The sequence below is a fragment of the Daucus carota genome, chromosome 9, assembly GCF_001625215.2.
Source record: "Daucus carota subsp. sativus chromosome 9, DH1 v3.0, whole genome shotgun sequence".
NCBI classification, from domain to species: domain Eukaryota; kingdom Viridiplantae; phylum Streptophyta; class Magnoliopsida; order Apiales; family Apiaceae; genus Daucus; species Daucus carota.
In genome coordinates this window covers 9,297,901-9,353,658 of record NC_030389.2, presented here as the reverse complement: position 1 = coordinate 9,353,658, position 55,758 = coordinate 9,297,901, and the positions used below count along the sequence as shown (strand labels likewise).

The window sequence follows — 55,758 nt, the reverse complement described above, 5'->3', positions numbered from 1 at the left end:
TAATTATATAGGTTAAATTGTGTTTTCTAAATTTGTTAAATTAGTGTAGCGTGTTGTTTGTGAAATTGGTATAAATGTTTGATGTTACTCATGTATGATGAAATCACTATAGATGTGTGTATTAGTACACATTTTAGGTATGAGTTAATTAGAATTTTGTGATTTTATTTTATTTGCATTTATATTGAATTGTGTGTATATTTTGATGATAACATCCGATCGTAGTTGGGTTGGTCGTAGTCGATACAATGAGTTGATATATATAACGGAAGAATACAAGAGTGGTGTGGATAGTTTTTTTAAATTTGCTTGTGATAATCTTGAAGATGAACCTTATGAGATGTCCATGTCAAAAGTGTAAAAATAGGTATTTCAAAGATCCTATAGTGATGTGAAAGTTGATTTGTATCTTCATGGGATTATGCGATGGTATACCAAATGAGATTTACACGGGGAGAAGGATATCGTGTTACACAATTATAATAACAAAGAGTCGAGAAGTAAATGAAAGTTTGACAACTAAAGAAACAAATAAAGCAAATGAAGATGCTTTCCACAATGAGATATTAAATTCTTCGTCATCAAATGTGGAAAGAGTGATTATTGGTGATCCCACAATTTATTTATTGATTTGACAATGTTTGAAAGCAATCATTTGGATGACTATGAAGAAGAACAAATTGCAATTGACAATGAAGATCAAAATGAAGATATGGATGATGATGACCAAAGTGATGATGATGATTTAGTTTAATTTATTATTGGTTTAATCAAATTTGTATTTAATACTCATTGTGATAATTTGTACTAAATTAACCAAATTTATATTATGCCCTTAATATTTTTTTTAAGTATTTAAAATTAAATTGATTTAATTACTATGTTTTGTTGCTCTATTTTATTTGATTGCTCTGTTTTACTCCAGTAGCTACTGCCAAGAAATCCATAATGTTCGCCTTTTTTTTACGGAGCCCGGTCAATTTTAATGTTTGACCGAAAACAGTTATATTTACCAAATATATAAATACAACTAAAGTTCCCCTTTTTTCCCGTTTCTCACATTAGCCTTTTCACAGACGCCGCTCTTCAGAGCTAGGGTTTATTCTCTGTCATAAAACTCTTTCAATCCATGGCTATATCTCAGGTAATTACCTCGATTTATTATATATACATGTATATATATATATATATATATATATATATATATATATGTATGTTTAGTCCATAACATCGATTTTTCTCGGTGTTTGTTTGCTTGCTAGTTTCAGTGTTCGTCTGCCCAGACTTACTGTTGATTTGGTTGTTTCCTTCCATTTAGATGACTTACTTCTATTTGTCTACTAGATGCTAATTTCTTGAACTCTCTGTTTGTTGTGGATGTTATTTTTAGTGGATTCTGATTTTATTTAACTATGAACTTTGAATTTTCGTGAAAATTTGAACTTTGAAAACAGTAGTCAAAATTGACCGAAAACGGGTCGAAATTGGCGGTCAACTTTAAATGGTAAAAACTAACCGATCGATTTTATTCGGTCAAATTTAACTATATTTGACCGGAGATGGCTAAAATCCACTAAGCTATGACTGACCGCCGTTTCCGATCAAAATTAACTAAATTTGACCGAACGCGGTCAAATTTAACTAAATTTGACCGGATATGACGATCAATTTTACCCGTTTTCTAGTAGTGACAGTTTTTATCACCAAATCAAATATCATACTCTCACAAACAAAGGAGAGAAAAACCAAAGCTCTCACCAAGGAGAGAAACAACCTAACTCTCACGAAGGAGAGACTACACCAGACCAAAATAATAACTAAAGATAAATAAACTTTAGATGTGAAGCGGAACCACGGAAACAAGAAAAATCGGACTGAAAATCCACCCGCTTGAAACAGAGAAGAAAGACAACAAAATCTCCGATGGTTTTAGATCTAAGAATTCTCCCGAGATTAGATCTGGAGTAGAACCACAAAAACAAGAATCAGACTGAAACCCACGCGCTTAGAAGAGAGACAATGAAATCTCCGATGATATTAGATCCAAGTTTCCCGAAAAGAAGTATTATTCAAAAACTAAGAAGAAAACAAAGTAATCAACTGATTCGGGGCTTTCCACCGGTGAAAACCGATGGAATCCCCGGAACCTATGACAAGAGAGAGGGAGAAATTTAGGGTTAAGAGAGAGGCTAGAATTCATTTATTTAATTAATGCTATCTCTATTTACTGATACTCTTTTATTTTAATTCACATATAGGGTAGCATCAAAGGATAAGTATTTACTCTAGTATTATTGATCATAGGTCTGAGTAGGAGACTCGACAAGGAGCGAGTTCAGGTTCAATTCTAAAAGTCACAACTATCATCAAAGGATAAGTATTTACTCTAGTATTATTGTAAGACGAGTGTACAATCTATCCTATCTTGATTCATTCTTCTGAATCTAAATTGTATATGTTATATCTAGAATCCTATTACAGGATTATTTGACTAGCTAGTGAATTCTTTAGATGTAAAGTACTTTTGTCCCCACGTAACATGATAATGAAACTTGAACATCTTTTATCTAATTGAAGAAATCACAGAACACTATACTTCACTATCATAGTAATCAAACAGTATCCATCTCTGATTATTTCCCTAAACGCCAACACTTAGCATAATTGCTTTACACCTGATAATTAAATTCTTACTACATATATATTTGAACTTCCCTTAGCTTGAACTATCCGGAAATTTATTTTCACTAATAGAACTTAGCAAAATATTATTTGGTTGTCCCTACCTAGCAATAACGTCAAACCTTATACTTAACTTGAACATTTTTCCTTTGATAAATTGAGTCTCCACGCTGAACAAAACTAGATCATATACCCTTTTCTCCCTAACAACTATCCATTAGAAACTTGGCATAATAATTCAGTTTAGCCTGCTTAAATAAAATTCAGGAATTTTTCCATTGTTAAGTATTGGATTTGAAAGTTAATTAAGAATCAAATTACTCATCATGAAAATATTTTAGAAGGAATTGGATGGAGACCAAGATGCCCGTCCAAATTATTATTTTATTATAAGTCAATGTGTGTCTAAGGATCCTTTATATTTGAGAATCACATTATATGTGGTTCAGAGCTATGTCATGGGCTAATCACCCACCTTAATTCGTAGCATCTTATCAGATTTCCAATTCAACATCTATAACTGATCAATTTTGCTTTTGTGTTGACTAATCTTCTATTCTAGATTCTTGGTTTATTTAATACTCTTGTTCTTTTATCACGTTTTTTTTGACAAAAATGTCTTATTATTTTATCACTAATTCTATTTATTTGAGATTTTGCACTTCCTGAGCTTTGGCTCAATTATGGTATTTTTATCTTACACTGAAATCTGAGAATGATGAGATTCATCAAAGTAACTTGTTAGACGACGTGAGGGTCTGGGTATGCCTAGAGGCTTAAGTAACTAGAAAAGGCACAATTTAGAAGGTCTAGTGAGAACTTTCAGAATGGATGTAATCAGATTTAAATAGTTATTTTGATTTATAATAACTTTGGATTTGTAGATTGTATTGTTTATACTCATGCCTGTGATGATCCCTGTGTACAAGTATTGTTGACTTATATTAATAGTATGATATTATGTTGTTTTTCATTATATACTTATATTATCATATTGTTATATAGGAAGTCGGGTGTGTTGCACCAAAAATTATAATTTTGTGTTGATTTAATTTCTTACATAAGTGATGTGTCGAATTGAATTAGTGTTGATTTTATGGACAAGGAACCAACAACAAAGAATGTACAATATTGATTGAACTTGAGATAAATGGTTTTTTGAGACACTGGCCTGAATTGACTAGATTGTGACATTTTTTTTCATGCATAGCATGTTACTCATTGAATGCGAATCTAAAACTAGCTTGATAATATATTTTGGCACTATGATTATGAATGAAAACTTGTATTGTAATGTTAAAGAAATATTAATTAAATCAAAGGAGAAATTGAAATGTTGTGACTAGAAATTTCTTTTATTAGTTAACTTGTAAGTATAGAGTTTAAACTTAATGCTTGATACTTCACATATATATATATGAAATTGAATTTTACCGATTTATATCCTGTCAACTCTCACAAGACAAGTCAATATGGTACTTAATTACTAGATTGTAGCATCAAAACTGCTAAATATTCACTTAATAGTATGCCGGAACAAGACACGAGTGGTAGATGCCAATGACTTAAACGATGGTTGCATTGTATCTTCAGAACTGTCCCATAGGGTGATAGCAAGAATAAAATGAACAAAGATATTTGACCTGATTTTATTAATCAATAAAATATGATTTTTTTTAACAAAAATATACAAATAACATAAATTTAAAATAATTTATAAAAATTAATGCAGTTCAACTACTAGCAAAAAACCCTAAATAATCACATTTCACTCCCCATATTCGCTTAATTATCTTACATATAATTTTTAGTAATTAGTCTTGTAACCAACCAAGTGAGGATATATTATTCCAGTGAGATAAATTTTGACAATCATTATTGAGCTGTTATCAATCCTATCTATGAGTATATATTATTCCATTGAAATAAATTTTGACAATCTTTATTCAGCTGTTATCATTCTATTGAGATAAATTTGGACAATTGTTGTTTAGCTATTACCAATTCTATGAACATATATTATTCATTTGAAATAAATTATCACAATTATTATTTAATTGTAAGCAACTAGTATGAAATTCAATAAATCATACTTTAATTATTTTGTCTTCAACTACTCCCTCCGTCCCACAATACAAGTCTCTTTTGGAGGAAATTTTCGTCCCATAATACTTGTCCACTTTTTGTTTTGAATGCAAATAAATTGTGGATATTCCAAAATTACCCTTCGTGAAAGTTGTATAACAATTAATGGGGGTTGAATAAGATTCTACATGCATGCATTTATTAGGGGTACAAGTAAGAAAATGTTATCTAATTAATACTTTCTTAATATACATAATTTTTCCAAAAGATATATGTATTGTGGGACGAAGGGAGTATCCTTTTGCATATTTCATTAAATGCTATTTCAAGAAAAGTAGTTCCGCTTAAATATAAATTTTTGTTTCATTTCCAAGATATAATTAATGTTACAATTCAAATTACATAGTTATTTAATTGAAATTATTTGACATGTCATGGAAGTATTCTTGTCAAATACTCCCTCTGTTCCACTATTATGGGACGGAGGGAGTAACAAATACTCTCTTCATTTCAAAATGACCGTGATTTTATTTTTTGCGCGTACTTTGAGGTCTAAAAAACACTTTTATAAATCATTTTTCAAATTTTTTTTTCTGAACAAATGTTGAACATCTATATTTTTATTTTAAAAAAAAATTTAAAAAAAAATGCTTGAAAATACGTTTTCTTTACGTTTCAAATTACATGCAAAACATCAAAACGGCTCCTATTTTGTCATGAAGTGAGTAAATGGGAACCGAAAGAGTATTGTCTTACAGCTGTAATCCACCCTTGTATTTTCAGCTCGGAGCCGGTGTTATTAGAGGACTTCCTCCAAACATATCATTCACGCCTCAGCTCTCAATCTCTTACTCATCAGACCTTACTTCCGGTATGAATTACTTCAATAATTCTGTTCATGTCACAACTCCAAACACAATGCCTCATGCTTATTCCGCGCAAAACGATTTAATCAACGGGGCAAGCCCAAATTTTAATAATGCAGGGGGTGTTGCTAACACGAGTGCAAGTCGTCCTGGACGCCCTCGTGGATCCCGGAATAAACCCAGAGGAGAGGATTCTGCACCCATTACGGTTATTTTGAAGGTGCCACGTGGCGTTGATCTGATTGATTGGGTGGTGAGTTATGCCAGCTCAAAGAAGGCTCATCTCACTATTCTCTGTGGAAGTGGAAATGTGCTTCGGGCTGATCTGACTCGCATGGGGTCTCAGGCTCCTCCGATAACATTTACTGAACCACTTAGCCTGATTACTATGTCAGGGATGTTTTTGTTCTCTGGCTCGAAAGACGGTCTCCTTGCCTTGTTTAATGTCACATTGGGCAGACTCAGCGGGGACATCGTTTCGGGTACTGCAGTCAGTATGATAACCATGGATGAGGTCACGTTGACAGCAACTGTTTTCTACAATCCAGAAATGTTGGCTGTTAGGGCTACCGAGGAAATGGCTATGGAGTCCAATTACAATCTGTTGAGTGGAAGGAACTTGAAATGGTCTGTGGTCCTGAGTTTCGAACCAGGGACTGATGTGATCAAGGCCTTGGTACAATTTGCGAGGTACTATTCTCTGAATTTTTCGGTTCTTTGTTGTAGCGGACTTGTATCAGAAGTTGACATTGGTAATTCGAGGTCCCATCCCCTGTCTGTAGATGTTTTGGGAAATTTTCAGATAATTTCGTTTTCAGGGACCTGTAATGGTCGCGTTGCTAATTCTCTGGATGACATTCAGAAGTCTTTTGTTGTTTCGATGGTGAGTCAGAATAATGTTCTTACAAATGGAACAGTGGTTAAGAGCATGAAAGCGGCTAGTTATGTTACTGTAGTCGCGTTAGCAAAGGATGCTTAATTTTATGTGTTTGAATTGGATAGCGTCTGAGGTCCATTATCATTGCTCTGTATGAATTAAGTTGAATTTTTTTGCTTCTGATATATCATAATATTGTATTGGTTTGAAGTTATGCGTGCTTGAAATATATGAATATTGTGAAATAATTTGTTCATGTTCTTTTTTGTATAGCACGCTACTCATTGAATGCGAATCCAACGCTAGCTAGCTTGATAACATATAAAAAAATTTAAATGTTGTGACTAGATTTTTTTTCCAGTTAACTTGTGTGTAGATTCTAATCCTAAATGCTTGATACTTCATTAATATATGAAATCAAATTTGGCCGGTTTATATCCTGTCAACTCTCACACAACAAGTCAATGTTGTACTTAACAGATTGTTACATCACATCTGCCAAATAATCAATTAGTAGTACGCCGGAACAAGACAAGAGTCAATATGATAGAGTGCTAGGGCTTAACAGATTGTTGTATCGCATCTTTAAAATTGGTGTTTTAGTTTGAATATGATTTAAATGTTTTTTTTCTAAATGTGCGAATATTAGAGCTTAGTGCTCAGAGAGTGAGAGCGAGTAAGAGCATAATGAATAAAGATATAGTTCCTCTTCTAAATATGATCCCCTTATTGACCCATAAAATATAACAAAATTTAACCAACATATATAAATAACATAAATTTAAAATAACCTATAAAAATAAATGCAGTTCAACTAACAGCAAAGATACCTAAATAATCACATTTCAGGGAACTGTGATGGTCGCGTTGCTAATTCTTTGGATAATATTCAGAAGTCTTTTGTAGTTACAATGGGGAGTCAGAATAGTAACCTTAAAAATGGAGCACTGGTTACAGCATGAAAACAGCTAGTTATGTTACTGTAGTCGCGTTAGCAAAGGATGTTTAGTTTTATATGTTTGAATTGGGTCGCGTTCTAGGTCCATCATGACTGCTCTGCAGTATGATCAATTAAGTTGAATTTATACCTTTTGCTTCTGATATATGATCATACTGTATTGTTTTGAAATTATGTCTGCTTGAAAGAAATGAATATTGTGAAATAATTGTAACAAGATGTTGAACATTTGATCAACACTAATTTTAGGACTTTATGGACACAGACATTGGTAGTCAATGATGACCATATGTTTTATTATATTTTTATGTTTTAATGTCTCTTTAATTAGAGAAGATTTTTAACTCTATAAACTTATTATGTAGCTCTAATCGTGCTTATGTGATTTGTACGAGCTCTATATAAAGAGCCTTTTGATTAATAAAATTATAAGCTTCCATCAAATATATTATCTCTCTCCCTATTGTATCAAAATCATCAACAGAATGCCACATAGTTCATGTCAGCCAATAGATTAGGTCAAAATTTGTAGTGTACGTGCAATGTTCCTGATGTGTTTTGGTAAAAAATATTATTTTGACACTGCCTTTTGTTCAGGAAAAATCTGGAAATTTGGTAAAAATTCTGAAATCTTTTAATTTCAAAAGTTCAGGTATAGTTTTTGAATTTCTAGATTTTTCCATTTTTTTAAAGTTTTTTCAAAATTTTCGGATTTTTTTTAAGTTTTCAGAATTTTTAAAAAAACGAATTTTTATTTATTTTTATTTTTCTTAACGGATTCCGTTAAAGTCAACTGGTACTTAACGGCGCAGTGACCTAAATTTAAATTTTTATTAGTTTAGTGAGTTGACTGCAAGTTAAATATAGTTCTGTGATCTAATTGCAAACTTTTTGAGTTCAGTAACTCAATTGCAAGTTGACAACGAGTTCAGTGATCTTTTTGCCTATTAACCTCTTTTGTTTTGAATGTTAACCACACGCAGCAAGAACTTGTCAATGGAAACAAAGCCGTTTTTGCAGTCACATTGAATCAAATTTAATATAATGAGCTGCTTTAATTCTGCACATTTACATATTTTAGAAGAAGCTCTGTATGTAAACAAGTGCAACAGCATACCTGGTTATGTTTTGGTTCAATACATATTTTGAGCCAGGCTCTCCATGTCTTCTAAAATTGTAAAACCAGCCTCTACTATGTTCCATAGATTTTGTGCTTGAAGGTATATGTCTTCATTCGGATGCTCCAGAAGTCATAATTTTCTCCATCAAAGACAGGAATTGGAATATTATAGGCTGAAGTATTATTCAACGCCCTTGTGTGGCTCTGATACCACTAATAGTCTAATACACAAAACAATAATGCGCGTGTGATATACCAATTAGAAAAGATAGAATGGTTTTTTTCTTTCCAATATATTGTTCTTTCAATACCTGAAGTACATAAGACTATTTATATTTCATCCTGAAAGCTGTAAAGACTCTCTAGAATAGTCTTATTTATGATCATACATCCTTTTATTAATCTTATTCATTACATTAGAAAATTCTGGATAGTCTACAAATGCATTAGTAATTTCAACAATTAACTATGAAATCTATTTGGCCAAGTCATCATAAAAGAGAGTTGCTACTTGCCAGGGTTCAATAAGACTGGACAAAAACACTAATATTCCTCTCCTAACTTAATTCAGGGTGTTGCCAAAACTCCAGAACCCAAAATCAAATAATCACATGCTACATGAAAAGATGATAGAGATTTTTAACAAGTGAAGAACTTGAGAAAGAATCTTGGTTCAAACATTAATTTCTAGTCAACAGTATTTTCATAATCTTTTTTCTATAATGTGCAGACCTGTGTATACAGGTCTATCAGCCTGTAATACACATTACACACACGCTATCGAACTTATTATCACAAGTGAATACAAACTTCAAAAGTAGTATATTATAGAAGGATAGAACTGATGCTTGATTCATCGATGTGCATACAAGGAGCACTAATTTACTTATATTCTTTTACCATTGCTAAGTTTTAAGATAATTCCTCTGTAAATCTCATTCAACACAAAGAGAAAAATTAGAAGTAACATAGATATCTGAAGACTTTTAAATGCCATGAATCATATTTTCGCTACAAGAAAAATGGGTAAATTTGACTGACTTTTCCGGTCAAATTTAGTTAAAATTGACCGCGTTCGGTTAAATTTAGTTAATTTTGACCGGAATCGGCGGTCAGTCATAACTTAGTGGATTGGCTTAATGACTTTTTAGCCCTTGAAGTTTGGGTGGAAGTTCCGATGCGGCCTCGAAGTTTAAAAACGTACCTTTCGACCCTCAAAATATCTTTGTCGTACTTTTTAGCCCTTATGGCGTATACCGGTATATAACGGGGTGGACAAAATTGACATTTCACACGTGAGGGTTAAAAGGAGCATTAAACATTAAGGGTTAAAAGAACCTCTAATGTATTTTATTATATTGTTTAGGGGTTAAAAGGAACGAGATGTAAACTTTAAGGGTTAAAAGGTACGCCCAAATTTTATCCCGAATATGAATTGTCAAGTTTATCCCCCGATTTATACCGGTATTTTTAAAAAGGACTAAAAGGTACGACAAAGATACTTTGAGGGTCGAAAGGTACGTTTTCAAACTTCGAGGCCGCATCAGAACTTCCACCCATACTTTGAGGGCTAAAAGGTCATTAAGCCTAGTGGATTTTAGCCATTTCCGGTCAAAATAATTAAAATTGACCGGTTAGTTTTGACCATTTAAAATTGACCGCCAAATTCGACCGTTTTCGGTCAGTTTTGACTATTGCTTTCAATGTTCAAATTTTCATGAAAATTCAAATTTCCCACCTATTTTTAGTTTAATTTGACCAGATCGGTCAAATTTATTTTTTTGACTGCTTGTGTCCAGTCATATTTATAAATTTGTCCACTTATTTCAGTTAGTCAATTTTATATTTTTGACTAAAAAATTGTAGTCAAATTTATAAACTTGACTGATGTTGGGTAGTCAAATTTATAAATTTGACGTTATTCGTTCAAATATAATAAGTTTAATTCGACCGAAAACAACCAAATTTATCAATAATATTACCCAAAAAAAAAAACGCCATGATCTTGCTATATATACTACTATCTCACCTGTAACCAAATCAAAATAACTCAATCCAATCCAATCACAATAACTCAAACTAACTATATTATACTTTGCAATTTAATGTAAACTTAAATTAGATAAACATTGTAAACAAACTTGATTGTGCACCATTCATAACTGATACCATTCATAACTACTGATACCATTCATAACATTCATAACTGATAGGATAAGTTTTACGCTGCAAAATTAATTCCTACACCAGTTAGAAATTCTATCACCAAGGTTAGGCTAACAACTTACAACATTATATGCATACATCCACTTGTGCATTTGAGTCTTAAAACTCTATGTGAGTTTCAAAAAGTTAGCCTCAAAATATGAGTTAGTCCCTCATAAACCTTGCATCAATTACGAGGGAACTTGATCTGCTTCTTTGTCTATGTCTTCATCATCATGGTTTCCCTAAGATGTCGCGATCCATTGGAGATTTTTCAATACTAGTACCCTGCACGCAATTGAATAAATTATATTTTCTTCATACACAGAGAAATGTCATTTTAAAAATAAATTTTCATTGCAAATACAAGAAAAACAAAAGATTAAATCTTCACATAAATGATAATAAGGAACCCCGTTTTGTTTCTTTGTGATTCTCTGTTGTCCTGCTGTAATATATAACCACCACCAAGCAGTTATGCGCGGTACAAATATAAGCTTAAAGTTCTTACTGAGCTAATTAACTAGGCAATTATCTTTAACTAAAAAGACTGCAATTATGATAGAATTGGGAACACAGAGTACAGACAACCATATTATTTGTGAAATTAAGTCTGCACTCCACCTAGTGCTATAATTTTCTAGCCTTAATAAAACATACTTAAAAATAGTCCTTATACTGGAAGTTAGTTTAAATAATAGTTTTCTCAGGCTTCAAACAAGAATATTAAAGTGATGCATAATTAATCATCAATAATATTTATGGTCTGTCTTGATCTTCTCATTTGATGCAACAATATTATCTTTCATTTTGCATGTATGTTCTACATATTTCAATAACAAAAAATATGTTAAACAAACATATTTAAATTAATGTGAAATCTAAGACAAAATGAGTTTCTTAATTACTATTTTACTTTTAACTTCATCAAACTTCAAGACATCATGTAGCAAACACTGAAAACAGTGATATCAAAAATAGCAACTTAAATACAAGAAAACTATGTAGAAAACTATGAACGACGACAAAATGCAGGAAATGCAGAAAACTAAGTAGAAATCTAGACCAGCTGTATTTCCCCCAATGAAACTAGTATCTAAATGCGGGAAATTCTTAAGAGCTCCTATTGTAGTTTGAGCTAAATCCATGAATGTGACTTAACCAGAGGGACTATCTTGTTGATTTTGCACTGTAAGTGACTTAACCAAACTGAGTTTCAAAACAAAATCAAACATATTCAGTATAAGCACACCGTAAAGAGCAGAGGGACTACGGTCTACTGTGCAAGTATGGCCTAATCAAGATCAAAGTAACTCATTGAAGCCATTATTACTACAATAATGCTTGTTCTTGAAATATGACAATCTTGTGTAATCCTTGTTTCAACTTATTGTTTCAACTCGGATGTCATCTACAAAATATACACACAATTCAATTTAAATGCAAATATAATAAAATCACAAAATTCTAATTAACTCATACCTAAAATGTATACTAATACACAAATCTATACTAATTTCATCATACATGAATAACATCAAACATTTATACCAATTTCACAAACAACACTCTACACTAATTTAACAAATTTAAGGAACACAATTTAACCTATATAGTAATCATAATTTGGTATTGAATTTATATTATTCAAAGGAAAAACTAGTAAAATTTAAATATTAGAATGTGATACTTACTTGATGATCTTAATGATTTGATAAGAATATGATATATGTGATGGCATGAAAGAAGAGGAATGGTGGAAAAGGGAGAATTGAAGAGAGAAAGAGAAAGCGGCCTGAATGGGCAGTAGGTATTGGCCGAATCCAGTCAAAATTATTTATTTGACCGGAGCCGGTCAAAACTTTCCCTCCATTTTTTGCGGGGCCCGCCATTTAAAATTGACCGGATAAATTTGACCGAAAACTAAATTTGACCGAAAACGGTCAAATATGTAAAGAGTCAAAATTAATCGGTCAATTTTAGCCTTGACTTGGTGGCATGCGAGTTTGACCTTAAATGTAACTGCGTTCGGTCAAAATTCAGGCGGTCAAAAATACCCGGTTGATCTTGTAGTGTTTACGTAATCAAAAAAAAAACAAGCCCCTTCCCAAGTCGCCGCTTCAGAAAGATTATAATTAGGCAAGATAGACTTCCCGGTGAATATTGATATTTTTTAGGCAACCAACTAGTGTTCGAGCCGTGAAAGCCACTTAGAGTGCTAGAAAGTCTAGAGTTTGATTGTCACCCTCACCTCCATTTACCTGCTTACTATTTATCAACCACCAATAACAATTATTATTTACAGGGCAGAAGTGAGTTAAAATTCAATCTCCAAACAGAGAAACATGATTAAGGGTCTCACAATTTATGTCAATTTTGTGCTCTTTTTGAGTTTTTTTATTTCAGATTCAACAGGCTCGTCAACTTTAGTTATCAAATGCAAGTGAATACAAGCTCCAAACTGAGAAATTCTAAAGAACAGCTAAGTGGTTCAGTGACACTGTGAGTCTGTGAGTACTCTGGGCATCCACTTTTTGTACATGCAAAGAAAAAAAACACTATTTCTTACTTTCATCCTCACATGCAATATACGACATATTCTACATATTTTTACTAATCTTCCACTTCTAGTGTATTCTATGAATCAGGAAATTAGAAAGATTCAGAATGCTTAGTTCTCCGCTCCATCAAGCTGCACTGAAGAATTGTGTGTTGTTGTTATTGCTTATTTTCGTCAGGCTCAATAATCTCCCAAATTTCGTAATAATAATCTATTATTAATTTATCTTAGACTCTTAGTCCCAAATTAATTATTTCCTCTATGTTAAATGAGGATAATCTCTAAATAATTATAGACAACTATATCCTTCAAATCCGGAAAATATCTTAACGCGAATATATATGATTAAAACATAAAAGGGAAAATTAATTCTAACGTCCCTGAACTATAAATAAAAATGAATAAGTAATTGAACTTTTCCTATCATAGTCCTTCCGTTAAATTTTTGTTAACATCCGTTGCATGTTGATGATGTGGCAAAATTCCGGCGATTCTTCATCGTCGTCCACCTTCTCTGCCAGTCTCCTTCCTTCCCTTTCTCTATATCACTCCTTTTCTTTCTCTCTCGTGACCCACTCTACCATAAAACACCCACAACACTCAAATAAGAGGCTCATGTATGAAAGCACACTCCAACCCCTGTTTTTCACCATCCCCCCTCCCCTCATCATCTACCTTCGTGCACAACTGGTGGCGGTAACGTCGCCACCTCCCTTCGTACTCACCCAACTACATACATATACATACTATCATACCTCCAATACGACAACCTATCTACAACTCAATTCGCTTCATCCGCTCTTAATCCTCTCTGGTTGCCACCGTAAGTCGTCGGCCACGAGCGTCGCCTGGCGGTGCTCCGACAGCCCCTTGGCTTAATTAAAGCCTCCAATCCTTTCCCCTGACCCATTTACCAACAACTTCCAATCCAATTGAACAATCCGACACCGTAATTATAAAAGCCCCAATCTTATACCAAGAAGCCTAGTTTATCAAGAAATCCTAATTTATTATTTTACATGTGTCGTCCAAGTATGTTGCTTACACTGAAAAGAGATATTTTTGATTTATTTTTTAACTTGCCACATCAGCAAAATATAACTGACGTTTACTAAAATTTAACAGAAGGACTGCGACAGGAATAATTCGAAAGTTCAATCACTTATCCATTTTTATTTATAATTCAAGGACCTAGAAAAAAAAGTGTCAATAGTTCTGGGATGTTAGAATTAGTTTTCCCAAGATAAAATCCACTAATTCCAAATATATCTCTAAACAATCATGGAGCATAACTGCATTGGCTTGATGACTTTATAAATAGGGTAGGCAAGCATGCATCTTCGAAAAGGATCCCACACATCTAACAAGTCGAGACATCTCTCAAGTCTAGCTTTAAACAACCAAAAACCCAAAACTCCTATTTTTATATTTGGAGTATTCAGCAACCTCTGAATTTGTTATCACCAAATTCCTCCATTAACAGTTGTTAATAGTATACAGCTGCTCTACTTATATATGGATTATAAAACATGCAACACCTTGTTCGTTGTCCAGACTCACCGAGAATTTGTTACACAGTTTAGATCATAATAAAGTAGTTGCACACTCTTATATTAATAAAAGTTATCTTACACAAACAAACCAGTCATGACACTGAAAATTCTTACCTGAAGCAACCCTTACATTATTGTTCATTTCTACGACGAGATCTCACCTGATAGAGTTCATTTATCAAACAACAGTACTGATTAACAAGCCATAAGAACACACTGGAAAGCGCTTAAGCATTATATAGGAAAAGGGTCCAACAGGACGGAGGTGATCATCTCTTTTGTCCGAGCCGAGGAATGTGTGTATCCGTCATCCCCGTCATAAAGAAGATTTATGACTCGTGCCAAATTGAAAACTCTCATTAGCAACGGCATTGCAGCTGCTGTTGGATTGAGGCATTCCTGATTCATATCCTTCCACGCATTTGTAATGCGCTTCTGCAGTGCACCGTAAGTTATTTCTTTTGAAACGCTGTATTGTTTCATAAAACACTCCACAGCTGTCGGTATATGTGGTCTCTGCAACTCAAACTGCAATTCAAACTGTCAGTATGTAGACGATAAATTAGAAGTTGGGTGTATCAAAACAAATTTTTCTTCTTTCTTTTTTTGGTTTGCGCAGGCAAAATGATTTCTCTTTCACCTAGGATTTAATGCTAACGAACCCAAATTAGGTACCAAAAATTCTTCTGTCAATTGAAATATTTTGGTTGGTGTGATTATTGTACTGTATGAGGTGTCCATAGAGTTATAGCCCCTGTCCGGGCAACGGTAGTAGGAGCAACTTTTTACTTTCGTTTTTCTTGACCCGTTTGTGTAAAAAAGTAAGAAGTACTTTTAAGAAGTCACGAGAAAGAAGTAGGAAGTAGAAAATGCTAGTTTTTCTTTACAACTTCTGTTTTTTTTTCCAAATACTCTGATAACTTATAATTATTAATTTACTTCTCATTTATATTCCACTTTTTTACTCTAAGTAAGAAGTCACTTCTTTTAAGCTAACACAAACGGCCCATAGTCAATTTAATCAGAACATTTTACTTAATTAATAACGGCTGCAACCTAAAGTTTCTATGTCTGACCTCATGTCCTACTATGTCGTCACTGAGTCTGCAAATCACAGATGAAGCTTTGACAATCAGCGGATCTTTAGAAATCCATTCATATGCTTCTCTGGTTGCCACATCACCCATCAGCACGAAGCTTGTGACCGATAACATTTTGTACGCCCCAGATATGAGTGCAACACTCATATACTCTTCAAATTCTGGAAAGTACTCTACTTTACACCATTTTGCTTCGTCGAAATAGCCTCTTGATAACCTTTTAAACTAAAAATGAAGTAGCATGTATTAGAAAGGACAGAAGTTTAAAAGGGCACTTGGTACTTGCTTTATATTTAGGACTCTTACAGCATCCTTTGCATAACGAAATCCGTAGGATGGCCTTCCTGCCTTTTCTATCTCTTCTTCAGCTTCATAAAAAACTTCCAGCAGAGGACGATAACAAAGGGTGATGTACTCTGGCAGCTGATCTATGGTACTGATATCCCATCTAATGCAAAACATTTAACAATAGTTATCAGATATTAAGAATAGAGTAGTACTAGGTGTACAGAATTGTGTACAGAAAATTTGTACATAATGACATGGCAATTGATTTGGAATGTTTTAATTGGGGTTGTTGATGTGAATAGAGAGGTCCATTCTAATTAAAACCCACCACATGTCATCATGTACAAAATTTTGTACACAATTCTGTACACCAAGCATTTTTCTTAAAAATAATATATTGCTTTTTCTATCTGATAGGCCACTCAAATTTGCACTTACTTTTCAATTGCATCAGTGAACTGCTGGAGTTCTTCGATAGTGCCATAGATATCATATATGTCATCAACAATGGATGTTAAGGAAATCACTTTGGTTAGGAATACTCGGGCCTCCGTATACCGGGGCTCGAAGTACACGCCTGATATCCAAAAGTAACATTCCACCACTCTATCCCTTGCGAAAGAAAGTTTATTTGCAAAATCTAGATCTTTCCACCACCTGAAATTAAAGTTGTTTCATTCAATACAAATGAATTAAGAAAGCTTTACATGCTCAAGACTCGCGCATCATTTATGGATATGGATATACCTTGTAATAGGACCGAGCTCACTCTGATGCAATGCCTGTACTCGATTAAAATCACGTTTAGCCAGATCTAACAGCACTTGATTATGCCAAGATAATTTGTGGTAGACGGAAATGTAATGCCTTGCTACAAGCCTATTTAAACTTCTACGGAGGGGATACTTGAGTGCACGACCCACAAGGCCTGCTAATGGATCGTTGAGGTTTAAATTCAGATATAGATTAAGGTGAGAGGTGGTGAATTCAAGAGCTTCTTCTAGTATAGTTTCTCCATGCACCATGAGATGTGCTGCTTCATACAAGCTTAGCATTCCTCTAACATCCTTAGCCAAGCTCTCCTTGAACTTCCCGTTGTTGTCCTTGAACTTGTAGAATACATCTGCATGCGTGGAAATACCCTAAGATATGTTAGTATGTACGTTTGACACGAGGTCGGATTGATAACAATCAAGCTACCTGAAGAAACCACATGTCCTTGCTGTCTAAGCAGCCGAAAACATAGAGCAGCATCATGCAAATCAACATCATCTTTGCTGCAGTAAAGTTGAAGAAAGCTATCCTTCAAGTGCTGTAATATTGCATCTAACTCAGCTTCAAAATGGTAGGCCAGACCCAGTCGTTGAATATCATCGATGAAGCTTATTATTTTGCACTGAGGTGTGTCCCCTGCAACTAGCATCTGCTTGGCCTCTTCTTTCAGCACTTGAAGGTGTTTCTCCTCTGCGTTATCAACTTCAGTTTTCTGGTTGCATGAGTTTGTTAATACAAATTACACGTATATTAATTAATGCATGCACACACACATATATACTCCCTCCGTCCCAACCAATTGTTTACGTATGATTTAGGCACGGAGGTTAAGAAATATGTATGGCTTAATGACCTTTTAGCCCTCGAAGTATGAGTGGAAGTTCCGATGCGGCCTCGAAGTTTAAAAACGTACCTTTTGACCCTCAAAGTATCTTTGTCGTACCTTTTAGCCCTTTTTAAATATACCGGTATAAATCGGGGGATAAACTTGACAATTCATATTCGGGGTAAAGTTTGGGCATACCTTTTAACCCTTAAAGTATACATCTGGTTCCTTTTAACCCCTAAAGAATACATTAAAATACATTAGAGGTTCTTTTTAACCCTTAATGTTTAATGCCCCTTTTAACCCTCACGTGTGAAATGTCAACTTTGTCCACCCCGTTATATACCGGTATACGACATAAGGGCTAAAAGGCACGACAAAGATACTTTGGGGGTCGAAAGGTACGTTTTTAAACTTTGAGGCCGCATCGGAACTTTCACCCAAACTACAAGGGCTAAAAGGTCATTAAGCCAATATGTATAAAGTAGTAGAAAAGAGAGAGAAAAGGGGTGAAATGGTGGGACTCGTTGATTTTTAATGTATAAAAACGAGACAGCGGAATAAAAGTAGTGTCAAAAGTGAAAAAAAGTGGGGAAGTGGTGTAACCCATTCACTATTAGTTTTGGTAAGTTTTGGATTGTAAAAAATTGGATGACCCATTCACAAAAAGGAAACCGTAAAGAAATGGTTGGGACAGATATGGATAGGACAGAAAGAGTAATTATATAATTTATATTTATAAAAGGCGTGCGGAGCCCCGGTCCCTCGATGTGAACAATTGAGACAGTAACGACTAACGTACCAGGAGCGACGAGTTACAGTATGGGAGGAATCTGTCTCCCCAGATGCTGGGATGATAATTTGCCGAACTCCGAGTAACTGCAGTACTTGAGACATTTGGTGGACCAGAAGTAGAATTAACATACATAGCCATGATCTGCTGATATATCTATCTTACTTCTTTTAAAACCAAACATAGATAATTATTTGCAAATGTGATGTTCTGGGAACCTTATATCTTTTCTTATAGTGTTTTCCGATAGCTTACACTTGTTGACATTTGTGTTTTTTTAGCATGGGATTAGTCCTCTAGTACATTATGTCATACTCCCTCCGTTCCAATCAATTGTATACAGTTTCTTTTTTGAGATGTCCTATTATTTCTATACATTCCCAAAATAACAACTTCTCATAATACAAAACACTACTACACCCACTACTTTCTCCCACTATCTCCATTATATAATAATAAAACACTATTACACCCACTACTTTACTCCACCATCTCAAATCTATTATTAAAAAATATGTTGGTCCCACGACTTTACCCACTTTACATCTAAATTTACTCATTTCTTACACTTTTCCATGGTCTCCGCGTCCGATCCCAATGTATATAATTCATCGGGACCGAGGGAGTAATTATTAATAGCTTACGCTTGTTGACAATTTGTATATCGATACATTTTTCCTATAAAAACTATTTATGTCCCACATTGCTCATGCTTCTGTTTACATGACCTTTTCAACCATCTTACATGTACTCATGTAGTCAACCATTGGCTAAGGGTGTATTCCCTTCTGAAATCGTTACTGATTGAAATATCCAAATTCGAAATAAAGTATTTCAAATTTCTTTTTTAAAAAAGGTGATCTAAATTTGGATCATCACCATTTTTTACTCAAAATTCACTGGTTGGTTTAATATTAAAATAGTAACTTTGTTATTTATATAATTTTAGTATATTAGATTAAAAATTGAATTTTTTTTTCCAGTTATTTGAATAATAATAATATATCATAACTTTTTAATTATTATAGTCTCAAATTTTTATATTAAATATTTGAATTATACATAAAATTTAAAAATTCTAAAAATATATAAATTTTAGTCAAACTGAGTCGAGTTAGGCGAGTACAAACTAAACTCGAACCAATTCCGAACTAAATGAGCCGACTTTGAAACATATAAAAAATATGGCTCAGTTTCGTTTAGGAATCGAACGGATTTTTATCCTCAGAATTGGGTCTTAATAAAAGAATTAGAACCAGGCTAATTAAACAAAGGGAGATCGAACTTTTTAACCAACGGCTATGTTTATTTACGCCGGTTAACGCTTGTAAGGTTTGTATAAAAAGAAAAGCAAAGATGCTTTAGAATACTGAAATGATTGTGTCAAAATATACGTAACTTTGTTATAGTTTTACATTAAAAACTGATTTTTGATTTTAAATAGTAGTAGGTCTCGGAATGACTAGTTCTAATAGACTAATAGTATACCATCTCTCCAAAAACACGAGTACTAATTTTCGCAGGTAAAGGTGGAACTAGAGAGCGCTAAGAGATGTTAGAGCCCTCTAACCTCAAAAAAATAGTGTATTTTTTTTTTCAACTCCCGCTGAATTATTTTCGGGCTGAGAGTGACGAGTGCAAAGCATTTTATCATCGAAAAACACCATAAGCATCGTGTGCAAAATATTCCACGGTAAAAAGTGGGGCAAAGGACATGCCAAATTGTAATGAAAATGAGTTTAAGCTGTTTTAGGTTTAAAAGAACACGAGTCCTATGGTAGTAGCTATGTAAAGTTGTAAACCAATTATTTTTATAAAGTCAAAAGTGAATTATGAAGTACTGAGCCCTACCTTTGAAAGAATCTCCTGTACTATGTATGACAACCACACTCGCAATCTGGATTCTAGCACTCACAGTTTGAATAGGGTTAATTATCTAGTTGATGATCATTGAACTAGATTTAATGTATCAAATTGGTCACTGAACTCAAAACGGTATCAAGATGGTTACTGAAGTAGCCATAAATATCAAACAGATACCTTGAAATATAAGTTCAAACAGTAAAAATATTATTTATAAAGTTTTACACATTATTTTTGAATGTTACCAAAACTAAGTAAAAGGTTATGACTTCTAATATTTATGATAATATATTTAGATTTTATCAAGTTTATTTATTATTTATTTTTAATTAAAACAAAAAAATAACTATATAATAAAATATAAATAATAAATAAACTTGATAAAATATAAATATATTATTTTACATACTAGAAGTCATAACCTTTTAGTAGGTTGTGGTAACATTTAAAAATAATGTGGTAACATTTAAAAATAATATGCAAAACTTTATAAATAATATTTTTACTATTTGAACTCATATTTCAATGTACTTGTTTGATATTTATGGTGACTTTAGTGACCATCTTGATACCGTATTGAGTTCAGTGACCAATTTGATACATTAAGCCCACCTCAGTGACCAATTTGATAATTAACCCATTTGAATACTGATATCGGCCTCACAAGTTCACAGTTTTTTGGTTAACATGCACCTCTTTATAATTAAAATAGATAATAGATACTCGTTTCGTCCCAGCCAATTGTTTATATTTGGTTTAGCAACGGAGGTTAAGATGTATGTATACAGTAGTGGAAAAAAAAAGTGGGTGAAGTGGTGGGATCTATTGACTTTTAAGGTATAAAAAAGAGATAGTTGAATAAAATTAATGTGAAAACGGAGAAAAATTGGGGAAGTGGTGAGACCCATTGACTATTGTTGGTAACTTTCTAAATGTAATGAATTGGATGTGGCACCCCAAAAAATATACCGTAAAGAAATGACGAGACTAAGGTGGATATTCTTAGAGCAGGGCTTTTCGTATCGAATTTTGACTGGATTGTTAAATGATATTCGGATATGAATATATTTATATCTAAATTTCGATTTGAATCAATAAACGACTTCAAACTTATGCGAAAAAAAATTTGATTAATTTTTATAATAATGTATTAATATCTTCTATTTATATTAACAATATATATAGGCAATTATTCTTTATGAAATAAAATTAAAATTAAAATTACAGAATAATATAAGCCTTGTGTTATTTTTGGTTGGGGTGAATGACGAGGAAAAGAATGGAATGAAAACTATGTTATGGACAACTGTTAAGAAATTTCATTCATTTTTCCATTTCATTCATTACATCACATATATATTAGATATCACACCATCTATTTGAGATATAGTGCTCTATCCTCTTCTATTCTCAATTTCTTCTCAAATTTTAACATAACAATTTTGCAATTGGAGCTCTAAGCAGCCAGAATCCTGGTGTTATTACAATTGCTAATGCAGTGTTTGGGTCAAACCCTTCGATTCCTAGTAGTATTCTGGCAAAGGCGTTCCAGGTTAATAAAAAGTTGATCCCAGTGATGCGGACACAATTCAAGATTTAAGGGATACATTTACATTCTTTCAACAAAGGTCAAGATTCATACTGTACTATTGATTATATTGAATCACTGTTTTTTTAATTGTAATATGATTAATGATTTAATCTATTTGGCCAATGTCATCATAAAAGAGAGTTGCTACTTGCCAGACTTCAATTAGACTGGCCAGAAACACTATTACTCTCCTAACTTAAATCAGGGTGTTATCCAAAACTCCAGAACACAAGACCAAATAATTACATCCTACAAATGAAAAGATGATAAAGAAATTTATAACAATTGAAGAACTTGGGAAAGAATCTTGGTTCAGACATTAATTTAAGTCAGCTGTATTTTCATAATCTTTTTTCTATAATGTGCAGACCTGTATACAGGTCTATCAGCCTGTAATACACATTACACACACGGTATCCGAACTTATTATCACAACTCTTAAATGCCATAAATCATATTTTACATAATTAACAAAATCACAAGCCCCTTGCCAAGTTGCTGCTTCAGAAAGACTATAATTAGGTAAGATAGACTTCCTGGTGAGTATTGATATTTTTTAGGCAATCAAGAAGTGTTCGAGTAGTGAAGATACTTCAAGTGCTAGAAATATAAAGTTTGATTGTCACCTCATTTCCGTTTACCAACTTAATATTTATCAACCACCAATTACTACTATTATTTATAGGGCAGAAGTGAGGTCAAAATCGAACTCCAAACAGTAAACGATGAATACAAATTTCGCCATTTATGTCAATTTCTGCTCTGTTGTAGTATAAGTTTTCAGTTTCAACAAGCTCTTCCAAAGAGTTATCAAATGCAAGTGAACAGAAGCTCCAGATTTCATTGTTGGAAATTACTGAAAAATTCTGAAGAACAGCTAAGTGGATTTTATGACACAGTGAGTTTCGGACTAGTCCTTTGGGCATGCACTATGTACAATCATGCAATAAAAACTAATAATCTACTTTAAAATGTATTTTTTAGTTTTTTAAAATAATGAAAGAGTGACTTATAATCTTTGGCAAAAAATTAGTCAATATGACCAATAAAAATGGGAATAGAAACGTGACAACTAAAAAAGGAAGGAGGGAGTATTACAGATGTAATTAGCTGGAAATCATCCACCAAGATAATGTCATTTTTGCGGTCACTATCAAATCATAATCAGAATAATGAGCTGCATTCTGCATACATAAGCTACTACTTCAAACACTCTAATCACTCTTGACCATATATAAACACGTTCGAAATTTAGACTGAACGTGGACTAGGTGAAGTAAGTCCAATACTTGGTCTCCATGTATGACATTAACACTGCTAGTGCCAGTTTTGACCGAATAAAAAAATATCACAGATTTTGTCTGCATCCGGCATGTAATTTAGAACTTAAGGTTGTATCTTTTGCGTTTGTTTGTGTAGAAATGGTGGCATATTGTTGGACTCTTTTACTCTATATAAACACACAAAGTTCTGATACTTAGTTCTCACAGCTCAAGGACACCTCGCTTAAGCTTCCAAATCTAATCCAATAGTTCTTAAAATGCCTATAAAATTTATCTACTATTGTTGGCCATAATGTCTGCAGGGGCTCTGGCCTCTGACGGTCCTTCTCTACAAGATTTTTGTGTTGCTGATCCCAAGAGTTCCGGTAAGATCATAATGACAATTCATTAATTTTTCTCTATACTTTTAAGAAAAATTCAGTTTACTACTAGCTGCTATTATTAGTCATACAATTTTGATTGCATAATGTACATTAACATCATCAATAATGCAGAATGCTGAATATATTTGTTGAGATGACTAAATGTAACCCAAATTTATGTTATGACAGTTCTAGTGAATGGAAAGGCATGCAAGGATTCTAAGCTTGTTACGGCCAGTGATTTTTCTTTAGCAGGACTTCATGTAGCTGGTAATACCAACAATGCTGTTGGCTCAAGGGTGACTCCAGCATTTGCTGCACATATACCAGGACTCAACACCCTTGGCATTTGACATAGCCCCATCGGACATAAACCCTCTGCACGCGCACCCACGTGCTACTGAAATTCTTACAGTTATAGAGGGTACCCTTGAAGTTGGATTTATCACCTCGAACCCTGATAATCGCCTCGTTTCCTGAGGGTCCTATTCATTACCAGAAAAATATTGGAAAGTCTCATGTAGTTGCAATTGGAGCTCTTAACAGCCAGAACCCGGGTGTGACTACAATCGCTAAGGTAGTGTTTGGATCAAACCCTTCGATTCCTGGTGATATTCTGGCGAAGGCCTTCCCGGTCAATAAGAAGTTGATCCCTGCAGTTCACAATCCAAGATTTAAGGGATCAATTTACATTCTTTCAACAAGTGTCAAGATTCATACTGTACTACTGATTATTGATAGTCTAATACACAAAACAATAATGCTCGTACTGGTGTAATAGTAGAAGGAAAAGCAACACTGAATAGATAGAATGGTTTTTTTCTTTTCAATATATTGTTCTTTCAATACCTTAAGTACATAAGACTATTTATATTTCATCCTGGAAGCTATAAAGACTATCTAGAAATAGTCTTATTTATGATCATACATCCTTATTTAAATCTTATTTATTACATTAGAAAATTCTGATAGTCTCAAAATGCATTAGTAATTTCAACTAGGGCTGTTCACGAACCGAGCCGAGCCGAGTTTTGACCGAACCGAGCCGAGCTTTAATTTTTTTTTTTTGACGAGCCGAGCCGAGCCGAACTTTTTTATCGAACAAAAATCGTGTTCAAGCTTGAGTTCGTTAACTAACGAGCCGAACACGAGCTTGTTCGCGAACAAATACAAGCCGAGCCGAGTCGAGCCAGAAAAAAATAAGGACGAACCGCTAGTTGACTCTTAAAATAACTAACCAAATTATTTATTTATTTTTTTGAAACTTTGATTATTTCACTAAAATGTATATATGTTAACATCCATACGGTTGGGTCGGTAAAAAATATTTTTTAAAATATCAAAACACTAAATTAGGATTAAACACTAGTCAGCGGTACCAGTAAAACTTCTATTTGACTGTTAAAATAGCAAACCAAATAAAATTATTATTTCCTGAAATTTTAGTTACATCACTAAAATATATCTATATATATATTATAAGTTGAATTCTGAGTTCAAAAACATATATAAATTATTAAAAAAAATCAAAAATATTATATTTTTTCGAGTTTTAACGAGCCGAACGAGCTCGAGCCGAACGAGCTCGAGCCGAACGAGCTCGAGCCGAACATACTAAAAGCTCGGCTCGAGCACAATTTTTTGTGTTCGAGCTCGAGCTCGTTAACTTAACGAGCCGAGGCGAACGAGCTCTTAACGAGCCGAGCTCGAGCTTGTTCGCGAACAGCTCGGTTCGTTAAACAACCCTAATTTCAACACTCCTCCTTAACGCATTTTCTCGCAACTCCAAGCATGTCTCGAAGGTATTCAAACTTTGGCCTTGCTAGCGCTTTAATTAATGAATATATCTGCCATCTATTCCTCTGTCCTGTAGTAGACCACCTGAGTTTCTCCATTTGTTGATGCTTCTGGAATGAAGTGATACTTAATCGCTATATGTTTTGCTCTAGTGTGATAGACTGGATTTTTTGTCATGTCAATTGCTGACTTGTTGTCACAGAATAATTGCACAGCTCAAAATTGCATCTCTCCCATGTCCTCAAGTATTCGCTTTAGCCAGATAGCTTGATTAGCTGCGCTTGCTGCAACCACATATTCTGCTTCAGCCGATGATTGGTCCACTGTTTCTTAGTTCTTTGATGCCCATGAGAGATGCCAGATCCCAGTGTGAATGCATAACCCGAAGTGCTTTTCATATCATCTTCTGAACTGGCCCAATTACACTATCTGTGTAACCATGTAACTTTGAATCTGCAGCTACCTTGTCACTAAGAGAATAGCCATGAAATTTCAACTATGAGACTCGCTTGTACCAGATGCCATATTCAATGGTTCCCTGTAAGTATCTTAATACTCCTTTTGCCGCATGCACCATAATGTATTCGACTTGGATTTAGCATCAATCTTGATAACAGGCTACTTGCATACATGATACCAGTTCTTGACTTCTTGTATTTGTTAAGGAGACTTCCGATGAGGTTTCTATATCGCGAGCCTTCAATTTTAGAAGACCCATCATCCTTCTTCATCTTTTCTTTTGCAACAAGTGGTGTGGCAACTATTTCACAACCACTCGTATTAAACTTCTTTAAGAGGTTCACTATATGTTGTTTTTGACAAATGAAAATGCCTTCATCTTCTTGTGTAGTTTCAATGCCAAGAAAATGATGCATTAATCCAAGATCACTCTTTCTAAAGTTTTCATCATATCTTCCTTCAAATCATCCGAATCATTTTTTCATTATTTCCTGTATAGATTAAGTCATCTACATGCAAGGAAACTAAAAGCTTGCTAGAGGTACCTTGTGTTTCAATGTGAAGTGTAGGCTCACTTGGACTCCTCCTGAATCTCAAACTTGTGAAATAATCATTAATCCGACTGTACCATGCTCATGGAGCTTGTTTAATCACGTACAAGACTTTCTTTTATCTCAAAACTTTTCCTTCACTTCCTCTTTTTACGAGCTTTATATAAATTTCTTCTTCGAGAAACTCATTTAAAAAGCGGACTTTACATCTAATTGGTGAATTTTCCATTTTTTCCGAACATCTAGAGCCACCATTGTTCTTATATTAAACCCAGCTACTGGCGCGAATGTGTCCTCGTAATCACCTCCGGGCCTTTGTGAGTAACCCTTAGCTACAAGTCTTGATTTATGTTTTTGTATTAAACCATCAGGAGTGAGTTTTGTTTTGAAAATCCACTTGACTCCAATAATTTCTTTATCACGAGGCTGCCCAACCAATTCCCAGATTCGTTTTTCTCAGTCATCCTAAGTTCTTCGTCCATACCCATCTTTCGTTTTTGACTGCCTCCTCAAAGCAATTTGGTACAACTTCTTCAAGGTTGCATCTTTATATATTTCTTTTAGTGAACCAAATCGTAGTGGTGTTGTATCATAATTTTGATCGTCTTGATTTTGAGGAGAGTTTTTTTGAGAGAACGGTGAAGAAGGTGGCAATATTTATGGCCTCCAATTATCCTTGTTTTCATTTTTATCTTCCTGCAACGATGGCACATACGTGTATTATAATTATAATTCAAAAAATTAGGTTTAAGAATCCTAAAGTAATATAATTCTTTTTTTATCGGATTCTAAAAGTAATACTCTACAATCTAGCTAGAAAAAGAATTGTAAACTAATACTACAATTCTTTTTCTTATTTAGGAATCATAAAGTTAATACAATTCTTATTTTTAATTACATATTAATATAGAACTTATTAGAAAAGTACAATTCTTATTTTCAAAAGTTATAAAATGTATTATTTTATTTTAATAAAGTTTCTCAAATTATATATCTAAAATGTTATATCACATAAATTTATATCAAAATGTATAAAAATCAAGATTGTAAGGGTGGCTGCATTAATTGAAGAGGAGACATGCATCTAAGGTAGCAGCAAGCCCTGTGTAATTTCACCATTTTATAACTTAACCTATTCATACTCTACTTTTAATCTAGATGCCTATAACTTGCTCCGACTTGGCAACGGAGGCTATAATCGTGTGCTACATATTGCTCAACATTAGAGCATCAACAGATTAGCTCTATCATGTCCTAAGCTAAAATTTTGAAGAATATGAACAAAAATTCACTCCAACAGAGTCCCTATTGATTCCCTAATGCCTGCTCCGGAGTTATAATTAGGGAGGAAAGTAAGTGAAAAGGAAGTAAAGTTATGCGACTTTCACTCCAATTTAAAAGGAGAGGAAAGCAGATGAAAGTGGATGTAAATATAGCATACTTTCACTCCAAAAGTTTCACTCCAAAAGTGGGATGAAAGTGAAGGTACATTTGCTGGAGATGCTCTAATGTTGAGCAAATACAATTCTTGTTTTCAAAAGTTATAAAATATATTGTCTTATTTTATTAAAAAAAATATATTTAAGGAACCTACTTGGGAAACTACTGGAGATGCTCTTATACAACACGCCTAAGGCCTCTGCTAGTAATCTTTTGAGAAGGTCTCTGCTAGTAATCTTTTGATTTTGTATCTTTTTCTCAATACGTGGCGTGTCTAGAATTGTTGAATTTAGTCTTATAATTTTTTTTAATAAATTTTGAATAGAAAATAAAATTATAATCTAAACATTAGGTTCAAGTATTGTAAAGGTAAATGGATTGCAAAAATAGTACAATTCTTTTTCTTATTTAGAAATCATAAAAGGAATAGGATTCTATTTATTGAAAATAATGATCATGAAACAAATACAATTCTTTTTTTCAAAAGTTATAAAATATATAGTCTTATTTTATTAAAAAAATTTCAAATTATATATCTAAAAAATAGTTTTTTTAATTTTTGTATAGAATATAAAATTATAATAAAAAAACGAGGTTCAGGGGTTGTAAAGGTAATACAATTCTTTTCGTATTTAGGAATCATAAAAGGAGTATGATTTTATTTATTTAATAGAAAAAATATAATTAAATAAAATATAATTTTTATTTTCAATCTAAAAAATTATCACATAAATTTGTATGAACCAACGACGACAATTAATCAATATATACAAAGAATCATTTTTGTCCAGGGAGTGATTTAGTCTTATAATTTTCTTAAATTTGGAATAAAAAAATTTTGATTACCCGATTACAAGTCGAGGATCAGTTCACTTATTCGATTGCAAGTTTATATTAGTTCAGTTAATTAATTGCAAGTTTATATTAGTTTAGTTAGTCGAGTAAAACTATTTTGAGTTGAGTAACTCAATTGCAAGTTTTGAGTTAGTTTAGTGATGTTTTAGCCTATTAACCTCATTAATTATAGTCATCGTACAATTCTAAAAGGTACACGTGTTTGAATATATTTATTTTTTCTGTAATTATTCAAAATTTACCATAGCAATATCCACTACAAGAAAAATAGCCAAAAACTACCAATTAAAAGCCACCGAGTACAAATACAACCGAATGTGGTTGCTTTTAAAGTCAATTCAAATTTAAATAGATTAAAGCATAAAAGAAACCGGAATCGGTTGCTTTTGTTTAGTTGCTTTTACCGGCGGGAAAATTCCCGCGTGATGCTCCCGAAAGTTCCGTAAAAAAGCAACTGAAATCGGTTGCTTTAATAAAAGAAACCGAAGCCGGTAGCTTTTATAAAACCAACCGAAACCGGTGAAATTTATAAAAAGCAACCGGATTAGTTTGGTCACAAATTTATGATATCAAAAAATTTCGTATTAGCTGCGCTTGCTGCAACCACATATTCTGCTTCAGCCGAGGATTGATCCACTGTTTCTTAGTTCTTTGATGCCCATGAGAGATGCCAGATCCCAGTGAAAATGCTAACCTGAAGTGATTTTCATATCATCTTCTGAACCGGCCCAATTACACTATCTGTGTAACCATGTAACTTTGAATCTGCAGCAACCTTGTCACTAAGAGAATAGCCATGAAATTTCGACTATAAAACTCGCTTGTACCAGATGCCATATTCAATGGTTCCCTGCAACTATCTTAATACTCCTTTTGCCGCACCATAATGTATTCGACTTGGATTTAGCATAAATCTTGATAACAGGCTACTTGCATACGCCGCCGCGAAGCGCGACTTTGACAACTAGATTTATATATAAGAAGGTATTATTATCGAAAAGAATACAAATGGATTGAAATATCCCATACACGACCTCACAGGTGTAATATAAATACATGTAAGTAACCCATAAAACCGAATAACAACCAGATCAGTAGTAACTCGATCTGCAAACCAAACGCCTTATAAGTGCCTGCTAAGCCCTTTTTTATTGTGCCGATGCGACTGCATGGAAAATATAGCAAGGTCCAAACTTTAGAACGAGTTACATTGAGAGATGATGAGCCTCAATATCCTTGGTAATACGAAGCACAACGTCCAAGTACTCTGTGGGATCCTTCACACTCTCGTCCACTTTCTCGTAGTCGATGCTCCATGTCACAAGATTATCCTCACCACTGGTATCAACATGAATAGTGAGGACAAAGATTTTGAAGGACTCTAGGAGATCTCCTTCAATCACCTTAAAAGTCACTGATTTGTCCTCTTCATCTATGGCTTCCACCCTATCCTTTGTTACCATTTCCTTCCCATCTGTATAATTGAAATTATATAGTATTCGACAAAGAGTACGTGTGTTAAGTAATAAATAAGCATGGTTGCAGAATTCGGAAATCGGAGCAACTTGCTTGATCTACTAATTCAGCGCGGCTTTATCCAAGATATTTTGAATAAATCGGAGATTTTCAGTCAAATCTCAATGTAATCGCTAAATTGATAAAATATTTTAAAAAAATTAATCAGGGATTTTTCGAAAAAATTCAATAAGCACGAAACAAAAAAATATTTACAACTGATTTTCAACGCAAGGTCCATCGAGAATAGTCTTATGTCATCTATTATTTGTACTAAAACATGTTTAAGAACGCAAGGTCCGTCGAGAATAATCTTATGTCATTCAGTTACTTTGACGCGTTATAACCGACCACGCGACCCTCGGTCGGTTTTAGTGCTGCAATGTCTGATCGGTCGGTTTTAATTGGTCTGTTTTGACCCGTTTTCTTGTAGTGTATTGATATCATCTAATATTGGTACTAAAACATGTTTAAGAACGAACTAGAACTTAATTAAACCATATATTACATGTCACATCTTATGCAAACGTAGCTCAAAAAATCAAATACAAAACATCTTTGCGCTTACCTACGGTAAATTTCCAAACGATAATGGAACCAACTTTTCCAAATTCACCTTCATGAAGATCACAACCCTGTATATCAGAGGCCATGGTGTGTATATGGTGCGGTTTGCTGCTAAAGAGCTCATGAAACACATCTCCGTCTGACTTGATGCTTGTCTGGCATATCAACTTACCCAATAATCCCATTTTCAGAGTGTATATATTTATGCTAGAATTAGGTAGATATTGTGATCTTTTTATAGCAATTTAGGGTGCACTGTGGCTAGTGGCAACGCCATAACGTTATCAATATAAATGCATGCATGCGTCCAGAACATAAAGTGTGGTTTACAAACATACATTCTGCCGTGTGCATTTGGGAAGGGCTAGCAAGGCCTTGGAAAAATTCAACCATAATTTGATTAATTTAGATATCAGAAAAATCGGTTGAATATCAGAATCTGAATTTAGTGCTGTCCAATTACATATTCATGCACCGATTTTTAAACGCCTCGTTTTGTGGTAGTTGGACAAGTTGTTCTCATTTATAAGGTCCTTGGTCATATAGAATTTTTTTCCTTTTTTACATGTGCTTGGTACAACAACTTACTGGTTATACTTAAGAAAAAACTTTTATGAATTTTAATAAACTTTTCCGTTTAGGTGGCGTACGTGTCTGAAATAGCTCTATTCTATTTTTCAAGGGTTTTGTTTTGTATGACTAGGGGCAAAGAAACAGGGACTGAGGAGCTAAAATATACCCACATTATGTACGTACTTGTTAAATGGCGTATGATTCCATATGTTTGATTATAAAGATACCAAATAGGGGAGGAAATTCCCTGGACAAAAATTTTACAGAACACTCTTCTGTTTGCAGCATTCAATTGCATCATCATACATTTGTTCCTCTATTCAAATTCCAGTCCTCGTAATTTTTTTTTGCATCAAAACATTCATCTATGTTTTGTCAAAATTAATTTCCATTGTATGCATATGATAATTGCGTGACTTGCAATTTTTCTTTTAATTATTTTATGATATTAATATATCTTAATGATAGTAGATTACTTTCTTTATTTTTTAACTAATTATAAATCATATTTGGAAAAATAATAGTGGAATTTTATTTTGTAGTACATCATAAGCGCGTTTGTAATTTAAACGGTATAAAACTGTTCAATGATGTTAGAATAAAAGAAGCTTAGGTGTTGCAGACTCGTAGGTATAAAAGGACATGACCAATCAAAAAAATTAACCAAAATTTTAGACTGCGGTGGTAAGTAGTCGCTAGTTTTGGTAAATTATGATGACAAGTGTCCATGCATATTGGTGATGGTAGACGTTGGTGACAAGTAAACGACGGGTTGTGATGGTAAAAGGTCTATTACTATGATTAGGGTGGAGATGATGGTCATATACATTGCATATTAATACTGGGGTAGGGGCCTTAAGCCCATGTCCACCACGACACATGCACAAGTTATTTAGTAATCCACCATTCTTAAAATATTTCTTTAAAATTTTATAATTTGAAAATTAACTATTCATATATTTTAAATATCATCTTCCCTCCAATATCTTCCCTTTTTCTTATATTTAACTCATATTTTGTTTATGGGATTTTCAATGGTGCGCACAAAATAGTCACCAACTTTCATTCGAACGGTAAGTTTTGATTGGTGGATGAATAATATATGTTGGTGACTCCAGTACATGCACACTAATTCCACCAATAAAAACAAGCCATTTTCATGAGAGTTGGTGCCTATTGTGTGTCCCTGGCACACATTGGAAAGACTATTTACTTATTTCTTAACTTATGTTCTCCACTTGGATGGGACGGAGTGAGTAATAATTACGAGACAAATGTATGAGATATCTAGATTATGGAGGTGTTTGGTTTAGCTTAAAAGACTGCGAGGTTTTGGTTGCAAAAATTCAAAATAATCACTTGTACTCTTTTGGTTTTGGAAAGTTATGTGTTTTTTCATATTTGAATTTTGATGTATTTATGGCGAATTGTTTTTTAGCATATATGTTAAACAAACATATTTAAATTAATGTGAAATCTAAGACAAAATGAGTTTCTTAATTACTATTTTACTTTCAACTTCAGCAAACTTCAGGATATCATGTAGCAAACACTGAAAACAGTGATATCAAAAATAGCAACTTAAATATAAGAAAATTATGTAGAAAACTATGAACGACGACAAAATGCAGGAAATGCAGAAAACTAAGTAGAAATCTGGACCAGCTGTATTTCCCCAATGAAACTAGTATCTAAATGCGGGAAATTCTTAAGACCTCCCATTGTAGTTTGAGCAAAATCCATGAATGTGACTTAACCAGAGGGACTATCTTGTTGATTTTGCACTGCAAGTGACTTAACCAAACTGAGTTTCAAAACAAAATCAAACATATTCAGTATAAGCACACCGTAAAGAGCAGAGGGACTACGATCTACTGTGCAAGTATGGCCTAATCAAGATCAAAGTAACTCATTGAAGCCATTATTACTACAATAATGCTTGTTCTTGAAATATGACAATCTTGTGTAATCCTTGTTTCAAGTTATTGTATCAACTACGACCAACCCAACTACGATCGGATGTCATCTACAAAATATACACACAATTCAATTTAAATGCAAATATAATAAAATCACAAAATTCTAATTAACTCATACCTAAAATGTATACTAATACACACATCTATACTAATTTCATCATACATGAGTAACATCAAACATTTATACCAATTTCACAAACAACACTCTACACTAATTTAACAAATTTAAGGAACACAATTTAACTTATATAGTAATCATAATTTGGTATTGAATTTATATTATTTAAAGGAAAAACTAGTAAAATTTAAATATTAGAATGTGATACTTACTTGATGATTTTAATGATTTGATAAGAATATGATATATGTGATGGCATGAAAGAAGAGGAATGGTGGAAAAGGGAGAATTGAAGAGAGAAAGAGAAAGCGGCGTGAATGGGCAGTAGGTATTGGCCGAATCCAGTCAAAATTATTTATTTGACCGGAGCCGGTCAAAACTATTTATCTGACCGAGAACGGTCAAAATTATAAAACTGACTGTAGCCAGTCAATTTTATAATATTGACCAATTTTAGGCAAACATGTACTTAACCTTTTTTTTGAAACTTTGTGCGGGAAAATTCCCGCCTAGAAATAATTTTGACCGTATCAAATTTGATCGCGGTTCGTCAAATTTGATGACGTCATCGAAACATGCTTTGGCGGGAACTTTCCCTTCATTTTTTGCGGGGCCCGCCATTTAAAATTGACCGGATAAATTTGACCGAAAACTAAATTTGACCGAAAACGGTCAAATATGTAAAGAGTCAAAATTAATCGGTCAATTTTAGCCTTGACTTGGTGGCATGCGAGTTTGACCTTAAATGTAACTGCGTTCGGTCAAAATTCAGGCGGTCAAAAATAACCGGTCAAAAATACCCGGTTTTTCTTGTAGTGTTTACATAATCAAAAAAATAACAAGCCCCTTCCCAAGTCGCCGCTTCAGAAAGATTATAATTAGGCAAGATAGACTTCCCGTGAATATTGATATTTTTTAGGCAACCAACTAGTGTTCGAGTAGTGAAAGCCACTTAGAGTGCTAGAAAGTCTAGAGTTTGATTGTCACCCTCACCTCCATTTACCTGCTTACTATTTATCAACCACCAATAACAATTATTATTTACAGGGCAGAAGTGAGTTAAAATTCAATCTCCAAACAGAGAAACATGATTAAGGGTCTCACAATTTATGTCAATTTTGTGCTCTTTTTGAGTTTTTTATTTCAGATTCAACAGGCTCGTCAACTTTAGTTATCAAATGCAAGTGAATACAAGCTCCAAACTGAGAAATTCTAAAGAACAGCTAAGTGGTTCAGTGACACTGTGAGTCTGTGAGTACTCTGGGCATCCACTTTTTGTACATGCAAAGAAAAAAAACACTATAATACAAGCTCCAAACTGAGAAATTCTAAAGAACAGCTAAGTGGTTCAGTGACACTGTGAGTCTGTGAGTACTCTGGGCATCCACTTTTTGTACATGCAAAGAAAAAAAACACTATTTCTTACTTTCATCCTCACATGCAATATACGACATATTCTACATATTTTTACTAATCTTCCACTTGTAGTGTATTCTATGAATCAGGAAATTAGAAAGATTCAGAATGCTTAGTTCTCCGCTCCATCAAGCTGCACTGAAGAATTGGGTGTTGTTGTTATTGCTTATTTTCGTCGGGCTCAATAATCTCCCAAATTTCGTAATAATAATCTATTATTAATTTATCTTAGACTCTTAGTCCCAAATTAATTATTTGCTCTATGTTAAACGAGGATAATATCTAAATAATTATAGACAACTATATCCTTCAAATCCGGAAAATATCTTAACGCGAATATATATGATTAAAAGATAAAAGGGAAAATTAATTCTAACGTCCCTGAACTATAAATAAAAATGAATAAGTAATTGAACTTTTCCTATCATAGTCCTTCTGTTAAATTTTTGTTAACATCCGTTGCATGTTGATGATGTGGCAAAATTCCGGCGATTCTTCATCGTCGTCCACCTTCTCTGCCAGTCTCCTTCCTTCCCTTTCTCTATATCACTCCTTTTCTTTCTCTCTCGTGACCCACTCTACCATAAAACACCCACAACACTCAAATAAGAGGCCCATGTATGAAAGCACACTCCAACCCCGGTTTTTCACCATCCCCCCTCCCCTCATCATCTACCTTCGTGCACAACTGGTGGCGGTAACGTCGCCACCTCCCTTCGTACTCACCCAACTACATACATATACATACTATCATACCTCCAATACGACAACCTATCTACAACTCAATTCGCTTCATCCGCTCTTAATCCTCTCTGGTTGCCACCGTAAGTTGTCGGCCATGAGCGTCGCCTGGCGGTGCTCCGACAGCCCCTTGGCTTAATTAAAGCCTCCAATCCTTTCCCCTGACCCATTTACCAACAACTTCTAATCCAATTGAACAATCTGACACCGTAATTATAAAAGCCCCAATCTTATACCAAGAAGCCTAGTTTATCAAGAAATCCTAATTTACTATTTTACATGTGTCGTCCAAGTATGTTGCTTACACTGAAAAGAGATATTTTTGATTTATTTTTTAACTTGCCACATCAGCAAAATATAACTGACGTTTACTAAAATTTAACAGAAGGACTACGACAGGAATAATTCGAAAGTTCAATCACTTATCCATTTTTATTTATAATTCAAGGACCTAGAAAAAAAAAGTGTCAGTAGTTCTGGGATGTTAGAATTAGTTTTCCCAAGATAAAATCCACTAATTCCAAATATATCTCTAAACAATCATGGAGCATAACTGCATTGGCTTGATGACTTTATAAATAGGGTAGGCAAGCATGCATCTTCGAAAAGGATCACACACATCTAACAAGTCGAGACATCTCTCAAGTCCAGCTCCAAACAACCAAAAACCCAAAACTCCTATTTTTATATTTCGAGTATTCAGCAACCTCTGAATTTGTTATCACCAAATTCCTCCATTAACAGTTGTTAATAGTATACAGCTGCTCTACTTATATATGGATTATAAAACATGCAACACCTTGTTCGTTGTCCAGACTCACCGAGAATTTGTTACACAGTTTAGATCATAATAAAGTAGTTGCACACTCTTATATTAATAAAAGTTATCTTACACAAACAAACCAGTGATGACACTGAAAATTCTTACCTGAAGCAACCCTTACATTATTGTTCATTTCTACGACGAGATCTCACCTGATAGAGTTCATTTATTAAACAACAGTACTGATTAACAAGCCATAAGAACACACTGGAAAGCGCTTAAGCATTATATAGGAAAAGGGTCCAACAGGACGGAGGTGATCATCTCTTTTGTCCGAGCCGAGGAATGTGTGTATCCGTCATCCCCGTCATAAAGAAGATTTATGACTCGTGCCAAATTGAAAACTCTCATTAGCAACGGCATTGCAGCTGCTGTTGGATTGAGGCATTCCTGATTCATATCCTTCCACGCATTTGTAATGCGCTTCTGCAGTGCACCATAAGTTATTTCTTTTGAAACGCTGTATTGTTTCATAAAACACTCCACAGCTGTCGGTATATGTGGTCTCTGCAACTCAAACTGCAATTCAAACTGTCAGTATGTAGACGATAAATTAGAAGTTGGGTGTATCAAAACAAATTTTTCTTCTTTCTTTTTTTGGTTTGCGCAGGCAAAATGATTTCTCTTTCACCTAGGATTTAATGCTAATGAACCCAAATTAGGTACCAAAAATTCTTCTGTCAATTGAAATATTTTGGTTGGTGTGATTATTGTACTGTATGAGGTGTCCATTGAGTTATAGCCCCTGTCTGGGCAACGGAAGTAGGAGCAACTTTTTACTTTCGTTTTTCTTGACCCGTTTGTGTAAAAAAGTAAGAAGTACTTTTAAGAAGTCATGAGAAAGAAGTAGGAAGTAGAAAATGCTAGTTTTTCTTTACAACTTCTGTTTGTTTTTTCCAAACACTCTGATAACTTATAATTATTAATTTACTTCTCATTTATATTCCACTTCTTTACTCTAAGTAAGAAGTCACTTCTTTTAAGCTAACACAAACGGCCCATAGTCAATTTAATCAGAACATTTTACTTAATTAATAACGGCTGCAACCTAAAGTTTCTATGTCTGACCTCATGTCCTACTATGTCGTCACTGAGTCTGCAAATCACAGATGAAGCTTTGACAATCAGCGGATCTTTAGAAATCCATTCATATGCTTCTCTGGTTGCCACATCACCCATTAGCACGAAGCTTGTGACCGATAACATTTTGTACGCCCCAGATATGAGTGCAACACTCATATACTCTTCAAATTCTGGAAAGTACTCTACTTTACACCATTTTGCTTCGTCGAAATAGCCTCTTGATAACCTTTTAAACTAAAAATGAAGTAGCATGTATTAGAAAGGACAGAAGTTTAAAAGGGCACTTGGTACTTGCTTTATATTTAGGACTCTTACAGCATCCTTTGCATAACGAAATCCGTAGGATGGCCTTCCTGCCTTTTCTATCTCTTCTTCAGCTTCATAAAAAACTTCCAGCAGAGGACGATAACAAAGGGTGATGTACTCTGGAAGCTGATCTATGGTACTGATATCCCATCTAATGCAAAACATTTAACAATAGTTATCAGACATGGCAATTGATTTGGAATGTTTTAATTGGGGTTGTTGATGTGAATAGAGAGGTCCATTCTAATTAAAACCCACCACATGTCATCATGTACAAAATTTTGTACACAATTCTGTACACCAAGCATTTTTCTTAAAAATAATATATTGCTTTTTCTATCTGATAGGCCACTCAAATTTGCACTTACCTTTCAATTGCATCAGTGAACTGCTGGAGTTCTTCGATAGTGCCATAGATATCATATATGTCATCAACAATGGATGTTAAGGAAATCACTTTGGTTAGGAATACTCGGGCCTCCGTATACCGGGGCTCGAAGTACACGCCTGATATCCAAAAGTAACATTCCACCACTCTATCCCTTGCGAAAGAAAGTTTATTTGCAAAATCTAGATCTTTCCACCACCTGAAATTAAAGTTGTTTCATTCAATACAAATGAATTAAGAAAGCTTTACATGCTCAAGACTCGCGCATCATTTATGGATATGGATATACCTTGTAATAGGACCGAGCTCACTCTGATGCAATGCCTGTACTCGATTAAAATCACGTTTTGCCAGATCTAACAGCACTTGATTATGCCAAGATAATTTGTGGTAGACGGAAATGTAATGCCTTGCTACAAGCCTATTTAAACTTCTACGGAGGGGATACTTGAGCGCACGACCCACAAGGCCTGCTAATGGATCGTTGAGGTTTAAATTCAGATATAGATTAAGGTGAGAGGTGGTGAATTCAAGAGCTTCTTCTAGTATAGTTTCTCCATGCACCATGAGATGTGCTGCTTCATACAAGCTTAGCATTCCTCTAACATCCTTAGCCAAGCTCTCCTTGAACTTCCCGTTGTTGTCCTTGAACTTGTAGAATACATCTGCATGCGTGGAAATACCCTAAGATATGTTAGTATGTACGTTTGACACGAGGTCGGATTGATAACAATCAAGCTACCTGAAGAAACCACATGTCCTTGCTGTCTAAGCAGCCGAAAACATAGAGCAGCATCATGCAAATCAACATCATCTTTGCTGCAGTAAAGTTGAAGAAAGCTATCCTTCAAGTGCTGTAATATTGCATCTAACTCAGCTTCAAAATGGTAGGCCAGACCCAGTCGTTGAATATCATCGATGAAGCTTATTATTTTGCACTGAGGTGTGTCCCCTGCAACTAGCATCTGCTTGGCCTCTTCTTTCAGCACTTGAAGGTGTTTCTCCTCTGCGTTATCAACTTCAGTTTTCTGGTTGCATGAGTTTGTTAATACAAATTACACGTATATTAATTAATGCATGCACACACACATATATACTCCCTCCGTCCCAACCAATTATTTACGTATGATTTAGGCACGGAGGTTAAGAAATATGCCCTCGAAGTATGAGTGGAAGTTCCGATGCGGCCTCGAAGTTTAAAAACATACCTTTTGACCCTCAAAGTATCTTTGTCGTACCTTTTATACTTTGAGGGTCGAAAGGTACGTTTTTAAACTTTGAGGCCGCATCGGAACTTTCACCCAAACTACAAGGGCTAAAAGGTCATTAAATCAATATGTATAAAGTAGTAGAAAAGAGAGAAAAAAGGGGTGAAATGGTGGGACTCGTTGATTTTTAATGTATAAAAACGAGACAGCGGAATAAAAGTAGTGTCAAAAGCAGTGTTGTAAAAAGCGCATTAAGCGGCCGATTAAGCGGCCGCCTAAGCGGAATCGGCCCTAAAGCGCTTCGATTTTGTATTAAGCGGAAAATTAAGCGTTTTTGAAAATTAAGCGGACAATTAAGCGGATTAAGCGGTCGTTAAGCGGATTAAGCGGTAATTAAGCGGTCAAAATGATGTTGACTTGCTAATTTTTTTTAAATTTTTTGTTTGAAATATTAATTTTTTAATAATATAACTATAATTATATTATAAAATTGAAAAAAATATATTTTATCAAAAATATTAAAAATGCATATTCTTAACACAACATATAATTATTTTTAAATATATTAATATTATAACTAAATATTTAATTATATTTAAATAATCCGCTTATTGACTCGCTTAAAATTCCGCTTAAGCGTCCGCTTTACCGCTTAAGCGCTAGAAGGTCCTCCTGCCGCTTAGAACCGATTTGCGTTTTTCACGACACTGGTCAAAAGTGAAAAAAAGTGGGGAAGTGGTGTAACCCATTCACTATTATTTTTGGTAAGTTTTGGAATGTAAAAAATTGGATGACCCATTCACAAAAAGGAAACCGTAAAGAAATGGTTGGGACATATATGGATAGGACAGAAAGAGTAATATATAATTTATATTTATAAAAGGTGTGCGGAGCCCCGGTCCCTCGATGTGAACAATTGAGACAGTAACGACTAACGTACCAGGAGCGACGAGTTACAGTATGGGAGGAATCTGTCTCCCCAGATGCTGGGATGATAATTTGCCGAACTCCGAGTAACTGCAGTACTTGAGACATTTGGTGGACCAGAAGTAGAATTAACATACATAGCCATGATCTGCTGATATATCTATCTTACTTCTTTTAAAACCAAACATAGATAATTATTTGCAAATGTGATGTTCTGGGAACCTTATATCTTTTCTTATAGTGTTTTCCGATAGCTTACACTTGTTGACATTTGTGTTTTTTTAGCATGGGATTAGTCCTCTAGTACATTATGTCATACTCCCTCCGTTCCAATCAATTGTATACAGTTTTTTTTTTGAAATATCCTATTATTTTTATACATTCCCAAAATAACAACTTCTCATAATACAAAACACTACTACACCCACTACTTTCTCCCACTATCTCCATTATATAATAATACAACAGTAGTGCACCCACTACTTTACTCCACCATCTCAAATGTATTATTAAAAAATATGTAGGTCCCATCACTTTACCCACTTTCCATCTAAGTCTACTCATTTCTTACACTTTTTCATAGTCTCCGTGTCCGATCCCTATGTATATAATTCATCGGGACCGAGGGAGTAATTATTAATAGCTTACGCTTGGTGACAATTTGTATATCGATACATTTTTCCTATAAAAACTATTTATGTCCCACATTGCTCATGCTTCTGTTTACATGACCTTTTCAACCATCTTACATGTCCTCATGTAGTCAACCATTGGCTAAGGGTGTATTCCCTTCTGAAATCGTTACTGATTAAAATATCCAAATTCGAAATAAAGTATTTCAAAATTTTTTTTTTAAAAAGGTGATCTAAATTTGGATCATCACCATTTTTTACTCGAAATTTACTGGTTGGTTTAATATTAAAATAGTAACTTTGTTATTTATATAATTTTAGTATATTAGATTAAAAATTGAATTTTTTTCCAGTTATTTGAATAATAATAATATATCATAACTTTTTAATTATTATAGTCTCAAATTTTTATATTAAATATTTGAATTATACATAAAATTTAAAAATTCTAAAAGGGGGAAATTAAATGTACACAATTGTACAGCCCACTTTTACAACCAACAAATCGTGATCGTTGGTTGGCTGAGATCTACGGTGCTGGTTGCGTACATCAGTGACTTAAAGTCACTGATCAGTGACTTTATATCACTATGTCCCCTCCATAATTCATTTTCCTATCATACCCTTACCGCATTAATAACAACAGTGAGTTCAAGTCCCTGATGGTGTATACATTAATAACAACAGTGAGTTCAAGTCCCTGATGTGTACAATTTATTTACATTTTTACTAAATGATCCAAACTTACGGATGTTAAGGTCTAAATGTATCAGTGATATTATATGAATTTCAGAAAGAAAAAAAAAACTCTATTTGTATTGAGATTTTAGCAGTCAAGTAGTGGTTTGTTTGACTTGTACTATTATCGTGTACTTTATCATGTATTGCTCTTTACATTTTTTAAAAAATATTGATCAATGATCTAACCGTACGGATGTGAAGATGTATATATTTTGATGCTAATTAAGAAGAAGTTTCAAGAAAAAATAATTATATTTCGATTGAGATTTCAGCAGTCAACTAGTGTTTTGAGTTGTACTAGTATCTAGTGTTTTATCATGTATTACTGCTTACATATTTTTAGAAATATTTCTGGATGATCCAACCGTACGGACATATTTTTAGAAATATCATGTATTACTGCTTACATATTTCTGGACATATTTTTAGAAATATTTTGATGATATTAAAAATGTTTCATAAAAAAATAATTTTATTTTGTTGAAGAGATTAGCAGTCAACTATTGGTTTGACTTGTACTAGCATTTAGTGTTTTATCATGTATTACTACTTACATTTAAAAAAAAATATTTCTAGATGATACAACCGTACGGATGTGGAGATTTATATATTTTGATAATATATAAAAAAAGTTTCATAAAATATAATTAAATTTGGAAGGAGAGTTTAGCAGTCAACTAGTGGTTTGACTTGTACTAGGATCTAGTGTTTTATCATGTATTACGGCTTACATTTTATAAAAAATATTTTTGGATAATCCAACCGTACGGATGTGAAGATTCATATATTTTGATGATACTAAAAAAGTTTCAGAAAAAAACAATTTTATTTGGATGGAGAGATTTGTCTCAACTAGTGGTTTGACTGGGAGTAGCATCTAGTGTTTTATCATGTATTACTGCTTACATTTTTTAAAAAATATTTCTGGATAATCCAACCGTACAGATGAGAAGATTTATATATTTTGATGATATTATAAGAGTTTCAGAAAAAAATAATTTTATTTGGATGGAGAGTTTAGCAGTCAACTAGTGGTTTGACTTGTACTAGCATCTAGTGTTTTATCATGCATTACTGCTTACATTTTTTAAAAATATTTTTGGATGATCCAACCGTACGGATGTAAAGATTTATATATTTTGATGATATAAAAATTTTTTCATAAAATATAATTAAATTTGGATGGAGAGTTTAGGACTAGTGGTTTGACTTGTACTAGGATCTAGTGTTTTATCATGTATTACGGCTTACATTTTATAAAAAATATTTCTGGATAATCCAACCGTACGGATGTGAAGATTTATATATTTTGATGATACTAAAAAAGTTTCAGAAAAAATAATTTTATTTGGATGGAGAGATTTGTCTCAACTAGTGGTTTGACTAGGAGTTTCATCTAGTGTTTTATCATGTATTACTGCTTACATTTTTAAAAAAATATTTCTGGATAATCCAACCGTACAGATGAGAAGATTTATATATTTTGATGATATTATAAGGGTTTCAGAAAAAAATAATTTTATTTGGATGAAGAGTTTAGCAGTCAACTAATGGTTTGAGTCGTTTGACTTGTACTAGCATCTAGAGTTTTATCATGTATTACTGCTTACATTTTTTAAAAAATATTTTTGGATGATCCAACCATACGGATTTAAAGATTTATATATTTTGATGATATTAAAAAAGTTTCAGAAAAAAATAATTTTATTTGGATGGACAGTTTAGCAGTCAACTTGTGGTTTGACTTGTACTTGCATCTAGTGTTTTACCATGTATTACAGCTTACAGTTTTTAAAAAATATTTCTATATGATCCAACCGTACGGATGTGAAGATTTATATATTTTGATGTTATTAAAAAACTTTCAAAAAAAATAATTTTATTTGAATGAATAGTTTGGTAGTCAACTAGTGGTATGACTTGTACTAGCATCGAGTGTTTTATCATGTATTACTGCTTACATTTTTTAATAAAATATTTCTGGATGATCCAACCGTACGGATGTGAAGATTTATAGATTTTGATGATATAACAAAAGTTTAATTTAAAAATATTTTTTTTTTCGATGTAGAGTTTAGCAGTCAGCTAGTGGTTTGAGTTATACTAGCATCTAGTGTTTTATCATGTATTACTGCTTACATTTTTTAAAAAATATTTCTGGATGATCCAACCGTACGGATGTGGAGATTTATATATTTTGATGATATAAAAAATAATTTTATTTGGATGGAGAGTTTAGCAGTCAACTAGTGGTTTGACTTGTACTAGCATCTAGTGTTTTATCATGTATTACAGCTTATATTTTATAAAAAATATTTCTGGATGATCCAACCGTACGGATGTGAATATTTATATATTTTGATAATATTAAATAAGTTTCAGAAAATTATAATTTTATTTGGATGGAGAGTTTAGCAGTCAACTATTGGTTTGACTTGTGGAAGCATCTAGTGTTTTATCATGCATTACTGCTTACATTTTTTAAAAAATATTTCTGGATGACCCAACCGTACGGATGTCAAAATTTATATATTTTGATGATATTAAAAAAATTTCAGAAAAAATAATTTTATTTGGATGGAGAGTTTAGTAGTTAACTAGTGGTTTGACTTGTACTAGCATCTGGTGTTTTATCATGTATTATAGCTTACATTTTTTAAAAAATATTTCTGGATGATCCATCCGTACGGATGTGAAGATTTATATATTTTGATGGTATTAAAAAAGTTTCAGAGAAAAATAATTATATTTGGATGGAGAGTTTACCAGTCAACTAGTGGTTTGATTTGTACTAGCATCTAGTGTTTTATCATGTATTACAGCTTACATTTTTTTAACAATATTTTTGGATGATCTAACCGTACGGATGTAAAGATTTATATATTTTGATGATATTAAAAAAGTTTCAGAAAAAAATAATTTTATTTGGATGGAGAGTTTAGCAGTCAACTAGTGGTTTGACTTGTACTTGCATCTAGTGTTTTATCATGTATTACATCTTACATTTTTTAAAAAATATTTCTGGATGATCCAACCGTACGGATGTGAAGATTTATATATTTTGATGATATTAAAAAAGTTTCAGAAAAGAATAATTTTATTTGGATGGAGAGTTTAGCAGTCAACTAGTGGTTTGACTTGTAGAAGCATCTAGTGTTTTATCATGTATTACAGCTTACATTTTTTTAAAAATATTTTTGGATGATCCAACCGTACGGATGTCAAGATATATATATTTTGATGATATTAAAAAAAATTCAGAAAAAAATAATTTTATTTGGATGGAGAGTTTAGCAGTCAACTAGTGGTTTGACTTGTACTAGCATCTAGTGTTTTATCATGTATTAAAGCTTATATTTTTTTAAAAATATTTCTGGATGATCCAACCGTACGGATGTGAAGATTTATATCTTTTGTGATATTAAAAATTTTCAAAAAAAAAATAATTTTATTTGAATGGAGAGTTTAGCAGTCAACTAGTGGTTTGACTTGTACTAGTAACTTGACATTCATCATGTATTTGTGTTTCTATTTTTTTGAAAATATTTCTCGACGATCCAACCGTACGGATGTCAAAGTCTATATATTTTGATGATATTAAAAAAGTTTCAGAAAAAAATAACCATTCTCCGTTTGAAATCTTAACAGTCAACCAGTGGTTTGACTTGTATATGTAAGTAGTATTTTATCATGTATTATCGTTTAAATTTTTTTGAAGATATATATCTCGATGGTCCAACCGCACGGATGTCAAAGTTTATATATTTTGATGGTATTAAAAAAGTTTTAGAAAAAAATAATTTTTTTTCATTTGATATTTTAACAGTCAACTAGTGGTTTGACTTGTATTTTGGTTATTTGTAAGTAAAATTATTTTTCAAAAATATGTCTGGGTGATAATAAAAAATATAAATTATATTATTAATTATAAGTGATGAGTTTTTATGTCAAGCAAAATAATCATCTAAATTGAAAAGATAATATGTGTTGTGTTGAACTTGTGCAAGATTCCATCCTTTTCATTTTATTATTGTTCTTAAAATATCACGGACTTAGTTTTTTTCGTTAATTATAGATATAACGAAGCTCCTATACCTTATGTTAATCAAATGCTAAACAAAAATCAACATCTTTTTGAGTTTTACTTAGAATCATGTCAGTGACTTGAAGTCACTGGTATTTACTTGGAATTTTTTTTCCCGTGTCGCTTATTTGTTACTTGAGATTCTTTCCAAACTTCTAAATCAATCTCCAAAATTACAACAGTGACTTGAAGTTACTGATTTTCTTTACTTAAAATTTTTTCCAAGATTACGCATTAGTGACTTCAGCTCACTAATGTTCTTTACTTAAATTTTCCAGCCCTCTAGTTTTGGGGAGCTACTTTAACGTTTTCATCAGTGACTTAAGGTTACGAATATCCCCATAATTACATTAGTGACTTCAAGTCACTGATGTTTTTGACTTAGAATTTTTTCCAGCCCTCTAGTTTTGGGGAGCTACTGTAACGTTTTCATCAGTGACTTAAGGTCACGGATATCCCCAGAACTATAACAGTGACTTGAAATCACTGATGTTCTTTACTTAAAAAATTTTCCACCGCTCTAGTCTTGGGAGCTAATATAACGATTTCATTTCATCAGTGACCTTATTTATAATTTTTTTACTTGGTAGTTGGGGGTACATTGTTGGCTGATGTAAATTAAATGCAACATCAGTGATCTCATGTCACTAAAGGTGAGAGGGATAATACCGACATTTTAGGTTTTTCACTCAACATCACTGACTTCCAGTCACTGATTAGTGACTTGAAGTCACTAACGTAGCTATTTAATATTTTTTTCATGCGTCCGGAAGATCATGTCACTGATGTACTTCATTTAATGCACACCATTAGTAACTTCAAGTCACTGATGGTGTACACCTACCTTTCCTGTACAATTGTGTACATGTAACCGGCCCCATTCTAAAAATATATAAATTTTAGTCAAACTGAGTCGAGTTAGGCGAGTACAAACTAAACTCGAACCAATTCCGAACTAAATGAGCCGACTTCGAAACATATAAAAAATATGGCTCAGTTTCGTTTAGGAATCGAACGGATTTTTATCCTCAGAATTGGGTCTTAATAAAAGAATTAGAACCAGGCTAATTAAACAAAGGGAGATCGAACTTTTTAACCAACGGCTATGTTTATTTACGCCGGTTAACGCTTGTAAGGTTTGTATAAAAAGAAAAGCAAAGATGCTTTAGAATACTGAAATGATTGTGTCAAAATATACGTAACTTTGTTATAGTTTTACATTAAAAACTGATTTTTGATTTTAAATAGTAGTAGGTCTCGGAATGACTAGTTCTAATAGACTAATAGTATACCATCTCTCCAAAAACACGAGTACTAATTTTCGCAGGTAAAGGTGGAACTAGAGAGCGCTAAGAGATGTTAGAGCCCTCTAACCTCAAAAAAATAGTGTATTTTTTTTTTCAACTCCCGCTGAATTATTTTCGGGCTGAGAGTGACGAGTGCAAAGCATTTTATCATCGAAAAACACCATAAGCATCGTGTGCAAAATATTCCACGGTAAAAAGTGGGGCAAAGGACATGCCAAATTGTAATGAAAATGAGTTTAAGCTGTTTTAGGTTTAAAAGAACACGAGTCCTATGGTAGTAGCTATGTAAAGTTGTAAACCAATTATTTTTATAAAGTCAAAAGTGAATTATGAAGTACTGAGCCCTACCTTTGAAAGAATCTCCTGTACTATGTATGACAACCACACTCGCAATCTGGATTCTAGCACTCACAGTTTGAATACGGGTTATCTAGTTGGTCATTGAACTGTTTAATGTATCAAATTAGTCACTGAACTCAAAATTTTATCAAGGGTTACTTCAAATATTAAACAAGTAACTTGAAATATAAGTTCAAACACTAAAAATATTATTTATAAAGTTTTACACATTATTTTTGAATGTTACCAAAACTAAGTAAAATGTTATGACTTCTAATATTTATGATAATATATTTAGATTTTATCAAGTTTATTTATTATTTATTTTTAATTAAAACAAAAAAATAACTATATAATAAAATATATATAATAAATAAACTTGATAAAATATAAATATATTATTTTAAATACTAGAAGTCATAACCTTTTAGTAGGTTGTGGTAACATTTAAAAATAATGTGTAAAACTTTATAAATAATATTTTTACTATCTGAACTAATATTTCAAGGTACTTGTTTGATATTTATGGTGATTTTAGTGACCATCTTGATACCGTTTTGAGTTCAGTGACCAATTTGATACATTAAACCCACCTCAGTGACCAATTTGATAATTAACCCATTTGAATACTGATATCGGCCTCACAAGTTCACAGTTTTTTGGTTAACACCTCTTTACAATTAAAATAGATAATAGATACTCGTTTCGTCCCAGCCAATTGTTTATATTTGGTTTAGCAACGGAGGTTAAGATGTATGTATACAGTAGTGGAAAAAAGAAAGAAAAGTGGGTGAAGTGGTGAGATCTATTGACTTTTAAGGTATAAAAAAGAGATAGTTGAATAAAATTAATGTGAAAACGGAGAAAAATTGGGGAAGTGGTGAGACCCATTGACTATTGTTGGTAACTTTCTAAATGTAATGAATTGGATGTGGCACCCCAAAAAGTATACCGTAAAGAAATGACAAGACTAAGGTGGATATTCTTAGAGCAGGGCTTTTCGTATTGAATTTTGACTGGATTGTTAAATGATATTCGGATACGAATATATTTATATCTAAATTTCGATTTGAATCAATAAACGACTTCAAACTTATGCGAAAATAATTTGATTAATTTTTATTATAATGTATTAATATCTTCTATTTATATTAACAATATATATAGGCAAATATTCTTTATGAAATAAAATTAAAATTAAAATTAAAATTACAGACTAATATAAGCCTTGTGTTATTTTTGGTTGGGGTGAATGATGAGGAAAAGAATGGAATGAAAACTATGTTATGGACAACTGTTAAGAAATTTCATTCATTACATCACATATTAGATATCACACCATCTATTTGAGATATAGTGCTCTATCCTCTTCTATTCTCAATTTCTTCTCAAATTTTAACATAACAATTTTGCAATTGGAGCTCTAAGCAGCCAGAATCCTGGTGTTATTACAATTGCTAATGCAGTGTTTGGGTCAAACCCTTCGATTCCTAGTAGTATTCTGGCAAAGGCGTTCCAGGTTAATAAAAAGTTGATCCCAGTGATGCGGACACAATTCAAGATTTAAGGGATACATTTACATTCTTTCAACAAAGGTCAAGATTCATACTGTACTATTGATTATATTGATTCACTGTTTTTTAAATTGTAATATGATTAATTATCGAATCTATTTGGCCAATGTCATCATAAAAGAGAGTTGCTACTTGCCAGACTTCAATTAGACTGGCCAGAAACACTATTACTCTCCTAACTTAAATCAGGGTGTTATCCAAAACTCCAGAACACAAGACCAAATAATTACATCCTACAAATGAAAAGATGATAAAGAAATTTATAACAATTGAAGAACTTGGGAAAGAATCTTGGTTCAGACATTAATTTAAGTCAGCTGTATTTTCATAATATTTTTTCTATAATGTGCAGACCTGTATACAGGTCTATCAGCCTGTAATACACATTACACACACGGTATCCGAACTTATTATCACAACTCTTAAATGCCATAAATCATATTTTACATAATTAACAAAATCACAAGCCCCTTGCCAAGTTGCTGCTTCAGAAAGACTATAATTAGGTAAGATAGACTTCCTGGTGAGTCTTGATATTTTTTAGGCAATCAAGAAGTGTTCGAGTAGTGAAGATACTTCAAGTGCTAGAAATATAAAGTTTGATTGTCACCTCATTTCCGTTTACCAACTTAATATTTATCAACCACCAATTACTACTATTATTTATAGGGCAGAAGTGAGGTCAAAATCGAACTCCAAACAGTAAACGATGAATACAAATTTCGCCATTTATGTCAATTTCTGCTCTGTTGTAGTATAAGTTTTCAGTTTCAACAAGCTCTTCCAAAGAGTTATCAAATGCAAGTGAACAGAAGCTCCAGATTTCATTGTTGGAAATTACTGAAAAATTCTGAAGAACAGCTAAGTGGATTTTATGACACAGTGAGTTTCGGACTAGTCCTTTGGGCATGCACTATGTACAATCATGCAATAAAAACTAATAATCTACTTTAAAATGTATTTTTTAGTTTTTTAAAATAATGAAAGAGTGACTTATAATCTTTGGTAAAAAAATTAGTCAATATGACCAATAAAAATGGAAATGGAAACGTGACAACTAAAAAAGGAAGGAGGGAGTATTACAGATGTAATTAGCTGGAAATCATCCACCAAGATAATGTCATTTTTGCGGTCACTATCAAATCATAATCAGAATAATGAGCTGCATTCTGCATACATAAGCTACTACTTCAAACACTCTAATCATTCTTGACCATATATAAACACGTTCGGAGTTTAGACTGAACGTGGACTAGGTGAAGTAAGTCCAATACTTGGTCTCCATGTATGACATTAACACTGCTAGTGCCAGTTTTGACCGAATAAAAAAATATCACAGATTTTGTCTGCATCCGGCATGTAATTTAGAACTTAAGGTTGTACCTTTTGCGTTTGTTTGTGTAGAAATGGTGGCATATTGTTGGACTCTTTTACTCTATATAAACACACAAAGTTCTGATACTTAGTTCTCACAGCTCAAGGACACCTCGCTTAAGCTTCCAAATCTAATCCAATAGTTCTTAAAATGCCTATAAAATTTATCTACTATTGTTGGCCATAATGTCTGCAGGGGCTCTGGCCTCTGACGGTCCTTCTCTACAAGATTTTTGTGTTGCTGATCCCAAGAGTTCTGGTAAGATCATAATGACAATTCATTAATTTTTCTCTATACTTTTAAGAAAAATTCAGTTTACTACTAGCTGCTATTATTAGTCATACAATTTTGATTGCATAATGTACATTAACATCATCAATAATGCAGAATGCTGAATATATTTGTTGAGATGACTAAATGTAACCCAAATTTATGTTATGACAGTTCTAGTGAATGGAAAGGCATGCAAGGATTCTAAGCTTGTTACGGCCAGTGATTTTTCTTTAGCAGGACTTCATGTAGCTGGTAATACCAACAATGCTGTTGGCTCAAGGGTGACTCCAGCATTTGCTGCACATATACCAGGACTCAACACCCTTGGCATTTGACATAGCCCCATCGGACATAAACCCTCTGCACGCGCACCCACGTGCTACTGAAATTCTTACAGTTATAGAGGGTACCCTTGAAGTTGGATTTATCACCTCGAACCCTGATAATCGCCTCGTTTCCTGAGGGTCCTATTCATTACCAGAAAAATATTGGAAAGTCTCATGTAGTTGCAATTGGAGCTCTTAACAGCCAGAACCCGGGTGTGACTACAATCGCTAAGGTAGTGTTTGGATCAAACCCTTCGATTCCTGGTGATATTCTGGCGAAGGCCTTCCCGGTCAATAAGAAGTTGATCCCTGCAGTTCACAATCCAAGATTTAAGGGATCAATTTACATTCTTTCAACAAGTGTCAAGATTCATACTGTACTACTGATTATTGATAGTCTAATACACAAAACAATAATGCTCGTACTGGTGTAATAGTAGAAGGAAAAGCAACACTGAATAGATAGAATGGTTTTTTTCTTTTCAATATATTGTTCTTTCAATACCTTAAGTACATAAGACTATTTATATTTCATCCTGGAAGCTATAAAGACTATCTAGAAATAGTCTTATTTATGATCATACATCCTTATTTAAATCTTATTTATTACATTAGAAAATTCTGATAGTCTCAAAATGCATTAGTAATTTCAACTAGGGTTGTTCACGAACCGAGCCGAGCCGAGTTTTGACCGAACCGAGCCGAGCTTTAATTTTTTTTTCTGACGAGCCGAGCCGAGCCGAACTTTTTTATCGAACAAAAATCGTGTTCAAGCTTGAGTTCGTTAACTAACGAGCCGAACACGAGCTTGTTCGCGAACAAATACAAGCCGAGCCGAGTCGAGCCAGAAAAAAATAAGGACGAACCGCTAGTTGACTCTTAAAATAACTAACCAAATTATTTATTTATTTTTTTGAAACTTTGATTATTTCACTAAAATGTATATATGTTAACATCCATACGGTTGGGTCGGTAAAAAATATTTTTTAAAATATCAAAACACTAAATTAGGATTAAACACTAGTCAGCGGTACCAGTCAAACTTAAAATAGCAAACCAAATAAAATTATTATTTCCTGAAATTTTAGTTACATCACTAAAATATATCTATATATATATTATATGTTGAATTCTGAGTTCAAAAACATATATAAATTATTAAAAAAAATCAAAAATATTACATTTTTTCGAGTTTTAACGGGCCGAACGAGCTCGAGCCGAACGAGCTCGAGCCGAACATACTAAAAGCTCGGCTCGAGCACAATTTTTTGTGTTCGAGCTCGAGCTCGTTAACTTAACGAGCCTAGGCGAACGAGCTCTTAACGAGCGGAGCTCGAGCTTGTTCGCGAACAGCTCGGTTCGTTAAACAGCCCTAATTTCAACACTCCTCCTTAAGGCATTTTCTCGCAACTCCAAGCATGTCTCGAAGGTATTCAAACTTTGGCCTTGCTAGCACTTTAATTAATGAATATATCTGCCATCTATTCCTCTGTCCTGTAGTAGACCACCTGAGTTTCTCCATTTGTTGTTGCTTCTGGAATGAAGTGATACTTAATCGCTATATGTTTTGCTCTAGTGTGATAGACTGGATTTTTTGTCATGTCAATTGCTGACTTGTTGTCACAGAATAATTGCACAGCTCAAAATTGCATCTCTCCCATGTCCTCAAGTATTCGCTTTAGCCAGATAGCTTGATTAGCTGCGCTTGCTGCAACCACATATTCTGCTTCAGCCGATGATTGGTCCACTGTTTCTTAGTTCTTTGATGCCCATGAGAGATGCCAGATCCCAGTGTGAATGCATAACCCGAAGTGCTTTTCATATCATCTTCTGAACTGGCCCAATTACACTATCTGTGTAACCATGTAACTTTGAATCTGCAGCTACCTTGTCACTAAGAGAATAGCCATGAAATTTCAACTATGAGACTCGCTTGTACCAGATGCCATATTCAATGGTTCCCTGCAAGTATCTTAATACTCCTTTTGCCGCATGCACCATAATGTATTCGACTTGGATTTAGCATCAATCTTGATAACAGGCTACTTGCATACATGATACCAGTTCTTGACTTCTTGTATTTGTTAAGGAGACTTCCGATGAGGTTTCTATATCGTGAGCCATCAATTTTAGAAGACCCATCATCCTTCTTCATCTTTTCTTTTGCAACAAGTGGTGTGGCAACTATTTCACAACCACTCGTATTAAACTTCTTTAAAAGGTTCACTATATGTTGTTTTTGACAAATGAAAATGCCTTCATCTTCTTGTGTAGTTTCAATGCCAAGAAAATGATGCATTAATCCAAGATCACTCTTTCTAAAGTTTTCATCATATCTTCCTTCAAATCATCCGAATCATTTTTTCATTATTTCCTGTATAGATTAAGTCATCTACATGCAAGGAAACTAAAAGCTTGCTAGAGGTACCTTGTGTTTCAATGTGAAGTGTAGGCTCACTTGGACTCCTCCTGAATCTCAAACTTGTGAAATAATCATTAATCCGACTGTACCATGCTCATGGAGCTTGTTTAATCACGTACAAGACTTTCTTTTATGTCAAAATTACTTTTCCTTCACTTCCTCTTTTTACGAGCTTTATATAAATTTCTTCTTCGAGAAACTCATTTAAAAAGCGGACTTTACATCTAATTGGTGAATTTTCCATTTTTTCCGAACATCTAGAGCCACCATTGTTCTTATATTAAACCCAGCTACTGGCGCGAATGTGTCCTCGTAATCACCTCCGGGCCTTTGTGAGTAACCCTTAGCTACAAGTCTTGATTTATGTTTTTGTATTGAACCATCCGGAGTGAGTTTTGTTTTGAAAATCCACTTGACTCCAATAGTTTCTTTATCACGAGGCTGCCCAACCAATTCCCAGATTCGTTTTTCTCAGTCATCCTAAGTTCTTCGTCCATACCCATCTTTCGTTTTTGACTGCCTCCTCAAAGCAATTTGGTACAACTTCTTCAAGGTTGCATCTTTATATATTTCTTTCAGTGAACCAAATCGTAGTGGTGTTGTATCATAATTTTGATCGTCTTGATTTTGAGGAGAGTTTTTTTGAGAGAACGGTGAAGAAGGTGGCAATATTTATAGCCTCCAATTATCCTTGTTTTCATTTTTATCTTCCTGCAACGATGGCACATACGTGTATTATAATTATAATTCAAAAAATTAGGTTTAAGAATCCTAAAGTAATATAATTCTTTTTTTTATCGGATTCTAAAAGTAATACTCTACAATCTAGCTAGAAAAAGAATTGTAAACGTAATAGTACAATTCTTTTTCTTATTTAGGAATCATAAAGTTAATACAATTCTTATTTTTAATTACATATTAATATAGAACTTATTAGAAAAGTACAATTCTTATTTTCAAAAGTTATAAAATGTATTATTTTATTTTAATAAAGTTTCTCAAATTATATATGTAAAATGTTATATCACATAAATTTATATCAAAATGTATAAAAATCAAGATTGTAAGGGTGGCTGCATTAATTGAAGAGGAGACATGCATCTAAGGTAGCAGCAAGCCCGGTGTAATTTCACCATTTTATAACTTAACCTATTCATACTCTACTTTTAATCTAGATGCCTATAACTTGCTCCGACTTGGCAACGGAGGCTATAATCGTGTGCTACATATTGCTCAACATTAGAGCATCAACAGATTAGCTCTATCATGTCCTAAGCTAAAATTTTGAAGAATATGAACAAAAATTCATTCCAACAGAGTCCCTATTCATTCCCTAATGCCTGCTCCCGAGTTATAATTAGGGAGGAAAGTAAGTGAAAAGGAAGTAAAGTTATGCGACTTTCACTCCAATTTGCGCTCCCGAGTTTTTTAAAAGGAGAGGAAAGCAGATGAAAGTGGATGTAAATATAGATACTTTCACTCCAAAAGTGGGATGAAAGTGAAGGTACATTTGCTGGAGATGCTCTAATGTTGAGCAAATACAATTCTTGTTTTCAAAAGTTATAAAATATATTGTCTTATTTTATTATAAAAAATATATTTAAGGAACCTACTTGGGAAACTACTGGAGATGCTCTTATACAACACGCGTAAGGCCTCTGCTAGTAATCTTTTGATAAGGTATCTGCTAGTAATCTTTTGATTTTGTATCTTTTTCTCAATACGTGGCGTGTCTAGAATTGTTGAATTTAGTCTTATAATTTTTTTTAATAAATTTTGAATAGAAAATAAAATTATAATCTAAACATTAGGTTCAAGTATTGTAAAGGTAAATGGATTGCAAAAATAGTACAATTCCTTTTCTTATTTAGGAATCATAAAAGGAATAGGATTCTATTTATTGAAAATAACAATCATGAAACAAATACAATTCTTGTTTTCAAAAGTTATAAAATATATAGTCTTATTTTATTAAAAAAAATTTCAAATTATATATCTAAAAAATAGTTTTTTTAATTTTTGTATAGAAAATAAAATTATAATAAAAAAACGAGGTTCAGGGGTTGTAAAGGTAATACAATTCTTTTCGTATTTAGTAATCATAAAAGGAGTATGATTTTATTTATTTAATAGAAAAAATATAATTAAATAAA

General features: G+C 33.3%; 4 protein-coding genes and 2 pseudogenes across 4 annotated transcripts; 3 read left to right on the top strand and 3 right to left on the bottom strand.

Moving 5' to 3' along the window:
• The first annotated feature begins 1,055 nt into the window (after positions 1-1,055).
• LOC108202271 (AT-hook motif nuclear-localized protein 15) lies at positions 1,056-6,739 on the top strand. Its single transcript, XM_017370662.2, has 3 exons — positions 1,056-1,144; positions 5,551-5,638; positions 5,753-6,739. Exons 1-3 carry the CDS (start codon positions 1,130-1,132, stop codon positions 6,610-6,612), a joined length of 963 nt encoding a protein of 320 aa, XP_017226151.2. The 5' UTR covers positions 1,056-1,129; the 3' UTR covers positions 6,613-6,739.
• An 8,198-nt stretch (positions 6,740-14,937) lies between these two features.
• On the bottom strand, positions 14,938-18,899 carry LOC108200646 (sesquiterpene synthase 2-like). The gene is made up of 7 exons (XM_017368867.2): positions 18,697-18,899; positions 17,495-17,780; positions 17,042-17,417; positions 16,733-16,951; positions 16,313-16,454; positions 15,983-16,231; positions 14,938-15,434 (listed from the first exon to the last, which is right to left on the bottom strand). Exons 1-7 carry the CDS (start codon positions 18,826-18,828, stop codon positions 15,141-15,143), a joined length of 1,698 nt encoding a protein of 565 aa, XP_017224356.1. The 5' UTR covers positions 18,829-18,899; the 3' UTR covers positions 14,938-15,140.
• A 4,668-nt stretch (positions 18,900-23,567) lies between these two features.
• LOC108201218 (putative germin-like protein 2-1) lies at positions 23,568-24,664 on the top strand (annotated as a pseudogene).
• A 5,193-nt stretch (positions 24,665-29,857) lies between these two features.
• Positions 29,858-31,181, bottom strand: LOC108202790 (kirola-like). The gene is made up of 2 exons (XM_017371329.2): positions 30,972-31,181; positions 29,858-30,362 (listed from the first exon to the last, which is right to left on the bottom strand). Exons 1-2 carry the CDS (start codon positions 31,153-31,155, stop codon positions 30,094-30,096), a joined length of 453 nt encoding a protein of 150 aa, XP_017226818.1. The 5' UTR covers positions 31,156-31,181; the 3' UTR covers positions 29,858-30,093.
• Positions 31,182-36,644: 5,463 nt separating this feature from the next.
• Positions 36,645-40,749, bottom strand: LOC108202782 (sesquiterpene synthase 2-like). Its single transcript, XM_017371322.2, has 7 exons — positions 40,546-40,749; positions 39,140-39,425; positions 38,687-39,062; positions 38,378-38,596; positions 38,019-38,160; positions 37,689-37,937; positions 36,645-37,139 (listed from the first exon to the last, which is right to left on the bottom strand). Exons 1-7 carry the CDS (start codon positions 40,675-40,677, stop codon positions 36,846-36,848), a joined length of 1,698 nt encoding a protein of 565 aa, XP_017226811.1. The 5' UTR covers positions 40,678-40,749; the 3' UTR covers positions 36,645-36,845.
• A 9,869-nt stretch (positions 40,750-50,618) lies between these two features.
• Positions 50,619-51,717, top strand: LOC108201217 (putative germin-like protein 2-1; annotated as a pseudogene).
• Positions 51,718-55,758: the final 4,041 nt, after the last annotated feature.

Bases quoted from the DNA above. Each gene is read 5' to 3' on its own strand.
- LOC108202271 (XM_017370662.2), top strand. The intron at 5,639-5,752 runs GTATGAATTACT...TTAATAATGCAG, and splicing joins CTCATCAGACCTTACTTCCG to GGGGTGTTGCTAACACGAGT.
- LOC108200646 (XM_017368867.2), bottom strand. From the start codon at position 18,828: ATGGCTATGTATGTTAATTCTACTTCTGGTCCACCAAATGTCTCAAGT. The intron at 17,781-18,696 runs GTACGTTAGTCG...TCATGCAACCAG, and splicing joins ACTGTAACTCGTCGCTCCTG to AAAACTGAAGTTGATAACGC. The intron at 16,952-17,041 runs GTATATCCATAT...CTTTAATTTCAG, and splicing joins GAGCTCGGTCCTATTACAAG to GTGGTGGAAAGATCTAGATT.
- LOC108202790 (XM_017371329.2), bottom strand. From the start codon at position 31,155: ATGGGATTATTGGGTAAGTTGATATGCCAGACAAGCATCAAGTCAGAC. The intron at 30,363-30,971 runs GTAAGCGCAAAG...TCAATTATACAG, and splicing joins CGTTTGGAAATTTACCGTAG to ATGGGAAGGAAATGGTAACA.
- LOC108202782 (XM_017371322.2), bottom strand. From the start codon at position 40,677: ATGGCTATGTATGTTAATTCTACTTCTGGTCCACCAAATGTCTCAAGT. The intron at 37,938-38,018 runs GTAAGAGTCCTA...CTTCATTTTTAG, and splicing joins TTCGTTATGCAAAGGATGCT to TTTAAAAGGTTATCAAGAGG. The intron at 37,140-37,688 runs GTCAGACATAGA...TTTGAATTGCAG, and splicing joins ACGACATAGTAGGACATGAG to TTTGAGTTGCAGAGACCACA.